The sequence below is a fragment of the Epinephelus fuscoguttatus genome, linkage group LG8 (assembly GCF_011397635.1).
Source record: "Epinephelus fuscoguttatus linkage group LG8, E.fuscoguttatus.final_Chr_v1".
Taxonomy (NCBI): Eukaryota; Metazoa; Chordata; class Actinopteri; order Perciformes; family Serranidae; genus Epinephelus; species Epinephelus fuscoguttatus.
Genome location: NC_064759.1, coordinates 19,794,098 through 19,865,142, shown reverse-complemented (window position 1 = coordinate 19,865,142; position 71,045 = coordinate 19,794,098). Strand labels below are relative to the sequence as shown.

At 40.6% G+C, this 71,045-nt stretch overlaps 1 protein-coding gene across 4 annotated transcripts; it reads right to left on the bottom strand.

Annotated features, from left to right (window-relative positions):
- Positions 1-18,979: 18,979 nt before the first annotated feature.
- Positions 18,980-39,300, bottom strand: rspo1 (R-spondin 1). 4 transcript variants are annotated; one of them, XM_049583022.1, is made up of 6 exons: positions 38,845-39,300; positions 32,843-33,554; positions 30,564-30,758; positions 27,867-28,010; positions 26,750-26,974; positions 18,980-20,710 (listed from the first exon to the last, which is right to left on the bottom strand). In XM_049583022.1, exons 2-6 carry the CDS (start codon positions 32,937-32,939, stop codon positions 20,493-20,495), a joined length of 879 nt encoding a protein of 292 aa, XP_049438979.1. In that variant the 5' UTR covers positions 32,940-33,554; positions 38,845-39,300; the 3' UTR covers positions 18,980-20,492. The 4 variants fall into 4 exon arrangements, with proteins under 4 accessions (XP_049438979.1, XP_049438978.1, XP_049438981.1 ...); XM_049583021.1 differs by having other exon boundaries at positions 32,843-33,551; XM_049583024.1 differs by having other exon boundaries at positions 32,843-33,391.
- Positions 39,301-71,045: the final 31,745 nt, after the last annotated feature.

The window sequence follows — 71,045 nt, the reverse complement described above, 5'->3', positions numbered from 1 at the left end:
TGCATATACTCGGGCTCAAACAAATACAGCTCAACAAAGAAATGCTGTTCCTCCTCACGTTCAAAGTCTTCAGACATGTTGGGCTGTCCTTTGCTAAAAGACCGTAGTGCAAATTATCTTTTACCTACTGCGGTTACCGCTGTCTCTCCCTGCGGTGCACGTGTCACGTGATGTAAACACGGGTGAGCAAAGCTCATGCTTTCGCTGGTCTCGCGCAGGCACGCACACGTGAGCGCAGAGCACAGAGAAGCAGTCAGAGCTACAGGCTACAGTGAGGCTAAAAACAGAGTTCATATGACATTTTTCAAAACAACTTTTTATGTTGCGGCTGCAGCACACTTGGATCACTATGAATGAGCAGTATGGAGGTACTTTGTGGATTCAATTTTGTGTTCTTGGACATTAGTCTGGGACGCCGTCTACCATTAGGTGCATATGGGTGAGTAGATAATGGCTGAATTTTCATTTTTGGGTGCACTATCCCTTTAAGTATAAGACCAAGACAAGGAGAAAAACTAAAGGAAACCTTAAGGAGAAGACTTAACAATGTTTTGTGCAACCAGTTTATTTAAAGGAAACCTTAACTTGGAATTGAAGGAAAATCTTAATTTACGGTGCTTTGTGTAACCGGCCTCTGGAGTATAAAATGCTTATACTGTTTGCGTCTATCTATTACGACCATCAATGGCTCCTGTCTCACATAACTATTGGTGTATTGGTGTTGATTGGTGTTTAATATTAAATGCTTTTATGTTTGCACATTTAGATTAAATATTATTTTTAACAACTGTGTGGAGCCTAATTGGAGTGATTCCTGATTTGATATGAGTAAATAGTTTATGCTCACTGAATGTCATGCATTTTCTTTAAATAAATTAATCTGGATCCATCTGGATCTACCAGATTCCCAGCAAATAGATGCTATCCAGTTCCTACGTTCAGAAGCAGCAGATGAGGTTATTCACTTGTTATATTGGCAAGTAACATTTAAAAGGTAGTAGGAGTAAAATCTTGTCAAAACTGAGATATTAACTGAAAATAACTTTCAGTTTCATGTTTTATTTTTCCGTCTTTGCAATTCTTTCCTCCCCTCTGAAGTTTATTGCACCTATTTGGACAAGGCGACATTTAAGTTCCTTTTTTCTTTGCCCAGTAACAAAGAGAGCAGTGGTCTAATTACACAGTGAGTGAAAACACCTGTGTGAGTGTGCAGGGCCTTTAAAGCAGCTGGGAGGAACTGAGTCTAAATGAGCATTTCTGTTGCAACAAACCTACATCTATTAATTGGACTGCATTCTGCATATATCAATACGTCAGTGCCCCACAAAATATCAAACTCAATCTTCGCTCAATTCTACTTGTACTGATTTTATGCATGGGAAACACCAGGGTGTTTTAGCATGCAACATACATTAAACTACATACTGTATTAGCTCTACAGGTACTACATCAGTGTTTGTCAAATTAAAGTAAAAATAGACTTTTTGCTTGAACTTTTTTACTATGAATTAAATGGTGATTGCACACAGTGGCTGTAGAATACTGACACCAACGATGTTAAGAATGGTTCCCTTTAATTAAGCCTCACTTTTACTGTACAATCTGTACAGTTTGCTGCGTACGGTCACTTGGTGACATGAAGGCTCAATTAACAGCACAAAGGATGTGTGTCAACCATTTCACTAACAAAACAGGAAGAGGACAGAAGACATTGGCAGCTATCCCCAGTTACCAAAGAGCATCAATGTAAGTTCTTTGCAATTACTATCCCCAGTAGCGGAAATGGCAAATGGTGAAACAACCAAAGAAATTCTGCAAACCGTAATGCAGTTTCCTGTATTGTTGGTAACTGTCAGGCTCTGAGGGAGAAGGAAAGTGAACTGGCTGTCACTGCGTCGACTGCACCAATAATAGTACCACTAGAAAACACTAGGGGGCAGAAAAGTTTAGAAGTTGTCTGTGTCCACTCTAATACTGTATTGGCTCATTTATGCTGAATGTTAGATACGTACAGGGACACGGACAGAGCCTTCTGTCCATACTGTGAGTTCATTTTGTTGAATTTGTGCATGTTTTCTGAAAGCTTACAGGTATGGACAAAACAGAGCAGCACCACCAGAGATTGTGGGGTCAGTGTAGCTGCAAGATACGAACACAGAACACAACAAAGACATTTTAAAAAGAGGAGGAATGGAACAAATTTGTTACACCGTAGAAAGAATTCTCTGTCCACATGTCGCGATGTATTAAATGGCTTCACAGATCACCACCGTCTACAGTGCTGCCTCCTCGAATAGGAACATTACTACGACCTCCTCCACGTCATTGACCTCCTCCATTGTCAGAAACTTTTGACTGTGCCCTCTAGGGCCATCTACTGGATGTACCGTAAAACTTCAATTAAAAGCTTAATGCCAATTAAATGCCCATTCCCTCTCACTAGCCTGGTGTGGCTACACTTTTTGACAAATAAACGCCTGTCTTAATTAGACGCCTGGTCTGGTTGCCAAGCAGTTAATTCTTTTTTAATAGAAGTTCTTTGGTCGTATAAAACCGTGTTGTTGGCTACCTCTAATTATGTATCCATTCCTCGATTACCCTGTAAATTATTCATATTCCTTTAGTCTGTAAGGGTCCTCAGATTAAAGGAATCAAAAGAGTTTTTCATAAAAATTAATCCAAGTTGTGAGTATTCACAAGTGCCGTAACTCTCTCTGATGCAAGTTTAAATACACAATTTGATTTTTTATTTCTCAATCTTTGCTGAACAACAGTTTTGTGTGAAAGGAATTAAAGGTCTTTCCCATATAGACACCATCCCAAATATTGGCCTGTTGATGTCAATGATTTACGTGATAGTTTTACAGTGTTTATGCCAGCATAAAAGACGCACATGTGGGCAGTGACTGTCACAACATTTCAAACAAACCCATCTATTTTCATACGTAAAGGGGTATTAATGAAAATATTTTTGATCATCTCACAAGATATGCCACTGATTATAAGTGGAGGCTTTTTATGCTTTACTATATTTTAGTTTATACCTCAGCATATGAGAATGGTGAGAAGGTAAGTGAGCACTACCGACATGATTTTCAATCTAAAGTTTGTTTTTAAATTTACATGATTTTTGATTCCCTGCTGGTTAAAAGTGTGATCATAAACCCCCTGCACCATGAATTGAAAGTCAACACTTTAATGAATGAAATACTGAATGAATGACCATCTTCCTGTTTTCCATTTGCCAAAACACCAGCGCTGACATAATCAGAAAAACTTGATCAAGCTTGAACCGGCAGCGGTGAGTGTTGCAGCAAGCTGCGGTCACGTCATGTACGATGTCTAGACAAGCACACAATAGTATGAGTCAGTTTTACAGTGTTACTGTTCACAGCCTGCTGTATCCCATAAACTTTGTGCACCGCAGGAAGTACACCTCATCAGAATCTAGTATGATTCTTCGCATCCTTTTTGGCAACATCATTTCAGAATCATTTATTCACAGTGTTGTTTTAACTCCGCTGACTATCTTGGTGGCAGCTGACACACCTGGTCGGAATAACTGTGTCAAGGGTGTGTTGATTACTGATTGGGAAACACACTTGGAGCAAGTGAGCTGACATGGATATATAGTTAGGTGTGTGATTTGCTCTTCTTGCTGGTTGAAGAAGTTTAGCACAATCAGAATGTCGCTGTGAATATTTTCTGAACAAACACTATCTTAAGTTGCTCCTACCCTTGATGTGGTTTTGGCTGAGGAGTGCAACCAGTTTGGGAAATTTCCTCCATCAATCAACACCTCAAAGTGTGGTGTGTTGTTAGAACTGTTGAAATTTGGATACCTCATGCAAGATTAAAGCCTGGAGCGTGCTGACAAACTGCAGTCAGCCTTCAATGCTCAGTCATAGTTTGATTGTAAAATCAGTACTACAAACACCCCAACATCCAAATATCTCGTCAATATGTATTTTCACTCAAACAATACATATTGGATTAAGATTTAACTGCTTCCGATCCCTAGTTCAAACACTTCTTTGTGACTTTCCAACCTTGAGTAATTTAATAGTAGTTAGATGCTGTGTCTCCATAGAAAGGGGAGCAAGTAAGCATTCCTAACAATCTTGAATCACTAAAGACAACCTCACCTGTCATTCTAGCTCCAATAATTTAGGACTCCACTGAGAGCTCCTATCAGATAAAGTTTCACATAATCTCCTAAATAATCCAGCCACAGAGCGTGTAACTGGAAGTGTGTGACTCTACAGCCCAGTTATCAGCAGTGACGCAGCAAAAGATGAAAAATAGTCTGCGAGGGGGGCCAGAGCTCGTCTTTCACTCCTGATACATCACTGGGTTTCTGTTTTGTGTGTGAGTCACACTGCTAGCGCAATAAAAAAAAATCTGTTAACATTGTAGAGACAAGTTTGATTAATGTGGGAATTAAAAAATGGTTGGCAGTTAGTGTTGTTTGTCTTACCTTTATTACCTTGATCAAATATTCCCACGAGTATTTGAGTCATTTAAAAACTCAAGGACATTTTCTGACTCTCAGAATTATGAATTTATTGAACAAACAATGAAGGCAACCAAAAACAGAAGCCAAAAAGCACAAAGAGTGTTTGAATATCAAATCATGTTAACTCACCAGAGACACAGTGTATGCAGTGTTTACCGTATGCACTCTGTGAGACCAAAAGAGACATGAGTTTTGACAGAAAAACGACTTGTTGAATACTTTCCATAGTGGAACATGGAGGCTGCCACAGCTGTCAAAAGACAGAAAGTTAAACCCTCTGCCCTTTGGTTTCTTCCTGCTCTCCCCTGGCCCGTGTCATTACTCAGTTTAGTGTTAGGTGTCCACTTGACAAAGTGCACTGGTCCACCGCAGTCACGTCTGTAGTATGTAACCTCAGCAGACGTGGGTTAACCCCAAATGTCTGAGAGATTATACTCTCATTGGTAATTCAGCATACCTCAGTGACTACTTAACTGCATGTTTGCTACCGGAGAAGCTGCAGGACGCAGCGATGCAGAGTCAGAGTGAAATTAAGTTACAGAGCCTGTCAGTTTACAGTTTAATGCAAATACTGAAATGTTTCCACACGGAAAGCTACGATGCATAAAGGAGTTGGAAACATCAGAAAAAAGGAAGTATCTGTTCACTGGTAGATCACATGACATCTTCAGAGGTAACATACATTGCCTAAAAGAATATTGATCTGCATGATATCTGAATTTTTTTTTTTTTTGTTCCCACTTTTCTTGAACACTGTACTTTTAGATTGGTTTTGATGTGATAATTGTATCCATGATATTTGGTTAACATATGCAGCGACCTAGAACTCCCCTCCCACCCAAAGGCCTTTAAGCTACCAGCCAGTCAACTCCCAGTCTACCTCCTGCTCCTGTTTCCTGACACAGCACGTCTAGATTCAAATTCCAAGCAGTTATTAAAAAGAAATCAGTTTTACAAACATATGATGTAATGTTTGTGAAGGTTATTTGTATTTGTGGCACTCACTTGGGTGATACCTCGGTGTACAGTCACATATAATCCATGCAGTTACATATAATCCTATGAGCTGAGGTTATGGGCTCTACTGGTTTGCTTTTATTATCTACTGATGTGATGACATTGGTTTTATTTAAATTTGTCGATGTTGTAAATTGTCACCGATGTGATAATTTAATGTCCTGTCTTGGTTTGTGTGGACCCTAGGAAGACTAGTCGTTACTGCGGTAACAGCTACTGGGGATCATCCTGAATGAAGACTTTAAATATGCACATTCATGAAATTGCAAGCAGTCACCATGAGATGGCACTTCCTTCACAATAACACATAAACCATAGAAGTACACTGAAACCCTGATTTCCAGTAGGGGAATGTGACATTTATTATAATTTTTTAAATTTATTTATTCAAATATTTATTTATTTTTCTTACAAAACTAAGTGTTTAGTTGTTGTGAGCAGCCATAGCTGTGTTAGCACCAGGAAGTGCTGTGTGGTCATTGTTTTTCCTCTTGTGTATGTATCAGTCTTAAGTGTGCCTTTTATCCTTTTTGTTATTTCTTTCTTATATTGCAGTGTTTCGTAGTGTGGTGTAAATAAAATATAGGCCATTGGCTGCAGCACCTTGTAGTCCTCATTTAGTAGCAAATACTGGTTATTTGGTATTGGGTTTAATGTTTAATGTATTTTAATATTTGTAAGATAGAGAGTTTTTCCCCTGGATTTCAAAGATTGCCCATTAAGTCAAAAATAAACTCTTATTCCTAACGTATTGATTGTTCAAAATTGACCTCTTGGTGTATGTGAGGACTTGCCTTTGTTGAAGGGAAACCTCTTGTTTTGAGGTTGAGAACTGAAATAGGAAATCAAGTCCGAACTTTACTGTGTGCCAAGTGTGCTAAATCATTGTATTATTTGGGTGAATGTCCTAAGGTAGTTTAAATTTGTCCTGTAAGGCCTGTTTGAGCTCTTGTCCCAGCTCCCCAGAGGATGAATCCCTATGACTTTGGTGATGCCCTGACTCTTCCTCTGGTGCCACTATGAGGTTGACACTTGTAATATTGAGTGAACTCTAATGACATTGATGACTTCCTGACTAGCATCATCAGTTGAAAATGTCAGTGTGTCTAATACTTTGGTTTATGACCAAATACCTGCAAAACTCTTCACTCTCCCAACAGCCTCAACTGTCCTTTGTATTTAGTGCTAGTCTGCAAACGTCAGAATACTAAAATGCTAAATTAAGATGACGAATATGATAAACATTATACAGATGGAAGACTCTTAGTCTCTTAGTTTATCTTTTCTAATTCCCAGAGTAAATGATGAACTACCAAGAGAGTTTCTTCTCCTTGGCAAGTATTGTAGCACAACAGCACGTAAGACTCATAGTGGAGCAGCTGTAGCGTTTCACTGTGTACTGAAGGCTTATATATGTACTGGGGATGAAGAAAGAGGAAAAAAACAACATACATCTGTGTCCCAAGCTGACACTCACGGGGCTGGTGCTTGTTGGCGAGGTTTGGAGTCTGCCTCTGTGGCTTGGCCCAAGCTCTTGTCCTCTCCATTCACTCCCGTCTGAGGTCAAGGAGTTGTGCTTGCTTGTGGGAAGCTCTTATACTGTCTTGTAATGAGCGCTCTCAGCAGGAAAACAAGGCCTTGTTTTTCCAGAGTTCAGGGTCGGATGTGTCCATCGCTCTGATCCAACTTCTGTTAAAATCTCTCCTTTCCAAAGGAAGACTGATGACAACTGCAATTCTGGACGACTTCCTAGTCAGTGTGCCGTTTAGTTCTCTCACAAGTTATACCTGACACCACAGCACATGCATATGTACTCTTGATTGTAAATATAAAAACCACCACAACTACTTGAAGGAAAATTTGTGTAAAAAAAATCATGCTCCTACGACCCAGTTTCCAGAAATATGTTGGCATTGTACATTTCTGCAAACAACGAACATGTTACATTTGCACGTTATAATGCAGTGGATACATTGAAACTTTACATTTCAACAATGCTGTGGTTAACATGTACTTAGGTTTAGGCACAAAAAACACTTGCTTATGGTTAGAAAAAGACCATATTTTGGCTTGAAATACCTGGTTTTGTGGGCACAATCCCTGCTGGAAAAACAGTAATGTCTCGGTAAGAAACAATCACACTTCATGCACTATCCTTGTAGGAAAAGCAGCAATGTTGGTAAGAAACAATTGCTTTCCATGACACTGTCTGTGCTGGAAAAACAGATACAAAACGCCCATGTTTAGTGCCTAAAAATCAGCAGGAAACACAGTAACAGGTCACAACAAAACACCCACATTTGGTGCCCAAAAATCAGTGGGAAACACAGTAACAGGTCGCAACAAAACGCCCACATTTGGTGCCCAAAAATCAGTGGGAAACACAGTCACATGTCGTGGCAGAACACCCACAATTGGTATCTAAAAATTAGCAGGAAACAAAGTGATAAGTTGTGACAAAACACCCACAAAAATCAGTGGCAAACAATGTGACAGGTTGTGACAAACACCCACATTTGGAGCCTCTAAATCAGCGGGAAACACAGTGACAGGTTGTGACAAACACCCATATTTGGTGCCTAAAAATCAGTGGGAAAAACAGTGATAGGCTGTGACAAAACACCCATGTTTGGTGCCTAAAAAGCTGCTATAAACAAGGCTGACCAAACATCCTCTTTTGCCCGGACATGGCACTTTTCACGTCCCGTCCGGGGCGTCCGGGGGGGTTTTATAAACTAATGTCCGGTTTTCCGTGTGTTTGTGTTTGTGTGTGTGTGTGTGTGTGTGTGTGTGTGTGTGTGTGTGTGTGTGCACGGGCTGCATATTTCTGTCCGAACCCAAACCGAGCCCGACATTAATGACCAAAGCTCTGAGTTTGTGTCACACAGTTGTTATGGTTACAGGCTATTTAACAGGCCGGGCGTGCTCAGCGGAGAGGGAGACCTCCGTGTTTGAGAAGGGAGCGGGAGGCGGGAGGTCCGACGCTTCCAGCGAGAGGAGAGGGAGAAATAAAACAAAATAAGATAAAATAGGAAAAACCTGTCTCTCTCTTTTATTTTATTTTCAGCGTTTAATCAAGGCGGAGGCGGGTGGCTGGAGGTCCAAGACTTCCAGCGAGGAGAGAGGTAGAAACAAACAGCCAGCGTGTGTCTGTGTGTGTTATGTTCAGGTGTTGTCACGTAAATAACAGTGCCCAAGCAATAAACAGGACAGACAATAGGATTTATTGTTTGTTGGTGTTGAACGGTGGTCTGTAGTGGTCTTGCCTAGGTGACACGCCATCCACCATCACTTCCACCTCCTAATGACAAAGTCAGCTCACATACTACGTCACTTTACAACTGCTGTAATGATACTGATTAAACAAATGTGACAAACCTTTGTGGTTTGAAGGAACGCACAATGCCAACATTTTCTTCTGGCGACTGTACTGGCTGATACATGCAGTAAGTGTTCTGTATATAGGCGATTACAGAGATATACAGATTATATTTGAACTTCACACCCACGCTGCATTTCACACATTCTACAGTGCAAAGTGTTGGACACAATGTTTGTTTGTTCTGCTGCCATTTTCTCCCTCCCCATACATTTTTACACTTTTAAGGGTTTGATGTGGTTTTGGAACTGGAGCAGTCTATTAATGTGGGAGCGCTGGAATGTGATAAATTCTTATAAAGCAATTGAGGCTTGAACATCCTGAGGACACAAGAATATTAGTCACATCATCTGACTGTGGTTTTGAGCTCTGCCCTTCTTGGTAATTGCTCTGGCGAAAACCATAAAGAATATAATGCCTGAAATGTACAGTATGCAGTAAAAGAGTCTTTGTGCCTGGAGAGGAAAGCAATTTGTGTCAGCAGATTATTATCTTAGCTTACATCTCTTTCTTGCTCTTTCAGCTTAGTTTGAGAGCCAGAGTTTGTATTTGTTTACTTGTAATGCTGCTTGAACAAAGGTTTGGCAGCTGTTACGGCAAGATGCAAGGAGTGAAACAAAAGGACATATGTCCCTGACAAAGACTTCTCTCCTTTTGATGTTTTTCAGGGTTTATTTTTTGCCTTTCACTCGACTTTGAGGTTTATTGGTGCAGGTGTTCAAAGATTCAACTTGTCAGTGGGTGAAAATAAGGTAAAGATTTGAGTCAAAACAACAAATGAGTGTGGATCACAGTTCAGTGATTCTGCGGTGAGGCCAGGGGTGAGTGCAGTGAGGACGATGACAGATGGATCAAATGAGCCAAAGCTGTTGACGGGAAATGAGAAACCTCTTGATTACTTTTATGCTTCAATGGGATTGAAGGTGGTCAATTAAAACATGTCTACTGCAAGATGTGTTGAATCTGCTTGGGTTTATAAGACAGAGGTGAACGGGAGGGTAAAGGGCAGTCTGCTGAGTATGCATACTTAAACAATCTAACATACAGTTGCTTTAGCAGCCCAGTATAACTACAGTCCTCTGCTGTTGGCAGCTGGGCAGCTCTGTTGGAACAGTTGTTTGGAGATGAGATGTTTGGAATGCAAAAAGCTTGAGGAGTGGATTGACCATGATTGACTGTAATTCAAAACGTCAAGAAGATTTAGCATCGAAAAAAAGCAGATAAGCCTTCCAGCTCTTTGTTAAGGGGTGATCGGAATCCTGTTTAAAAAAGAGAATTTGTATAAAAGTTCAGTTTTGACGGAGTGAAAGAGAGAAGCAAGTAAATAGCCTCCATAGACCTGAACTTTTGTTTGGTATGCTGTTTAAATTTCTCCTAGCTATTTCGGATCAGTAGGATCTGATAAGTATAAAAAAACTAAACTTTGTCAATGATAATTAAGTCTCAATGTCCTCAAAGGAGACGATAATAAAGTCCCAATGTCTTCAAGCGAGTACTTCCTAATTAGCAGTGTCTTAGCTTGTTACTGTGGCTAAAATTGGTCAAAGTTGTTGCCGTATCAAACTACAAACATTATTAATCATAAATAAACAAGATTCAACCATAAAATGTGATCAGGTTTTGGACCTTGTCTACTGTTGTGTCGGGATCAGCTGCAGACTGACTTGGCAGAGATGGCTGCCATTTTGTTTTTACATGGATTAGTGCCAGTGTTGCCAGGTGGGAAATGTAGGATTATCGTACCAGAGACTCAAAATTATCGTATTTTGAGGGAAATTATCGTACATCTGTGATAACCAAAATAACAATCCTACTGATGCGCTATAGGCAAATATAGTCACTCTAGTGTTTACTTTTTTTGGTTTACTTTTTTTCCATTTTCCTTGCTTCTCTTCTTCTTCTTCTTCTTCTTCTTCTTCTTCTTCTTCTTCTTCTTCTTCTTCTTCTTCTTCTTCTTCTTCTGTTATGAATCTTATTCTCGCTCGACTTCCTGACTGATCCTAGCGCCTCGTGGGGCGGGTACAGCTGACTATTCAGCCAATCGTGCTCATTCTTCAGAGACCAACGTCATCCGTATCTCACGCTAAGCAAAGTGCGATTGGCTGGAAACATGTCACTTGGGAACAGATGCCTTCAGGGCTCACAAAAAAACTCCGACATAGTGATTACAACCACACATTCATGAAATGGTCAAATTATCGTACATTTGGCCTTTTTTGGGATTATTGAGCGTACATTGTACAGAGGGCCAAATTATTGTACAAATACGATAATTATTGTACACCTGGCAATGCTGATTAGTGCATTTTGCGCTCACTACCACTAGATGGCACCAAAAGTGTCCACGAACGAGGACAACAGGTCTAAGTTAAGTGGAATGAAGTGTAAGGTCATGTAAACCCAAAATGTGATGACTTCATATGAGGAGGATAGAGTTCGGATTTACTTGAATGGGCAAATTATCGAGATGGCGACTGAGAGGTCAATTTACAGAAATAAATATCTTGACATAAATAGATGAAAAGATTTCATACATTTCTGCATCATCTTGATCATTTTCACCAACATCATGAATAACAAACACCAGCCTGACAGAAAGCCTTTGTCTCATATTGCCAAAAACCCCACCCACAGAACTTCTAAAGGCATGTGTAGAGTGATGATCATGGCAGAAAATTAAAGTCACACGTGTATAATCAAGAGTATGAGCAAAAACACATGGGCGTAAATTTATTCATTTTCTTCTGGCAGATTTTAGCTTGTGACTTTTGTTTTAATATTCTGGAAAAGACAAAACAATTCTTTGAAAAATATAAACGGAGATGAACCATAAAACTTCTTAAATGCAGTGATGGAAGTTTGATATGATTGAATCATTTTATTGTTTTTCTCTTCTCTTTTCTTTTGGCTGTGCAGCTCTCTTTCCCAGTCCAAAAACTTTCAAAAGCCTTGACACACTAATGGAAAAGAAAAGAGAGCTTTTTATTACATATTTAGATTTGCCAAACTGTACATGACCATCACTATGATCTCATCAATAACACAGCAAACCCAGCAAACCATTACCATCAATTTCAGATCATAATGATAATGTCATGTGTGAGTTACTATTGGCTTGTCGGATGACAAGTGTTTTATGTTTTCATGGCGCCCTCTTGTGTTTTTTTTATTTCATTGCAATTGTGTGCCACCATAGGACAATCTGCAACATGCTATTGAACAAATAACATTAATGACATGAAGTGTTGCTTTTCCCACCCACGCACATTGTGAAAAAAAAAACCCATTGCTGATCCACACCCTTCTTCCGTCGTCACCCCAATTAATAATGTCACAACATGTTGATTTAAAGTCAGTCATGATCCTTGGGCTTTGACCCATAGGCTTGCATGTGAGAGTGAGAAGAAGTGTTTTCATTAAATTCTTTGATACTTGATGTTCATTCTTAATGTTTGTTCATAAAATATACTTTGCTATTAAATTCAGTTGTTAACAGAATGCTAGATGTCAATTTAGTTCAGTTCAATGAGCTTTATCACTATGACGTTTCTTATGTGTTGCCAAAGCACAATTACAACTTGAGACAGTTAGAATTCAAAAACAGTTAACAACAATGTATTATTACAAATACATAGACAAACATTTTAAAGAAGAAAAAAATGCATTAAATGAAGGGGTAAACAAAAAGGCATAGAGTGATCTATGATGAGATGAGCTATATGTTGTTGTGTTGGTTGTCTCTCAGGCTGTGACATGCTTTGACATATTTTGCTGCATCTATGGACTGACATTATTTTCTCCAAGTAGATGTTGCATTTTAGTCTGGTCAACTCCAAATCTTGGAGTTTACATTTAATTCTTGAAGAACTTTGTCCTGGTGTCTTAATATGTGCTACACTGTAGCAGGAAATGTTGCTCTGTCTCCATCTGTCTCTGAGGACAGAGCTGACACAGCCTGTCTTCTCTGGGCAGCCAGGTCTGCCTGTGTCTTCCGATTTCGATGTCCAGGCTGTGGTCACTGAGTCGGTACATAGTCAGTATCTTTCTCAGTTTCTGAATCAGGTGACAACTCTGAAAAAGCTTGCATAATTAAGTCTTTCAGTTGACAATTTGTCTCACCAACCATAAAAACTGGATCAGAAAACATTGATAGATTAGATTTAGTTGTAGACTAGTGGTAATCTTTGCATTTAGAGACGCGTCAGTCGATCTGAGAGTGATATCAGGCTCTGATTTTTGATTTGTGGCATGGTGGTGGTACTGTTTTGTTAATATTTTGATCAGGGATTGTGCGTTTAAGTCAAGCAGACATGGACTGGGTGTTCCCTATTGACATGATGCACTCCCTGAACATGAACTTTATCACTGTGTGGACAAAGACACCAAATACATGAGCATACTCTTTCTATTTTTGATATATAGTATGAATAGAGTGTTCACAGCTGTGCCAAAGTTAAAGTACAGTAGAACTGCATTTTAAAAACCCAGTTACCTAAAATAATCATCTGAAAAGATTGTGTGATTATTGTGAATTTCAATATGTTAAACACCTTGGGGGTGTCGGTGGCTTAGTGGTAGAGCAGGCGCCCCATGTACAAGGCCGTTGCCGCAACGGCCCGGGTTCAACTCCAGCCCGTGGCCCTCTGCTGCATGTCAACCCCCCCTCTCCTTCACACTTGACTGTCCTATCAATTAAAGGCAAAAATGCCCTAAAAAAACACCTTGCACAGACAGTCTCCTTTCCTCTATTGTCCCCCCTCTGAATACACAGTACATGCACACAGAGCCACAACACAACAGTATTAAACACAATACAGGTGTCTGTCCTTGTAGTACTGATTACCACCAAAAGGGGGCAGTACATATCAAGTATCATATCAACCATTCTACAAGCATCTTCGAAACTTTTCCTCTCCTCCATCAGGAGTTTCTGACCTTTTCCTGAGCCTCAGACACATTTGGGTTAAATTAAGATCTGTAAATAGCAACTAAACCTCATTAAGTATCCTGCTTGTCCCATGCATACTTTGGGTTTTCCACTTGCTTGTTATAAAAAGAGTTTCTTGTTTGTTTCTCCTTGGGAAATCCTTCTTTTCCTTGCTTCGTTTTGCAGTAAGTATCAAGCAAATAGTCAGCCCTGCAGATGATACTGCAGAAGTTCAACGAGTATCTCAAGGACACTTGAACATTTTGGCATTGACGATGAACATTAAACCCAAGTTGGCCAAATTTGTACTCACTACGGCACCCTAATGCTTCAGATATGATTTCCATTTCAAGAAACTTGTCTTTTAACCATCATCAGATGTAGATTTGTCTCTCTCACATAGAGCGCTGGCTTCCCTAAAAACATAAAATAGCTTTGTTATTTTGATTTAGCAGCCCTACTTTTAAAGATATCTGTTGCTGATCAAACATGCCAGGCTGTCAGTTTTGATGTACAATTCGTTGGAATACTTTCCAATCGAAAAGGACATTTTCTCTTTGTAGATTTCCAGATCCAACCCCTCAGATCTTGAGCCATAGAGAGAGGACGCCTTGTGGAGCTTCAGAGATGGAAATTATCATGGATCAGTGGGATTGCTGACAGGACATCTCCAAAGGCTAATCTTTAAAGAACTGGAAGCCACTAAACTGAAAGGGCAGGGTCCAGTAGATGCTGCTGGCAGTACACTGGTGACTCAGTTGGAGACTCCAGTGGCCTCATGTACCCCAGACCTCTCATTCACCCGGCTGATGACAGAACATCGTTGGGAGGTTTCTGCGAGAATTATGTCATTGATGCTGTGCATTATAATGAAACAAAAGCATGACAAAGATGGAAAGTGTTGCAATCTAACAGGGTTTCACGGCATTTTGAGTAAGACGACACTGAGACAATGAATAGACACCAAAGTCACAGAGTTCAAACAGTCAAATCACCCAAAAAATATCTTGTGGGGGTATTTACAGTGATTTTGTCTCAATACCCACTGGAGGCAAATGGACTTATTATTCATTATATTTAGGATTATTATTCATAAACCCTTGCAGCATTGAACAGTCACATCTGAAAATCTTAACAGTGACATGTCCTTCCAGAAATACGTCCTGTTGTTTTGGATAATTCACAGACCTTTCTGTGGATATTCTCAAGTATTTTCTGCATTTAAAAGGAAACACTTCCTTATGAAACACATGGAGTTGGGTCTGTGGATTATCTAAAGGAAGCAGCACATGATTTTTTGGAAAATTATGTTGCAGATTATAAAGATTGAAGTGTACTTTGCTGAGCAAAATCATTAGTAGTACGAACTAACTATATAAAAGAGCAGAGAAGTCCATTCTTGACGTTGGGAACAGTGTGTGTGACAGATAGGGCTGGTGACATGGAAGAGTTTGGAAGCACATGCAAAAAACAGTCGCACATTCTGGCTCCATATGTGTTTCTTTTCTTTTGATGACGTTTGTACCTTTGGGCCTTTCTCAAGATCAATCCACAATCACGTCTATTGCCAGTGATCGGCACCCCATCATAATTCTTGGTGTGTGTTACTTTATATTAAAAAAAACCCCCAAATGTCGGCAATGTTGGCCAAAACGTAAATCATCTCATATGTAAAGGATGTTATCTTCTATGTGCCAGATAATATTTCCCACATAGGAGATAACATCCTGTATGTAGGAGATAATATCTCGTATGTAGGAGAATGTTGGAGAAACTTAAGCTTTGTCCATAACTGTAAAGCATTTTGTGCTGCATGTCTTGTATGAAGGGTACAATATATTTAAAAAGTATTACTTGTCCAACATTGCCTGCGTTTTTGTTTGTTTTTTTGCCTTGCCTCTCACAACTTTTATAAAAGAGGCTTTTTCTTTTAAGCTGCAAGTCTTTCTGTAACGTCTCTTTCCTGCTGCAGCATCCCCTTTGTCCTGATCAATGTTCTCTTTAGGTAGACAATAAAAGCAACCCTGAAACTTGATAATCTCGACTCAAGGATCAGCTGCATCTCTCAGTCAATGTTCCATGCTTAGGTCACATGAAAACACCTGAGTCAGCTCAGGTCCGAAAAAGAGTGCATAATTGAGTCTTTAAGTTGACATTGTCTCACCAGCCATACAAACTGGATTAGAAAACATTAATAAATTAGATTTAGTTGTGGTCCAGTGCTAATCTTTGCATTTAAAACCACGTCAGTCCATCTGAGAGTGATATCAGGCTGTGATTTTGATTTGTGGCATGGTGGTGGTACCCTTTTGTTTACATTTGGATCAGGGATCGTGCATTTAAGTCAAGCAGACATGGACTGGGTGTTCCCTATTGACGTGATGCACTCCCTGGGGTCTGGCTCAAAGGCCAAACTAAAGTAATGAAATCATTCAGTGTTAAGGATCTTGGCAAATCGAGGGCACCCATATACTCAAAAGATTTACCATTCATTTCTCTTGGAAAACATGGGAGTGGGGAACAACAGAGTGAAAAAAAAGAGAGTGGGAGGTGAGGGAGAGCTCCGTCCAATGGAGCCAGGGTAAGAATTTATGGTCAGGAAGAGCGATGAATGTGTAATTTACGGTGCATACTCTACCATTCCCCCTGCCCTCCCTTTTGGTAATGAGAAACGGCTGTTTTGTTGTAGGGCCAAGGCATGGTATACCCCCTCCCTTCTGGCTATGACACACCATTAGTTTTTATTTCTGTCTCTGCTTTTACGACCCCTGCCCAGGCGCCAGCATTTGGCCGGTGATCGGGACCATCACACCATCTAAGCTCTTCCACCTCCCAAGATGGCCTCCTGTAGGAAGGCCATACCATAACAACTGTAGGCTCTCGACTGGAGATAGATAGCATCATACTCAAAGCTGACTTTTTTTCTCAGTCTTTGAGATTATGATCGAGTTCAGGCCAGAGAATAAGAGATGGATACTTAATACTTCTAACCTTCCCTGTACATTATGACAGCAGGGCTAGTGTGAAAAATCTATCACCAAACTGTCATAATAGTCCTCTATTGATCGAGACTGACTTCCCATGTCGTGTGTGTGCGTAGTCTGTTATATGAACAGTTACCGTTATTGTTTCATCAATACCAGATTAACCCCGTCCTGCTAAGTGTCACTTGGGCCGTAATTTAATAGTTTTGGCCATTCTTCTATTTGTTATGTAATTGCACAATCGATCTGAGAACATGGTGAAATTGCTTCAATAAAATGTTAACGGGCAAAAACACGAGTGGTTAGACAATCAGACAGGCAGTAAACAAGTCTATCCAGATGATCTAAACCACTTTATTTGTGCAAGTGAGCGCACCTGAAATGTTGGTAATAAACCCTGGTTGCACAAGAAAGATGTTTATGCTCAGACTCATTACAGCAGGTCAAACTTTTATATTTCATTGCACTTTATTTTTATTTTTAATGTATGTTTGTATTTTAAATCCTGTCTGTTGATGCTGTGTTGCTGATGTTTACCCTCATCTGTTGTGTTTATGCTATGTGGTGAAGCCAAAGACCGTTTCCCATAATTAACTAATCAATTAACTAACTGACTAAACTGTTTACTATTTGTCTTTTGTTTTTATATCTGCGAAAAATTCAGTTAATTCAGGCTTTTTTAAAAACCTGTATGATTGTGAAACTCCTTGTGACTCTTGCACCATCAGCTCACTGAGTTTCCAGATCTCAGCTTAGCCAGTGGCGCCACTAGAAATTTTTAGGGATGGCCAGATGGAGCCACTGACAGCTGAATTTTAGTAAGTCTGTTATGCTGTTGTAGTAAAATAGCTGAGAACTACGTTAATAAGAGTTAAGCCCAGTTTCCAACAAACACTTTCAGTATGATACCTTTGGAACCAAAAAGTAACCCCTTCAGACATGGTACCTAGACCCTAGTGTTTCCACTGCAAACAGTACCCTTAAATGTGGGTGGGGCTGTTCACTGCTCCGTCCAGCACTCACTGTATTTCCTCATTACTGGTGACACAGAGGGAAGTCTGCACCTTGTTTATCGTCCACAGAACGAGGCTGCACGTTAACATTTTCAGAACAAAATAGAACAGGCTGCAGTGACAGTCTCTCTCCATGGGATATTTAAAAATAGCAGGTTCATGCATTTAGTCCTTCTCAGGCAAGCTCAGGGGTTTAGTGTTGCCGAAGCCCACAGGAACAACAGTCCACAATGTTTTTTTTTTTTCCCTCCGAGTGAGGATTAGAATATATGCAGATCACATAGCCCGGTTGAAATTAATATGTAAAAACACTTGAAGATCCACACATCACTGAAAGTGTACGACAAATAAAAACTACAGCAATGGTCAAAGTTGTCACAGTGAAATTTAAGGTGTGCTGATGGATTCATGTTTTTAACGCATGCATTGCACAACATAACAAATTAACATACCACCTTAAAAGTCACCGGCAGTTGGCCCAGTGAATTGAGTTATTTTTTTCTCAGACTCCAGCTGCTGCAGGAGGCAGCACATCCTTTCATTTTATAGTTACAGTCTAATAAAACTCTCCACGGTATGAACAGTGGTTACATGAGCCTCAAAACCAGCCGCAACTCAGCCCTGAGCAGAGTGACCGTCTGCTACTGACCAATCAATGGACTGCAGTGTTCACAGCTCACAGTTCACAGTGGAAACATAAAATTAGCGAACTGAACTGAACTGTTACGTACCGCCCAGTGGAAATGGGGCGTTAAGGAATTGAAAAATGTGCTTTGAGTGCTTTACGCATGGGTTTTGTTTTTGTAACAATATCTCGATGTTAGCTAGATACGTAACATAATGCTACGTTATCGAGGGTTGACAACACAGTTAACAAACGTACAACATGATGGTGCCCTCCCTCCCCGACACATCTCCCTTGGCAGCCACTAAGCTAGCAAGTGCACTATGATGATAACCAAAAAACAAAACATCCACAACATGCTGAATCTGTGTAAAACATAAAAACATACAGTGTATATGTGGCACTACTTTACGCCATGAATACTATAAGAGAACTTTGGATAAATAAATAGTGGATCAATTGTGGACAAAATCATGAAGTTCACTGGAACTGAAATCAAACAAACTAGTAGCACAATCAGTGTATGACTGACGTTTGATCAGCTTCATCTGAACTTTATTTAGGCTTTCACAGAATAAGCTATACATGATGATTCTAATACTTTGTATGTTTGATGATAAACACAGTATGACATATTCAGCATCACAATCCATAGTATGAATGAATAATGTAGTGTGTAACTTCTCCTGAAGTTAATATCATGTGTAAAGCAAACAGACCCATGAAAAACGTTCTAGGAAAAAAAAACCTCCTCTCCGTATCTGCAATGTCATGAAGCTTTTGGAGTATAAATGTATAAAATGCTATGATTGTTCTGAAACACGAGCAGTAGGAAACATTATAGTTGTGCAAAATCTTCAGACCCTGTTGCAAACAGATATGATTACTGAGCAGCTGATGATTTGATGGCTTAAATGATAATCAGTGGCTTGTAGTTACTGCATATTTGATATATCACTGTGCATGTACATTTCCTTCCTCTTGTTTTTCGAGAACCTATTCCTTCAATCTATGAGACCAATATTAACACATATGTGCAAACGTAAACACACATGTACAAACGACTAAGTTCCATTGACAAACAACTTGATTCCGTGCAGAAATGCATACAAAGTACACCAACACTCAGACTAGGTAGAGACAAGCACACACACGCACACACACACACTCTCTTACACTCACGCACATGCAAATACTTGCGTTTTTATTCCTCCTTTTCTGTGCAGAGTTATTTTCTGACACAAACACCGGCATTTATTTCAGACCAAACAACTAAGCTATCAAATGGCAAAAGTCTGTGTCAAGACACCGGAGAAGGATGTGAGTTGATCCCCCAGTAATCCTCCTACATCTTCTCTCAGGCTTGTTTTGTAATGGATTCCCTCCTCGAAATAATATACTGTATAGAGGACTTTCTGTCCTCAACAACCACAAATGATTTCCAGTGCCTTTCTTTTTTTGTTTCATTTCACAACAGGAACTAAAGGTACAAAGACTTTTCATCGTCTTTACATCACGTACAGCGGCTGTTGAGAAAGTCCATCTGCCACCTCTCACGAACATGAAATCAAATAAAGAACAGATTGTGATTAAAATCAAACTGGAACAAAATAAATCTAGACCAGAGAAAGACCGAAGAGACCCTTCATTCATTATCAGACTTCCAGCTTAAATGCTGCATTTGAAATACGGGAATCTGTTCATAGTTCAAGAAGTGACAAAGACAAAGGTTCATGACACGATCCGCTATCTTCAACACTGGCTTTGCAGTCCAACAGTGATCCCTCATGGTGGAATGAAAATCAACAAGTCTTTCTGAACACCAGTATCTTCCAGATATGTTCATCTATTCACAAAGCTCAGATAAGCCTTTTGTGTTGCAGCGATCCTCCAGTTCTCTTTGCATCTTCTACAATGCATAGCAGCATTAATCCATTCCTTCATCAGTTTGATCTTTGTCTGTGGCTGGTGCTGCTGGGTGAGGCACTGTTTCTGTTTTTCTCTCAGCGCCCATCCAGCAGGCGATGGAGTTTAGCTGACAGAGCTGGTTGTGATGCTGGGAGCAGTGGTGGTCCTGCTCTGGCCTCTTCGCCTCTTCCCCCCTCCTCCTCCTCCTCCTCCTGCAACACCTCCGCCTCCTCCGCCTCCTCCTCCTCCTCCGCCTGTGCTCCCATCTTTGCTGTCTTGTCCTCGCCCGTGTGCATTCTCCGTGTTTGTATCATCCTGTCGGTCTCCCTTGCTCTTCCTCTCTGAAATGAGAATGCATTGGAAATATGATTAACAGGTTTATGTCATTTCTCAAATAAACTCCTGTATATTATCTGTCATCATCAGATGTTGTATGCAGAGGCGCCTCCTCTTGGCTAAACAAAAGTTTAAAAAACATGGATTCCAGAGGGATGAGGGTGGATGATAAGGGATGTGTGTTGGATCAGGACTCGTGGCTGTAGTTGTGTGGTTTGTAATGCAGGCAAAACAAGTTTAAACTGAGTTCATCCAGTTCAGAAGTATTCATTAATGCTAACATGATGCTTTGTTAAGCTGTGTTGACAGGATCATGTACAGCAGGGACCAGTGTACCGCAAGTAGTCAACAAATAATAATCAAAACTAATAGGACAAAATAATATCGCTAAACATTTGGAAGCCAGTTGCTTTTAGCTGTGTCAGTTTATCGGTCGGTCGGTCTACCATTTTGACCTGGACTAAAATATCTCAACAACTACTGGATAAATTGTCATGAAAATTTGCAAAGATGTTCATGATCCTCAGAGGTTGAATCCTAAACCTTTTGGTGATCCCCTGACTTTTCCTGTAGCACCACCATGAGCTCAACATTTGTGCTTTTGAATGAAATATGTTGGCGACTGTTGCAGGCATTAATATTCTCTTCAGGATGGATTGTATTAACTTTGCTGATCCCTTCAGGCCCAGACCAACCAAACCAACATCAAAGAATTAGTGGCAACAAAGGCCAACTGTTGTGTTGCCTCATGTCACCTGTGGACAGACAAAAAGGTGCACTGAACACGATGCAAAGACTACAGCCAACAGCCAACTAGCATGTATGTTCCACACCTGCATGAAAGGAAATAACTCTCAATAGCAGCAGGTGGCTCTAGTCCATAATGGGCATTCAAAAAGTTAAACTAGAAGATAGGCAGGACAGATTCAAGATGCTAGTTAGTCAGTTAGCAAACTGACAACACAACCCGATATTGAAAGAACGAAGGATATTTACTGTGTGTTAGCAAATAATAACATAAAACTGCCAATCAGTGATTTCATTCTCTGATGGGTTCCACTGTCTCTGGTGCTAATTCAACATGCTGAATTGGCCATCAAGGGTTTTGTGATGTAATGGAACAATATTTTCAAATTGCATAGGCTGTGATAAAAAATTGGGTTGGGAAACAACTGGCCCTGTGGGTTTCACGTGCACACACACAGTGTCCTACACTCTACATAACATATAGGAATGAGAGTTGAAAAAGAAAACTGAAAAAAAAAGCTTCGCTGCTCGCCCTACTACTGTGGCAAAATGGCCAAGGCCAGGTTTAAGTGCAATTCACATGTCTACATATGACATTGTATGCTGTAGTGAGCGAGAGAGAAAAAAGAGTTATGGTGATGCGCTAAGAGCAGACAGGTGTGGGTGACTAAAGCAGAGAGTCTGTGTGCTTGCTGACCATGGCCTGGAATCTGAAGCAGGAACCCTTAACAACATGTCTATAACAGGGCAAGTGGTAGAGCCATGATCTGTTGCAATACTGTAACTGACTGGAGATCAGTAATATTCATGTTTATTTTTCATAATATTCACACCTTGTTCTGCAGTGCTTTGTTTTTCACTTTAACTTTATTTATGTCATTGTGGTTATATCACATATGTGCAAGGCTTGAAGTTACAAGTCATAATATTCTACTGTGATTAAAGGTTTTTACAATTCATTTGCTAAATAAAGATGTGTCATTTAATCAGTTTATTCCATGACAGATTTGGCAAATTGGAGAAGCAAGTGGTTTTCTGATTATGGGGTGCCGTTTGTAAAGTGGCTCACGCTGAAAATAACATCAACATTTTGCCACATTTAGCTTCAAACAATGTTTAAAAAAGTGTTGTGAATTTTACAGCAATATTTGTTAACTTAGAAATATATTAAATAGTTAAATCTAAATATTAAATGTGGCACCTAAATGTTAAATCTAAATATTAAAACTAAATCTAAATCTAAATGCTAAATCTAAATATTAAATATAAATATAAATATTAAATCTAAATCTAAATGTTAAATCTAAATATTAAATATAAATATAAATATAAATGTTAAAGTCGTCCACTCTCTACCTCTTTGGTTTCGAAGTATCAATGGGCAGGATACTGAGCCCCAAAATGCTCCTGATGGCTGTTCCATCGGTGTGTAAGTGCGTTTGAATGGCTACTGAGCAGCTTGTATGGTAGCCTTGGCCACCAGTGTGTGACTGTGTGTGTGAATAGGTGAATGTGACATGTAGTGTAAAAAGTGCTTTGAGTGGTCAGAAGACTAGATGAAGCTCCATTCCCATTCACAGATGGAATAGAGCTAAACTTTTAGCTTCTGAAATAATCAGTGAAGTTACACCGCTTCTCATGTGTGAAAGCGCACAGTGTCTCTCTTGATGGGAGTTGGACAGCAGCCCTGCAGCTCTGCTCTCTGCTACGTTCACATCTTAGAGAATGTAATTAAAATTTTCCTCATTAATTTCCCTCATTTCCGTCACCTGTAACCCATCCAAGTGTAAGTTGTGAACCCATGTAGGTGCATCTTACAGTCTGAATAATGTGCCCTTTAACTAGCAGGAAAATAGTGCGCCAGGCTTTAGACTAGGTTTTTGTTGGTCAATGGTGCAATCGCTTTCTGCTGTTTCAAAATAGCAGTAAGCCAACATGTGCCTGACCACACTGCATTTTAAGATCTACACACCCTTGGGCACAAGTTCATTTGTGCTTAGGTGCTGGCCATTAAAATGACAACTAAGTCAGTCTGAATCTATCAGTGACAGTTGTGCTACATTATGCCCCCTTTTGCACTGTGTGTAAGATGGGGCCCTTAGTCTTAATTTCTATTTCAACAGCTACTCAACAAACACACGCACAGGACTCCCCCACCTCCTCTCTGCTGGTACTCTTGCATTAGGATCCACACCTGTCACACATTTAAGAGTATAATTGCCCTCTAAATACAAACATCCATCACAGAGTGGTTAATGTCCACATGTAAACCATTCAGGAGAGGAAAGAGCTTACTGCTGCTGCTGATTTTAAAATGCAGCGCATGTATAAACTGTGAGAGCACTCAGGACAGTCAAGTGACACAATTTTCTGTCACATAAATCACTTTAAAATCACTTCTGGCATAATGAGTTAAACATTGTCAAGGGCCCAATAATGGCCCATAAGGACGTGAGGCGCTGTCACAAAGTGGAAATGGACATTTTGCCTAGTGTCAGATGGCTATTGTTTAGGCAGCACTCAAAAGTATTTGGTTTTGTGTATCTGAGGGAGTGTAGTTACGCTGGAGGATGTTTGTTATGAACTTGTGCGTGGAGAGGCTCTGCACATCCTGGAAACTGAGTGAACGCGTGCCAAGGGCTGGACAGTGTTCACTATGCAGTTGACAACAGCAGGGCTTATGGCGCCACCATGTTTGTCTACTGCTGTGCAGTAATAACTGTAGGTCTGTGTTTATTTCCCCTACCAGCATTTTTAAACTTGTCGTACAAACAGTTATGATTCTTTTGGTTTAAGCGCAAAGTAGAAAAACAAAAAGACCAAAGGTACAGTGTTACTCAGATTTCAACAGAAACATGTTTCTACACAGCCAGTGAAAATCATTATGCAGTGATGGAGTACACCGAGTACAGCTGAATGTGGACAGATCTAATACAAAAACATTTACTCACCGCAGGCCCATGCAGAGTCACGATTGCTTTACTCTCAACTGAAAATGGCGAGGCTCAGTCCCGCACAGTAGTACACAAATGGGAATAATTCGCCTTTTTCAAGAGCCATTAGTGCCAAAATCATGACAGCAATACTGCTGATGTTATTTGTTAAGTTGGCTCAAAACCATATAAAAAGATTCTATGTCCAACACATTCATCAGTTACGTGTTAAGAAACATTTTTCCAAGCTTTTATAGCAACCATTCAAACAAGCACTTAACATTGAGCTGTAATGGTTTCAATTTATATCAATGAGGCACAATGAACTCGAGTGAAGTAAAAAGTCCTCAAACACACTCTGCAGCGTCTGAGCTGATGTGCTTATTGTGTAAGGACTTAATTACTTCTAACAAATCACTAATGGAGCCAGGAGAGGGGGACTCCATCAGCTTATGACAGGCTTGATTGTACCTCCTCTCCATCCAAACTAAACAATTTTGCCTGACAAATGCAAAAACACATCCAGAGAATTCTGTTTTCGCGTGAGACCCTTTTCATTGAGCTTCAGGAAAAAGGGGAAAAAATTTGCAGCCAAATCAACACAAAGCGTGAGTTCTGCAGACCACTAAATCACTAATGTTATACAAGGTCTGCCCCCTGTGTTTTATATAGCCAGACTGCCAGCCAACTCCCACAGATGAATCCACAGCTGCGCTCTTTTTGCACTGAGTGAGTTTACCCACATGAACTGGTTCACCGGAGTCATGGTACCATCACCCATGAATTACCTCACAGAGGAAAATTCATTCCCTTGAACTCTGGCAGTCGTATGTGTCTTATTTTCATACAAAAGAAAAACAGGACTAAAAATCTCCTCGGCATCAACAGTTTCACAATCCAGAAAGCTTCTATGACTCATCACTCGTCAGGTGACACCTCACATGTCATCCTCTGATATGACTTTGCTCCAAGTTTAGAAATTTGGCGGCCTGCGTAGCAGTTTTTATAGGGCAGTTTATAATATTTCACAGTTAATTATTCTTCTGAACCCGTGGCTGACATTCTTTCCAGGATGCAGGCGTCAGACAGAGTAAATTTCCTTCTTGTTTCTCAAATTGTGCTGTCACAGCCCATCCAACGAAGATCCCACTCCTCACTGAGCAATTACAAGCCACGTCAGACACCTCCCTTTAGACATGACCACAGATCTATATGGGACAGTGTCAGATCATGTTCTGTTCTTCAGTCTCTGAGTCCTATAGGAACTGCTCCTTAATAGAGGACGCTGCTTGAATATGCAAGCATGTTTACTCACATATATCCAGGCATATCATCTGTTACGCGTTGCAACATCTGTACAGCTGCCAACACTGTGCAAATATCCTTGCGTAATGTGGCTGCCGTGCCCGAAATCCCCTAAGCGTGCCACCGTCCAATAAAGGCTTTAAATACTGCTCATTTACAATTCTCTCAGTCCTTGTAAATGTGTGTAAGTTTCCAACTTTGGTTTAAAGCTGGCACTTTATGCAAAACGGATTAGTACATGGTGACATTTAGAGACAAAGACATTTGCAGTTCAAGAGAATAAATCCTATAGCTTGAATTAATCATGCTAAGCAACAGCTACCTCTTAATTCTGTTTAAGATGGTTTATTATCCCAACACTACTGCTGGTAAATATTGCCTCACTACTAAGGATAAACTGTTTAAAACCAAATAACTGGGATCATTGTTGTTTTTGTTGCACTTATCATCCAATAAACTCTGGACCGATTGGCCAGATCTGTCATTTATTAGCCACAACTGAGGCCAAGAGCAACTAACATGCTGTTATCAAAGTTGATAATGGCCATTGACTGGTGAGAATGACTGTTAACCTGCTGGAGAGCAAGCTGCTGTGCGGATGATAAGAGCCCAAGCAAACATGTCACGGCCGTGTAAACCTCACGCTTCAGTGGTCTTCAGAACAAATAGCTCCGTGTAGCTCTGATCCTTGTCCAGCTTTGCAGTGCCTAATGCCCGCCCTTCATCTGCTTGGCTCGTAGACAGAGTTTATTGTTTACATGCTGAGAAGTCAAGAGATTCTGTATCCTTCTGTGAGCTCAGCCAAACCAAACCCAATCAACACGCTGCGGGTCACAGACACGCTGGCGGGAATACAGGCCTTTGGATGTTGAGTAATGGTTCCATCAGTCATCATATCAACTGGTGGGGGCATTTTGTGAAGCACACGGACTTTAGTGCTTGTTCATCTGTAATCTGAGTACCTGATTTTAACTATTACTAACTGTACATTTAATTAGAAGTCCCTACTACATGTCCTTGGTGTTTAATGTTCTGTATTATATGTGTATTTGTGTTTACCTCTCACACAAGGCGTCTTGGTCACAATGCACTTCCTCCTCTCTGTCTGTGGAGCACAGGTCTGTGAGGGCACCAAGGCCGGGGAAGTGTCAGGGATGTCGACCTGCGGTAGGGGCACGCGAACCCGGGACTGGGAGCCTTTCTTAAATCCACATGTTTTGTTCTTCTTCATACAGGAACCCCACTGGCTCCATTCGCCCAGTTCACACTCTGCAGGACGCTGACCTGCAAGAAGAGAAATGGGGACTGAGGTAGTGAGTGAATGCTCCGCAGCTCTAACACAGCACATTTGCTTCACAGCCTTCATGTCTGCTTTTTACAGCTCAGCAGTTTTAGCTCACAATAATGACTAAGTAATTTTCGAACCTGAAAGCAATTTTATCTTTCTTGCTTTTATTTTCACTTGAGAGGGACAGATTGAGAGGGTTGCTATGAACCTGAAAATGTACCAAAGCAGATGGCTATTAAATAAACTGAGCTCACAACAAAGGTTTTTACGGTTACACCAGCAGGGTCCAGTTAGAGCAACAACTGTTACTGCTGTTGTTTATAACTTATAACAGAATTATTTTCAACAATACCAAAAAAGAAAAGAAAAATAAAGGCAATATAAAGAGATCTTGTGAATTTTCTCGAGTTCACTTCCCCTTTTCCCAGGCTGGCCAATTGAACATAGTTGGCTGCTCATTAAGTGATAATAAAGACTGAGTCAACATGTGGCTCACACCTTTCTAATGCTTCAGTGGAAGACAGTGAAATAATACCTTCTAGTTCATTAAAGGAGCTTTAAAGGCTTAGTGTGTAGAATTTTGCGGCATCTAGTGGTGAGGTTGCAGCTTGCAACCAACTTAAACTTCTTCCGTATGCCAATCGTGTGGGTGGCTGATGCACAAATGCGAAAACATGAATGACCCTTTTTAGAGCCAGTGTTTGATTTGTCCATTTTGTGTTACTGTAGAAACAATAGTGGACTAACAGAAACAACAATTCTCTCTCTTATGAAAACATAGTTATGAATATTACATTACACTCTGCCAATAGATGCCCCTAAAGACTACACACTGGATCTTTAAGAGATGCTTAAACAGTTCAGGGTAAAAGTCAAAAGGTCACTCACCGATACACTCCATGGTCTCGTTGGAGGTGCGCTGGCCTGGAGGGCAGCTGACATAACATCGCCCACTGTGTGAATACAAGCCCTCCTTACATTTTGTGCAAAAATTGCGATTGAAACACGCTTCACAATTGTCTATTTTACATTCTGAAAGACAAAAAGAGAGGATCAAATGAAGGGATCAAATCAGTTTCAGTCACACTGTGTCTGCTGATGGTGAGAGTTCATGTTATTAGCTTCAGAATTTTTTGATCTTGTTGTAGAAAAATGTCACAAGAAATCTCTTTAATAGAATATTCATCACATTTTTGGCCGGAGATGGCAAGTGGTTCTCTGGAGACAGGGCAAGAGGAACTTGAATTTTATGTCCTCTGAGAGATTTATTAGTGATTAAACAACACGGGGTCTGTTTAGGGGGAGTAACACTCTTCTCTTAAAAACACATGCACCACAGGCCTTGTTTTTTTGGAGAGCGGGTGTGAATGAGTACAGCCAGGAGTGTATCGCTTCAGCGGGTTTCTCAAGAGTTTCTGTACACCTCAGACTCATTAAAATCTCTTAACTCTCCAGTCAAACAAACAACTCCTCGAAATTTGGATAATTACAAACGCAGGAGGACAAAAAACAGACATCTTTAAAAGACTCCAAAAAGCTCTGGCCTCATCTTGAAAGGCACTTCCTTGTTCTCTTGGAACAACAGCGGCGGAAGATGGAAATCTGTAAATTCCTGTCAATATTTCTATAAAGGAAATGATTCAGATCTAGAACCGTTGTATTCATGTGTGTTAAACTTACAGTAAGAATGTCTACTCTGCTGCTGGTCGGACGCCAAGGTCAGAAATGATCTAACACTGGGTTCTTGCCTCCTGCTCCCAATTACTATTTTTAAGCCCTTGACAGCTAAATTTGACAGTCCTGACGTTTGTAGCCCTATAATGTAAGACAAATGTTGCTAACAAGACATTCTGGGATGACATGTATAAAGTCAGATGATTGGATAATAACCCAGGATAGCCACCGCAGGCCTCCGAAAAGAATTTGCTAAGGAAATTCAGCCCTCTCTGCAACAAACCAGGATGTTGGAGGAATGTTGTAACACATGGGGTTGAATTTTTTTTGCAAAATATCCAAATATCTAATACAAAATGCAAAAATCTCAGATGATAATAAAAATCCCCTTCGTGTCGTTTGCACTGATGCAACATGGAAAATAAGATATGTCTCAATATAACTTGTTAATTTAGAAACACATTACTGTATGTTGTCTGCCTCTCAGTATAAGGGCTGTAAAAAACAAGGCTCAAACAAGAAAGTTTAGCACCGCTAACAGCTGGAACACAAAATTACAGCTCCTGTTTATGAAAACCGAAGTATCAAAATCTAATACTGCATCACCATAAGCAGCAGTTTTAACTGTTTGGGGTTATGCAAACTTAAGCGAAAATATTAACATCTGATAAGCATTATGTGATACAGGGATGGGCAGTCAAGAAAAACATCTCTAAAGAGAAGAATAGCCTGCATATTTCTTCCTGTAGCAGAAAATCACAACAGGCTGCTGGGTATTGTAGCTGCCCACCGCACCTACACCTACCACTCACTTGAAGCCATGAATGTCATTAAATAATTTGAGTTAACTATTGAGGTAATACATGTTTTACTGTGCAGAAAATGATCTTTTTAGCCCCGCTCACATTCAAATAAACCTTTTATCTCAGAGACTGTGTATGATACAGTTAGTAAGGGCGTATTAGAATGAAATACAGTGAAAACAGTAAAAGCATAACAGACACGGATTGAGGCCTGGCATGAACTTTACACATGAGGGCCAAATAAAAAACACACATATCCTCTTAAGAACAGACAAACAACAACGCATTAGAGATGTTTTTGTTGGGATTTTGTTCCGACCCTGTTTTCGGCCCACACGTAAGGAGAAACAGACAACAGACTGAGGTGCTGGCACTCCTCGGCTGAAGTGCGGGACCAGTGCCACCAGATCCAGCTAAGTACGTTTTAAGTACCATGAGTGTGGCCACCCTTTCACCCACCTTCCTAATGAGCCAAACCTGCCTATAATGAAGACCAGTTCAATTAAAAGTTTGACTGAGTTTCCTCCAGTTCAGCAAATACTTCGCTGGATGTGGTGGCTATTTTGGTGCTCTTTTCAACATGGATTATAGCAACAACAGACGGATTTCATCAAGTGGTCTTTCCTATTCACTATTCACTCAGGCATTGGAAAATAGTATCACAGATAGGTCAAAAAATAAGGCAGCATGAAATTACACAGGAAAATAAAGGGTTGGGCACATGGTAGCATCTCTGTTTTCTGTATTGATATTTTAGGTCTTTGTCAAACACACAAAGTGGTGTTAAAAATTGGAAATACAACAAATAAGATAGACAAGACAAAGAAACAAGCAGGGTATCCCTCTACTCCTCCAAATACTCCCATATTGTACACAAACAGGAGATGGTTGAGCCAAAGATAAACAGATTGTTTGTACTTCTGCAGCCTTGACATCAGCTTTGTGGATTTTTACAGAATGAGCTGTTGCCAAGTGTTAGCTCCAGCTTGCATGAAGTTTCCAGATGTGTATCTACAAATCTAATGCGCCCACTGATACGTTCTGTTGGTGCACAGTGACACTTGTAATGTCGCTCGGCTGAGAGTCTACTGAACAAAGCAAAACTCACGGGTGCATCTGTTGTTGCCTTCTGGGTTCCTCATGCCAAAGTATCCCATGGGGCAGGAGGCAAGGCACACGCCTATCTGACGAATGTCATTGCGCTCCAGGAAGATGAAGAGCTTGGGTCTACATTTGATGCAGCCGTTATACTCGGAGCATCGGTCACAGCCTTTGGGGCAAGATGGTGGCCCCTCAGTGCTAACTGTGGAAACATAATAAACATAAAGACAGGAACAGTCAGGTTGAGGTAAACACCAGAACAGTATGGAGTACTATCACATAAAAAGATAAATTGTTTCCAGCCAGATATTAATTCTAATGAGGGCATGTCAGGAAACTTTAATATTTTTCTGGCATCTCCGCAGATTCAACCATAAACTGGCTTTATCGCTCCAACAAGCAGGGGTTAATGCTTTCAGCTTCATCTAACCGGGGGCTAGGCCAAACATCTTTGTTTGAACAGTTACTCAATGTTTACTTCAAGCTGCTCGCCGGAGATCCTTAACAGATTTTCATTTTGAGAAACCCGGGTAATTGGGGCCGACAGCCGACCAAGAGCCAGTCATAATCAGGCAACTAACATCACACACGGCCCCCACTGGGGTCAGTCACAAATGATCTGGGCATAAGAAAACTGCAATCATTACGGACGTGGCCAAGAATCAAATAGTGTCAGTGTTTTTCTACAGTGGCACTAAACACCATTCATCCCCTGTCCTAGGTCTGAAAATCTACACTACAGATGCATTTCAGGCTGTACTCATGCTCTCTTCATACGAACGCCTATGAAAAGTACACATGCAAACTGTTGTACATCACTTCGTTGTCATCCCAGACTCAGACATTAATCAAATTCCCTCATCTTCCAACAAAAGCACAACCAGTGTATCACCAGTTGCAATCTAAATCATTTCTAGGAAACGTGTCAAATGGCACATCCTTTTTCTGGGAGCTGCTCAAACAAAACCACGGTCCTGAGAGATGATTTACATTCCTGCACTGTATCAGCTCTAAATATACATGCTCTCACACAGCAATCCATCTGCCATCCTGCCTCCCAGAGATAAGTCGGACAGTAAAAGCGTTAAAAGGGTTCTCCCATGAACAGATTACACCATGTGTGAGTCACGGTAACCTCAAATGCAGCAATTATAGCCAGGTCGTATTGCTCGCTATCACAAATGAAAGGACTAATAATGGCCCTGGGGAGTAATCTCTAACCAAAGCGGAGGGGAGTGTATGAATCAGAGGATGTAGCGGTGTTGTAAACTGTTTGTGACACGTGGTGGATTGGAAATGAGAACATTTGCGCTGTCTGAAGCTCCTCTCTGACAGTCTCGATTTCATCTCTGCGTTACACTAAAATCATTCAGAGAGAGAAATCTGACACTGACACTGACGATTTAAAAGCTGTAAATCAGAGGTGTAAATTGTAGATCACTTTCATATCTGACAGGGAGAAGCCTCAGCTGACAGTGACGCTGTAGAGGGCGCTCATGTATATGGTGACTGACCCAAATCCTTCTGTCCTCATTACAGTGGCACATGGCAAACTGCAACAGCATCTAAGGTCAATGCATATACATATGAGTGTGTAAAATATGACACAAACAACAGCTCTTCCATTTCCAGTGTGTGTGTGTGTGATTTTAATAAACCCATCTGTTACCGTGGCCAGTCATGGTATTAAATGAATTCTGGTTCACAGAGGTTGGGGTGAGCTTGGCATTGGCTGAAAGCTCCTTGTGTGTAAAGGAAGACTTATTTCAAAGCTGACATTAACACCAGTGCTGAGGCTTTAAGGCCAGAGATATACTGCAAGTCGGGCTGAGCACCATCTTTTTTGTGGTTGCGTGAGGTCAGAAAATGCTTCCAACAACACCGGCAGCACGGTCCAATTGAGAGCTTAGAACTGTCAGCTACTCATTCCATTATGTGCCCACAGAGCCAGACACAAAAAGAGTGATGGCTTTGAGGGCGAATCCATCAAAACCCCCTCTATAAACAATCCTAATACCCATAAAAGTTTTACATAAACTGAGAGAGGCATAATCTTAAAAAGAGGAAGAAAGACGAGCCACTCAGGGGAAACACTGAACCTAACATAACCCATCTAGGAAAAACAAATAAGAATGATGAGAAAATAAACAAAATGTTATCTTTACTTTGCTTGTTAAATGTTTACAAGACATCCACCACTGTGACTCAGACCGCAGAGACGAAAGGCAGCAGCGCTGAAGAGGAAGAAAAAGGAGATCAAAACAAACTGAGAAAGAGGGAACTCACCCCGTCTCTGCCTTCTCGCCTTGGAGAGTTTGAGAACATCGCTGTGACCCATGGAGCTGAAGAAGACCATTGCCAGCGCCACCAGTCCCAGCTGCATAGTCCCTGTTGCCTTCCCGGCTACGCAGGGTCCCCCCCTGCGACCAGATGGATCAGGTGGGGGGGGCCCCTTCCTCTGTGGGACAGGTGGATCCCTCTGCTGCTGGGACAGATGATCCCTCCTCTCTCCTGTGGTACTGCTCTCTGTCTCTGTCTGTCTCTCCCTTTCCTCCCCTCTGTCTCTCTGGATCTTTCACTCTAGTGGCTGCTGCGTCCGCAAGTCTGTGAAGTCGAGGGTGATGCTGCGGTTGCAAGTCTAAATAAGCAACAAGCCATCACGTTGGTAGTAGTACTGGTAAAGAAAGTAGACGGCACGGGGTTGTAGGATGGAGGGTGGGGTTGAGGGGTTGTGCGGAGGATGACGAGGAGGAGAGAATGAAGAGGAGATTGTCAAACTTCTGGTGGTTCAACCCATGAAGCTTAGGGTGGGCTGGCAGGGAAGCAGGGAACCCGCTGTTTGAAGAGGCTTTGCTGTCAGTGGGTGCCTGAGCTCACAAGCATGTGTCTTATAAAAGATGAACTAAAGAGGCACTAAAATATTGGCATGCAGCCTGAGAAAAGATGGATACAGGTTCTTGACTATGTGTGACAACACATTTGCTTGTACCAGGACCTGCTGAGGAAGAAAGGAGGCAGAGAAGATTGACAGATGGAGAACAGGTTAAGGAGAAGGGTTGTGCAGACACAGAAAAATGTTCCTCAGTGGTTCTTTATCGTGGGTTGAGGTGCAATATAGCACAACAAAAAACTTTTTAAGTCCCTGTATGGTTCTTTAGAGATTCTCTACTGGTCCTTCAGCATTGTTTAATAGCCTGCAAATACTGTATTTCCCGACATAAATCTCACTCTGACCTCATCACATATTGATGTTTGGTCATGCACTTTCCATGTCCACATACAACGTGCAAGGTACCCTGGGTGCATTGGTTGTTGACGTTCTGGGACACCATGTCAACTTCTGCCTGTTACATGCATTGTCTTCTTTCAAAACGCACTTCAGTTTTCACAGGAAATTCAATGTTGCAGTCTCTTTCAAAATTAACGCACTACGTCACTACAATATTACGAATTGACTTTTTTTTTTCCTTCAACAACTAACACACATGGTTAGGTTTAGGCAACAACAACATGTCGTAAGGTTTAAGAAAAGAACAGGGATTGGCTTTAGAATATTATGGGATGCAAACGCCACTTTCTTGGGTCGGTGTTTCTTGGACTGATCTACCATCTCTCCTGCCTGCCCCAGTCGGACTTTCATCCTTGTCCCACCTTGTTTCCTCCTGACGCCGCCGGGCGCCGTTAAACTATACCTGCAGCCAGCCGCATACCATGCCAACGTTAAAGGATGCCTTTTTTCGCTGGTTTCTGACGCCGCAATTCACTGCCCCAAGCGCTGGATTTTGACGACTTTGGAGTGAGATCGGGCTCTATTTTCAGGGATAACACATTAAATGAGTGACTCAACCTTTTTGTCTCGGCATGCATGGAAATATCCCGGTTTGGGAACATATTGTGTTTCTCAGTAAGCATTTTGGACTAAATTCTGAATCTTTTATGCCAATATTTTGGAAGAAATTATCAATAAAAACCATTCATGTTTTAAGTAAAAGTGTCATTTGGACACATATCAACTGGCACATCTAATGGTTCTCTATAGCACTATAAAGCCAAAGAACCACTTTGAGCTTAGTGTAGCATAAAGCCTGGAAAAGGGGGGAACAGCTAGCCTGGTTCTGTCCAAAGGTGATGAAATCTGCCTACCGGCACCTCTAAAGCTTACTGATTAACATGCTATATTTTGTTTATTTGATCAGTACAAAACTGAGGTGTTATGGGTCAAACTTTTCTCGGCCAGGCGCAGTGACTTCCTGAAGTCTCTCCTTGTTGCCTAGCATCCACATTGTTACGACGAGACTACAAAACTCAGTGGCGCCTCCATTTTTTACTTGGTGTGGCCACATGGGGCCACCGAAATTCTTGGGGTGCACCCATTTTCATTCAATGGACCCATTTCAGATGGCCATGCCAGTTATTCCCTCGCCAAAAATGAGCCTAACTTTGGAGCGTTATCTAGCCCCCTTCCTGACAAGCTATGCCATGATGGTTGGTACAAATGGATGCCTTAGGTTGGCTGGTTTCACAAGGTACCACTACCATTGTAGCTTAAAAACTGAGTGCGCCATGCCCTCTTAAAGTCAGTAATGTCTGCCTTACTGTCACCGGGGTGGTGGGGGTGGGGGGGGGGGGGGGGCCCTCTTGGAAGCACCACTGCCAAAACTCACTGCACCTGGCCAAAAAACTATTCAAAAAACCGCAGCTTGTATTTTTTTTTACCCATCAGTTCTGTATAGATTTAGCTTTAGATGTGCCAAAAGATGACTTCTGTTACCTTTTAGACAGAGCCGGGCTGGCTGTTTTCCCCTTTCCCCCATCTTTAGCTAAGCTAAGCTAAAGCTAATTAGAAAGCAAATAACCCAGTTCCCCAAAATGTTGGACTATTCCTTCAGCATATTTTTCAAAAGCAATACAATAATGTCAGTGCACTGTCAGCACATTTACATACTTAAATCAGCGACAGTCAGTTCTAACCCACTGCACCAGGGACACATTGTTTGGTCTAGGCTACATTCATTCATGTATCATTGAGTATCAGAACTCTGTGTAATCTGAAGAACTAACCAGCTAATTTAAATGATCAGTTGTGAAACAAGGAAACTAAACACCACAAACACTTCAAGGTCGTGGCATTTCAAGGTATATTTGGACTCGGGTGACGAATTGAACATGTTGATTATTTGAAAACACAGTGAAGTCAGCTCCATCTGGGAAATGCAACACACACTCAGGCTGGAGGCCTTTGTTGTATTTGGTGCTGAGATCTTTTTTAGATAGTGTCATACGCTGCCTGTATTTACAGCTCTTGTGTGAAGAGGACACACAGAACATGTTAGGATGTGAGCAATGGGAGGTCCTCCCTCGCAGCTCAATAAAGAAAAATAGGACCATATTAGGCTGTTGAGTTGATTGTGGCTCAGATTCACACTAGGGACAATGCCATTTGGTGCGTCTAAACATTCCTGCAGGCGACATTACATTATTTGTTTAAGTATAAATCAAAAGGGACAAAACATTTCATATTTCACCATTTTTCTTTTAGCTGAACTGATCCAAATATATTTTAATCATCCAGAAGAGGAGTTACACTCGAGGCCAGGGTAAAGTATGATCTGAAAATTACATAATGATAAAATCCATTTTTCATTTCATTTCTAACTCAGATGGAAACAAATCCAGATTGATTCCAAGTCCATGTGATAATCACGAGTCATCTTGTGAGATGATGTGATCTATAAAGACTCATATCAAGAAAAAAAAGAAGTTCCTTGTCTAATCATTACAAGAACAGGGTCACTTGTATCCTCTCCTAATTGGGAAACATCTCTGACTCTCTTTCCCGGCAGTAGGTTTATTTACTTCTTAACACTTAATGAGTCTCAGTGTCACTGACACCTCTCGGCTAAAAGTCATATTTACAGGAATGAGCCAAAAGAGTGGCGCAACCAGTCTTCTGCAGCACCTGTTACTTGAGAGAGTGATGATTGGAGAATGGGACATGCTAAGTGTCTGGATCACTCAGAACATAACCTTTCCAGCACTGAGTAACTCAAGACTCCGTGCCAGAGACTCTTTCATAACCCAGCACTCCCACGACTCTGCGCAACCTGCCAGAAGCACACCTCAGCTCATCCATATCTGCTCTCGCACACCATGGAGATAAGAGACAGGATCGGGCTGTTGACTCGCAGAGAAAACTGATTGTTTTACTCTCAGCCCATCTCCATTTCAAGGCCTGTTTTTAACAAGCAGTCATCTCACCAGGCAACTGTGGCACACTGTGGCACCTGTATGTTTTCAAAGTTCTCTGTCTCTGCTCCCTCATCCATTAAACTGTGTGCCTTTCCTCACCGTCAGCCACATTCAGCTGAGCCCAATGAAACTAAGCCCCCGCTCATCAAATAGTCAGGAGATTAAATTGCCGCCTTTGTAAGTCCTAAGTTTGATCTATCAATTATTCAAGCACTGAAAGGGAGCTCCCACACTGGGAATTTATCGAACTGGAGAAGGTGCCACAACTCTGAGCTCAGAGTTACAAATGCAACCTGTCGATGAACTTTCTGCCCGTGGTTGAACCTACTGGCTTTTCCACACATATTTAAGAGCTGACCAAAGAACATCAGCTTGTTTAACTTGTACCAAAATGTCTCAATCACACACAAACTAATAGTATTTGTATCAAGAGACACAGAATACAGAGAAAGGATTCAAAAAAAGGCACAAACTTTTAGATATTTCAGTGTGTGCTCACTAGTCATAACGTCTTTTCCCTCACATAGGAGTGGCCAAACGCTGGAGCCAGCATTTCCCTATTGTGGCCCCACACTAACCACAAATCACTCCTGTTTTCAAAATGAAATTATTCTTAAGTGGCATCTGCTACATGGACTCCAAAAGGCGAGTTAGCGGGAAATTCTGGGCACATTTTTCTCCCCAAATTTGGCCATCTGTGTGTGCAGCAAACAATTCTACAGGAATTTGTGGGTGCTTTAACTCAGTCATGGTGACCATTTATGTTTTGTTTATTTTGATATTCGTAAAATCCATGATTTCTTTTTTTACATCCAAGCCATAAGCTGTAGCTGTGCTGGCCAATTTCACCCACAATGAAAAACAGAAAAAGAACATAAAGAGATGCTACAGGAAAGAGGTAACAGTAGAGGTGAGGTGCTGACTGAGGCATCATCCCTACGCTCTCAACATATTATAATCTAAATCTTTAGATAGCCTGTCCAGAATGAGGAGAAACACCTGGCTGCACCAGGAGCATCAATAGAAGCCTTAACCATTTTGGTAATCACTTCCTCCGCTCTGCAGCTTAAAGACTTCAGGCAGTGAGAGGTCAAATGTGCAGCAGTTGACAAACACTCAACACTCAGAGCAGAGAAGACCATCACCAGCACCAGACTCTCTTTTTGAGTTTTCATGTAGGACTAAGCCCTGCACAGCCCCAGCAGTCAGAGGGCTGATCCTGCACAGCTCAGTTGAGCGCAGCTCAGCTTTGCCTCTGAGGCTCGCACACCATGCTGGATTACAGCTGTTTGGACTGCACTGCTCCTCAGGGAGAAGGGAAATCAAGTGCAGAACCCCACCTGTCCCCAGTCCAGCATCTCTGCCCTCACATCACTGTCCTGTTGTTTTTATAAATCCCTCCCTGCCTGTCACTCTGAAACTGGAGAGGCTGACATTTATGTAGCTCCTGAGGATGACGATGAGTTTGTGTGGTGTGTTAACACGAGTGTGTGTGAGGATAGATGCTGCAGGATGTTTTCCTAAAGAGTAAAAAAAAACTGTATGTAAACTGTACCCTACTTTTAAGTTAAGTTTAGGCAGCAGAAAAATTGTCAAATATTATGTCAACATAATAAATACGATAATAATTTTTAGTATAATTGAATTTATTTGGTTAAATATTGAATTAGTTTAAAATGCACTTAAGAAAAAAGTTGGTTCATATGATGGCTAAAAATGGGGCAGTTTAAAGCTCACAAATCTGAAAATGTCATTTATTGCAAAATAAAACGAATCAAGGTCGTCACAGCATATAATTAACAATAATAATTATATATAATTAGATTAACAATATCCATATAAATGCTCGATTAACATATTAAACCAAGACCGTTTTCCATATGTTTACAATAAAGTATTTTTACGCATTCAAATTTCTAGATTCGTTAAAACAAAGTTAACCCCAACTTAGGATATTTACTTAAAAGAAATCATAAACCAAAGCCTTGAAACATTCAATCTGAATGTAAAATGTAAATGTAAAATAAAAATCAACGCACCTGCGCAGCGGGGTCTCCGAACAATGCTGTTCATTGAGCGGTCGGGACTCAATTTCCTTTTTTATAAGGGAAAATCCGTTACTTGTTTGGTCACAAAGAACTCCTCCTACAGGATACCCCCATGCAACTTTTCTCTGTCATCATTTAAAAAGACATATGATTTCATTTCTTTCACATCTGTCACAATTTCGAGGCAACTTCCCTAGCAGGCTGTGGGGACTCACAAGACGCACAAGAAAAGAAAAAAAAAGCGCAAAGGATTAAAAAATTAATTCCTCCAGTGAAAGACTATATGCATAAAAATATATTTATGTTCCGATGAAGTTAGTCACTCAGACTTTTTAAATTCGTCTTCTGAGGTCTGGACGCGTGTTTGCACTGAAGCTCCAGCGAGTTGCGCTTTTTTAAATCCACTTTGGTGCGTCGAACTGCATCCAACTCAGACAAGTAGTTACAAAGCCGTGATATTTGCATCCAAACCTCAGCACTGCCAGCGGGCATTACAGGCCCCACCCCTCAAATTCTCACTGAGAGATGAAAAACCTGCGGTGGACTTGTGTAAGTGCTGCTATCCAACAACTAACATCGTGCGTAAATTCATATTTATTTACTCATTGGATGTGATTTGAATAAGTTTGTCCTTCCTCTACTGGGCCTTCATCCTGAGGAGAAAACTGAAATTTAACACTGATGAAACATAAAGTTTAGCCAGTCCAAATGGATGCCTTAAAATCTCATTATTATATACTACAAATGTGCCTCTAAATGATCTTCAGCATCTGTAGGTGACCTCCACTTTTCACCACTTTCACCCTATTTTCAATCTGCACATGCAGCTAGAAGTTTCTGAATTTCAGTTTAACAAGACAGAAAAAAACACCCACAAAACAGGAGATGGTCCCATATTAATTTCATTTATGCAACTTTTATTTAACCGTAAGTCCTCTTGAACTTCAAATTGCCCAATTCTATGCAGGAAAGATACAGCACACAAAGTTCCTCACAGAGGAAAAAAACAGAGCAAGATTGAAACTGAAAGATGACGAAGTACAAAATGTAAAAGCATGAAGCAAAGAACAGAAAGAGACGAAGAGGTTATGTCACAATCACCAAGTTATTGGGTTATTAGATCAGTGGTTTATAATGAGTTCAGCCTCTAGCTGTGATTATTGAACTGGCACAGTTATTCAACAGTGTCCTTGGAAATGCTATTAGTTTTAAATAACTTTCTGTCAGCATAAATCTGAGATGAAAAAAAAACCCAAACACGTAAAGAAATCATGATATTGCTGCTAATTTAATTTTGTGTCTCTCTCAAAACCAAATCAAAATAAAACAAGAAACCAAAATCATTTAAAAGAAAACAACCAAAAGGAACATATCACAATCCTTGAGGACTCTCGATCGTGTTAAAACACAATCAGTCTATATTTGCAGATAAGTTTTAAATATCAGAAAAAGTCTCCATTTCCCTGTTATCCAACAGGGGGCCATAAACAACAATTCTTGGAGATCACGCAGAGCAGCATTCTTTTGTTTTTTGAGACTGTGACATTTATCAACAGTGTTACGATGAGAAGGACTACTGGATAAACACCAGCCACATTCAGCTACACTTATCCTGCTGAAGGATTTATCCTGAGAATTAAGTTACAGTGCAGGCTGTTTGTTTTTTTGTGGAGTCGCCAGGAAATAAACAGAGCCAGAGCCCTGAAAATAACACATCATCACCTCATCTTTATGACGGCCTGTGATGCAGTTCGACGTCTGCCATCGTGGAGGAACAAAGATGAGACTGTGGCTTAAATGTGAAATGACTCAGATGAGCATGTGGGCAGTTTGATGTGTTTTACTGGCTCATTATTCAGGTGTAAAAATGCATTACTTTACCAGCTATAGTGCGTTCTGATGTAATATTTATCTTCAGCTTGGATAACCCCTGAGTGCTTTTGTCAAATATTAATAGGAATAAATGTGAAGAAATCTCATCATACATGACGTGTAATGCTACTATTTCACATTAAGAAGGTAAATGACAAGTGGCACTGCTAAACTGGCCATGTGGACTTTATTCATAAAGGATTTTTGAGTCCCTTTGACGGCCCGTTAAGTCATGAAGACATCCACCGCCTGCCAAGAGACGGCCCGTGGGAGCCCTAAAACAGAGCCAGACAGTCTTTTTGTATCAGCTGTAAGATGCTTATGCGTGCAAATATTGCAAAGTCAACTTTATTAAGGTCATAATTTCTGTCATAGCCTTAAAGCCAAGGGTAGTTATGGGCAATGTGATACCTCCAGGGTACACTACAGAGCAGCCAGTTTCAAGAGAGACCTGAGGATTAATGATGACTAATGATAGGTTTATGACTCCAACACTGTGACTGTGCACAACAGTGAGAACGTCAGAAAAAAATATACGGATGTTCTTCATATCCATCATCCAAAAATTAAAATAATACCGCTGTCCTGAAAAAGAAGTGTAAATCAAAAAAGAGCTGATTTTAAAACCATGTAATACGTTGCAATCGGTCATTATTCAAACCATGCATCATAAAGGTTTTATACCGAACAAAAGTTTTGAGGATGTACATGACATGTTTCCCAAAGGATCAGAGAAGGTCATCGTTCATCCTGTCGTCCTGAGGTATAACTTGGAAAGATCATATATTTATATTTCATTCACCGACATAGACCACACCGATAAGATAACGATTTAGAATGGTTTACTGAGTTTGATGGATTATGAGTTTGGATGAAAGTGTGAAGGGGTGAGGATTGAGAAATTAGAGAATGAAAGGATGAGGGATGAATGTCGAGGGCCAGATGGATGGGGATGAAGGGATGAGGGTGAAGGGTTGAGGGATGAAGGGATGAGGGTCGAGGGACACATGGGATGAAGACATGAGGGTGAAGGGATGAGGGTGAAGGGTTGAGGGATGAAGGAATGAGGGGATGAGGGTCGAGGGACGCATGGGATGAAGAGATGAGGGATGAAGGGATTAGGGTGAAGGGTTGAGGGATGAAGGAGTGAGGGGATGAGGGTTGAGGGACGCATGGGATGAAGAGGGGAGGAATGAAGGGATGAGGGTGAAGGGCTGAGGGAAGCATGGGATGAAAGGTTAGGGATGACAGGATTAGGATCAAGGGATGAAGAGTGAGGAATGAAGGGATGAGGGTTGAGGGACGCATGGGGTGAAGAGATGAGGGATGAAGCGATGAGGCTGAAGGGTTGAGGGATGAAGGAATGATGGGATGAGGGTTGAGGGATGCATGGGATTGAAGAGATAAGGGATGAAGGGATGAGGGTGAAGGGTTGAGGGATGGAGGAATGAGGGGATGAGGGTCGAGGGAAGCATGGGATGAAAGGTTAGGGATGACAGGATGAGGATCAAGGGATGAAGAGAGGAATGAAGAGATGAGGGTCGAGGGACACATGGGGTGAAGAGATGAGGGATGAAGGGATGAGGGTGAAGGGTTGAGGGATGGAAGAATGGAGGGATGATGGTTGAGGGAAGCATGGGATGAAAGGTTAGGGATGACAGGATGAGGATCAAGGGCTCAAGAGAGATGAATGAAGGGATGAGGGTCGAGGGACGCATGGGGTGAAGAGATGAGGGATGAAGGGATGAGGGTGAAGGGTTGAGGGATGGAGGAATGAGGGTTGAGGGACGCATAGGATGAAGAGATGAGGGATGAAGAGATGAGGGATGAAGGGATGAGGGTGAAGGGTTGAGGGATGGAGGAATGAGGGTTGAGGGAAGCATGGGATGAAAGGTTAGGGATGACAGGATGAGAATCAAGGGATGAAGAGTGAGGAATGAAGGGATGAGGGTCAAGGGATGCATGGGGTGAAGGGATGAGGGATGAAGGGATGAGGGTGAAGGGTTGAGGGATGAAGGAATGAGGGGATGAGGGTCGAGGGACACATGGGATGAAGAAATGAGGGATGAAGGGATGAAGGATGAAGGAATGAGCGGATGAGGGTTGAGGGAAGCATGGGATGAAAGGTTAGGGATGACAGGATGAGGATCAAGGGATGAAGAGAGGAATGAAGGGATGAGGGTCAAGGAACGTATGGGGTGAAGAGATGAGGGATGAAGGGATGAGGGTGAAGGGTTGAGGGATGAAGGAATGAGGGGATGAGGGTTGAGGGACACATGGGATGAAGAGATGAGGGATGAAGGGATGAGGGTGAAGGGTTGAGGAATGGAGGAATGAGGGGATGAGGGTTGAGGGAAGCATGGGATGAAAGGTTAGGGATGACAGGATGAGGATCAAGGGATGAAGAGTGAGGGATGAAGGGATGAAGGTTGAGCGATGAAGGGATGGAAGACTGAGGGTTGAGGGACGAAGGCTGGGTTTCTAGGTAGCGGGCGAGCGTGATGATGGATGTGTTGGTCGAAGGCAGGAACGCAGGAGGGATCCCGGGAGTGAGACTGAGTAGGGGAGTTGTCTCTTTGTGAGCTTGGCTTTGGATAGAGCTCCCACTGGTTCCTGTATGCAGAAAGGAGCAGAGAAAAAGATGTAAGAGGTGAGAAGGGGTTGGTTGGGTGGGATGTGAGAAATGCATCGAAGAGAAAGAGAATGCATTAGGTGTGCTTAAATACTTTTGGGTGGAAATGGGATGTGTTCGAGGCATGGTCTTTGTTCCTGAACCTAGTTATAAAATTACATTACATAAGACATGTTCATTTTCTTTTGAAATACTGATAATCTCGAGAGGATAATCTTGACTTAATTCCTACCGAAGCACACTGGATGTCAGCGAGGTCTTTCATCGTGATCACTCCCTCTTTCCATGAACATCTTTCATTCAGACTGTTCTTGCACAGAGCTAAAAAGCTTCATGTCCAGAGCTTTGTACTCACTGTATAAACATTTTTATGGGTTCTAGATAATTTAAGGGTAAAATTGATAATTAACTGAGAAAACAACACAACTCATTAGAACCCTTTTGGCATTAGGAATTAAGTGTCCATGAAATCTATGCCTAAAAAAGAAAAACTCTAACCAACCTCAAAACTGGCTTTGTTCTCAAGGCATTCTTTTCCTCCAACACATTTTCATACCCTGTAAAAAATTATTTCAGACTTGGCAACTCTTGCAGGATGTGTCACACATAAATGGTTGAGTTAAGTTTTTTTGCGTGTGTCCCATACTGCGCTGTAACGTGTCACAAACCCCTCATCCAGCGGCTCTTTACCACACTCAGTTCCCTCCTGCCTGACGAAACCGCAGCACAGGCTCGCTCCAAAGTCAATTATCTCCACAGTCATCTGTGCAGAAAGCCTCATGACCCCTATTATGTCCAGAGTACACACAAACTGTAGCTCAGTTACAACACGCATATCACACAGTGCTTAAATGGACTGTCATCAGATGCTTTGAGATAAGACAAGAAACTGAAAGAGGCAGTTTGAGCACAGTATTGGTGATGACAACTTAAGGTATAACAGTATAGCTTAAGCCATAATACACCCATTAGGACAGAAAAACAAGGAAAAAACTGATTGTAAGGGACTCTTAAACACGAGGGAAGTACTGTGTGTACTTTCCAATGTATTATTTATTATCAAAGGGGCCTTTTATTACAGTTTCATCCTTTTGACAGCTAAATCTAAATCAAATGTGGTGTATTATTACACTGAACAGCCAGTACCTACTGTCACCAACTGCCTTAATTCATCAAAACGACAGTCTGGATGAAATTAAAATCTCACACAGAGTAGTGTTTTCTAATTTTAAAGAGTAAAACCAAATAGCCACAGTTTTGGCTGGAAATGTTACCGGCATCTGGCGGCAAATGATTGAAGCAGATGGAATAAAACTCACAGAGGAAGGGCATGCCCAGGCACACGGCCATTCACCATAAGGCTTTACTTTTAACTCCATCTGATCTTTACAAAACAAAATCCAAACTATCATCAGCAAACAGACACACTGGAGCTTATGCTTGTTGTGATACTGAATAGCAAACTTAGTGCTCAGTGGATCGTGATGCCACTGCACAACCACCAAATCGGATCTTGGTATTTTTTTACACATGAGACTTCATTATGAGATGTTGTGGCATTGACTGAGATCAATATGGCTGATTGAATCACCACTGAGTTGTTGATTGAGCAGATGTTTGTCACAGCTGTATGAGACTGATTAAGATATTTCTGTCTCTGCTGATTTTCTGGAATACAACAAAAGCACAATCAAAAATAGAGCTTAAAGTCATAACCAACTGATCTGATTAACCCAATAGATCAGCCGTATCACTGAGTGGGCTGTAAAGAGCCTGAGAAAACAATGATGGGATTCAAAAGAAAAGGACACAGCTTGACAACAGAAAAAAATGGTGTTAGAAGCTGTAATCTGTCTCTCCATCTCCATGCAAGTATGACCGGTTTATTGGACTGTCAGAAGTACTAAAATAATCACAGGGTTCAGAGTTTTCTGTGTTTGACAAACAGAGAGAAGACAGAAAACTTTGATTATGGAATTTCAAAATAAGAGGGATAATTACTGCTATGCAGCCCAGTTGTAACTTTATAAGTAAACAAAGAAAGATACCCTGAACTGTTGCCTGTTGTTTATTGTTTCACCAGTCTTCATGTCGACTCTGTCCTGCTGAAGTGCAGACACAATAATCCACCCCGGGAGAGCGCACACCATTTCTAACATGGTGTTGACAGATGGTTACATGTTGTAACCCTAGATCTGTGAAAGAGCTGGAGACTGCTAACAGGACTGTAAAAAAATGGCCATTCATCTTCAGGGATGTTAGCATCAGCTGAAAATTTGCATGTACCCAGAGTATGATAATGTGTACAATCCACACACTCAGTTAGCATACATTTTGGTGTCAGGCGGCATTCTTAACATAATTGGGATTGGCCCCAGGAGAAATATTTTTTTCTTGGGCGCATCCCTGTACACACATATTCACAGACACGCACTACCCCTCCACTACACTACCATTGCTGTGTCACCATGGAGAGGCTTGCCATGCAATCCCTATCCTGAAATCCAGCTTGTCATCAGCACCATGGTCAGCAGCTGAAGCGCCAGATTTATCAGTGCTAATCAAACAGCCTGCCCTGGACTTACACCGTCTCAGCCTGACTCCTCCAAATATCAAACATCTTATCCAGTCAATACAAAGGTAGCTGACACAGTATGTCAATAAGCACAAAACAAATAGCCTAGAGTGCCAACCCACCTACAATTGACCTATGGCTAAGCCACGCCCCCCTCCACTCACTTGGACAAGATATCGACATTCAGTGATCGGCGCAATGGCAGGTGTCACAGTACACAGCATTTCGTAGGAGGCTATCATAAACGTGGCACAGAAGGGACACAAAGGCTCAATTCTTCCCCGGTTTGACAAAAGCAAGGTTTATTACAAAAGACAGGCAGGGTACGGTACACAGAGAATCAAACAGGACAGGCTAAGGTATCCAAATCGTGAGGCAAAAACTAGATCAATGACAAAACTGTGATTACCAGCAAGACGAGACAAGAAAGAGTGCTGGGACGAAGACTGTGACGTAGGACGAACCGGCAACAAGACGGGAAGACATGAGGATTAAATACATGAGGTGATAGGGGGTGATGAGACACAGCTGGGGAGGAACAATCAGGAAACAGGTGTGACAGTGCCAGACAGGAAGTAAAACCTACGGAGACAAGGAGAGACAGGTGAATCTTCAAAATAAAACAGGAAGTACAGGACAAGACACAAAACAGAGCTTAACAAAAGCTTAAATTACAAGCCAAAAAGCCAAAGGTCCCAGTGTAAGCGTGCAAGCTGTGAATTATTTGTGAACAAGCATTTGGAAACTGGAAATTTTGGTGTATCAAAGTGCCACTAAAGTTAAGGTTTTTGGCTCAGAATATGAGAAGAGGATAACACCATCTTTACCAAGAGTGTCAATAAAAACTGTCCATTAACGTGTGATTACATTCAGTTATGGTCAGGAAAAGATAATGTTTTGGCTAAAAATACCTGGTTTTAGTGGCACAATCACGACTGAAAATGCTGCTGATATCTTGCTGAAACCAACCAGTTTTGTTGTGTGATGGTCTCCAACAATAGTCTGCAGCTTGGCAGCCATCTCACCTTGGTGTCACGCCATCCACCATCCCCTCCACCTTCCAATGACAAAGTCAGCTCATTTACATGTAAGCAGAACTATGTCACCTCAGAAAAATTAAAAATGTATGTAACATACAAATGTAAAATGTAATGTATTCGTGGCTTGCAGAAAGATACAATACCAACATTTTCTTCTGGTGTATGGACTGCAGAATTTATGGCTCATGGGAACGTGAAGGACAGAAAAAAAAGAAGAATAAAAAAACCTGTCAGCACCAGTTGAATTTGTGTGAGAGGATGTGGAGTTGTGGCGATGTGTTGTTCACTTGTGACTGGCTCACTCAATGACTGCATCATTTGTCTGGTGACAAAATGTAACTAACCATATATTTTAATTTATGACTCTCCAGTCATATTCTAAGAATGTATAAATAACTGTGTGTAGTATTTGTAGAATAAAGTATTTATGTATGGCCAGGACTTTTGTTTCAATAATAATTCTCCAGTTGAACCTCAGTCTTTACCGTAACTGTGCCTCTGAAACCCTATCAAAGTCATGTTTATTAAAGAAGGGAACTCTGCCATCTTCGGACCCGCAGTACGTTCATGGCACTCTGAATATTCATAAACATCATGTGTACAGCAATTTATCACCACAATGTATTCAACATCAACATTATGATTGAGAACACATCGATATAAGCCATCCTGTCAAGTGAAGAGAAGATGTATGTGTGGCTCAAATGTTATGGGAAGCTTTTTCTTTGAAACTCTTCCCACTACTTGAAAATAAAGATTGATCACATTTGAAACAACGTGCCCAGAGAGTTTGCCGCTGCCAACATGTGTTTGCCATATTGGTGCTCAAATGAACAACCGGAATATCACCTTATTTTTATACACGCGAGGCATGTGGTTTCTTTAAAAGGATGTGTAATGCCAATCATTCCTTGCTCTTTACAAGATAGCACACATACTGCACAGACCTAAATCAGTCTTTAACAATTAAAAGAACAACAAATTCCATCTGTGTTATTACCTTGGTGAAAAAATGTCAAATTCATCAGCATCCATTTTGAATAAGAAAAGTTTCTTTGACAGTTCTGATGTGTTTGCCACCATTTAAACAAATAGTGGGCAAACTCAATGTTAGAATGCAAAATGTAATAGATGCCTTTTTATTTAGGAAAAAACAAGTCTCAGAAGTATTTTAGAGGCTTTCATTTTACTAGAGAAATATTCATTTATTTTAAATTCCCCTTTGAAACGTCTTCTTGGATGACACATAAACATTTTGTGTTATTCTCAGACAATTTGAACCAGGTGAGCTGCATGCTCTAAGATTTCAACCCAGAGAAAAGCCCCAAAGTAAACACATTTAATTTACTCACTACAAAGGTTTCTAAATACTTATCTGAAATTTGATCTTGGCGTGTATGATTTGAATTACGGCAAAGATAAGTTTTATTTTCAGGGTATCAGCCAATGTTAGCTCAGACCAGGTGAAAGAGTCTCATGTCATGAAGATTTGAGACATAACATCATTGAGCCAGAGAGTGAAAGAGGCCTGCAAATGTATGAGGCAAATAGCTCAACTGCAACAGATGTTTGAACAATCCAGATGTGAAACTTAGACATTGTAGACGCTCTGCTTAAACTTCAGAAAACTGGAGTTGGAAACTCAGCTTTAAGTTATAAAAGATTTTCATGATTCAGCGCTAGCCAAACAATGTATTTATATTGTGTAACCGCTTTTCTTTTTTACATTGTTACTGACAAAGTCTCCCCGTCCTCTGCAGTTTTCTTGTCGTCACTCTTTCTTTTTATAACAATGTAATGGGATGAATCCTCTCAGCCCAGAGTTTGTGTGAGTGTACTATAAACAGATTTTCTTCTTATGTGCAATTTCTAAAAGAGTAGCTGCTTAAAAAGTCACTTAACACCAGGCTGAAAAGTAGTGTTTCACTGACCTTTATGAGAGATTCAAGTCTGTTTCACCTCGATGACACAATAACTGCTGGATGTGGTTGGGTGTGGTCAGAAGAATACACTTTGGCTCTCATAAACATACTCAGTGGTGATGTCACTGTGTACTGACCAGACCCTGAAGACGCTTCTGTATCACTGCAGCACTGTGAGAAGTTTAAACTTTTTCTGGGTTTGTTAAGTTGTTCTTTAAGGTGTGTTTGCTGATGCTGTGACCAATATAAGTGCCCCTCTATACAGAGCTCAGGGACCTGCATTATTAAAACACACTTGGCGTGGCCATCAGTAACCACAGGTGTTGCCAAATCAGTCAGGACTGAAATATTCAGGCTGTTCTCCTATTACATTTAATCAGGAAGGTTGTGATCACATGGCCAACACATGGTGTTAGAAAAGAAAGGAGTGAAATCCAGACGAGGAGCTAAGTTGATGTGATGGATGGGTCAAACAAACAAGGGACTTTTCCCCAGGAGACTGGTATCTGTGTCCTGTGTGAAACTGAGTGAACTTTGAATTATTTCAAGGTACGTTGTCAGATAGAGACCGAAAGAATGAGATTGCGGATACAAGTGGACGAAATGAATTTCCTCAGCCTTACCCTATCTCTAAGGCTGAGTTTCCTCAGCCTTAGAGATGGGGTAAGGAGCTCAGACATCTGGAGGGAGCTCAGAGTAGAGCTGCTGCTCCTTCACGTCGAAAGGGGTCAGTTGAGGTGATCTGGGAATCTGATCAGGATGCCTCCTGGGCGTCTTCTGCTGGAGGTGTTCTGGGCACGTCCCACTGGTAGGAGGCTCCGGGGCAGACCCAGAGCATGCTGGAGGGATTACATATCTCATGTGGCCTGGGAACACCTTGGGGTCCTCCAGGTGGAGCTAGAAAGCGCTGCTGGGGAGAGGGACGTCTGGGGTGCTTTGCTTGGCCTGTCCCCCCGTGACCAGGACCCGGATAATTTCCTTTCCTAAACCTAACCTACTGGCTTTACTTTCCTTAACTTAATGACATCAAGTTATGGTTCTTTTCCTAAATCTAACCCACATAACTTTACATTGAGTACGTAACTTTAAGTTAGGTATGTATTCATGGGGCGCAGTTTGTTAGGTATCATTAACTGCTGTATGTGAGCTTATGTAAAATATCATACAAGCCACTGTATGAGGATATGTTGACCTATGCGTAACTAGACTTGCTTAAAGTTAACTATTATAACTTTGGCTAATAATAGTAATAACAATGATGCATTGGATTTATATAGCACTTTTCTGGATACTGAAAGACCAGAGGAGTGAGTTCCAGAGAGTGGGAGCAACAGTGGAGAAGGCCCTGTACCCCCAGGTGTGATGGTTTGTCCTGGCAGGAGGGGGCACAGGAGCTTGGCATCAACACACCTGAGATTGCAGGAGGGAGTGTGCTGGTGGAGGAGCTCAGACAGATAGGGGGCAGCCAGGTTGTGGAGGGCTTTATAGGTGACGATGAGGAGTTTGAAGTGGATATGCTGGGGAATAGGGAGTCAGTGGAGGTTATGAAGGCTAGGGGTGTTGTTGTTGTTACGGGTGTGGTTTTATGTCTTGGCTTTATGACTCACAAACTTAGTACACTACACCAAATGGAACACAAAGTTAGCAACTAAGTGGTGAATGTTTGTCAGCTAAAGAGCCCGGTTGTTAGGGACCAAGCAGTGAGGCAACAAGGATGCAGGATTTGTTGACAAAACCATGGGTTTGTATTTTGCCAAACAATGCATGAAAAACTACAAACCCAGAAATGAACAACTAGGCCTATAAAAGAGGTCAACATAACATAACTCTACTTAATATAATAGCTAAACAAGGTGTTAAATGAACAAACTGACACACAAGGGAGCATATACAGTGGTTTAGCCAAACCAAATATTACACAAGATGTAACCAAAATGGATGGCAACTACAACTAAATACAAAGCAAAACTAACTAAACTAAACCCAAATCCCCCCCATGACATGGCAGCACATGGTTTGGTCCAATGAGTTGGCTCCAGGATTTAAGTGTCCTCAGCCCTCAGCCCTGCTCCACCAGGAACGAACCTCCCCAAACAACCACGGCAACTCAAAGGCAAAATTACAGATAAGTAAACAATTTGCCTGTGTAACCCTACAATGCTAGATTGTGTACACAATGCTAGATTGTGTACACTTGAATTAGACAAAGTTAGACAATTCTTAATCAAACCAACCGTGAGAGGTTAATTTTTTAGGTACGGTTGACCATAAATGAAAGTAACCTGTGTGGATAACCAACTAATAGGTTTAAAGAGGGAGACCAACTCCCAGATATATTTTGTAGGGGTTAATTTTTCTCATGAGCTGGTGTGAAGACCAAAATAGAGCTAATGGGAATGTAAAAATGTGCCAGGTGGACAGAAACACAACTCTATGTTAATGCTGCGTCTGCTGCATGTGTCAATTGGCAACTGTTTGCTAACACATTAACAATAAGCTATAAGCTTTATAAGGTGACAATATGTTAATGTTGTTTCTTCAGCTTGTTCTGCTGCCCCCAAATGGCCAACATTTAAATTAATAATGCAGTTTTAGGGACACTGTCTTTTGAAATGGCAACAGCCTACGTAAAGCTTTTGCCTTCCTTACGTCTTGTCACATTTCTTGTATTTGACATTTTTGCATGATCTACTCAAAGGAGTCATATCTGCCCCGCAAATCTCTGCTTAAAAGAATAAACCACTCATCTACTTTCATTTATAACAGGAGTAAAAGGTGAAGTAGTATGAGCTAAAACTACGGGGTGCACCTTTATTTAACTGACACATCCAAAGCAAAGGAAAAGGTATTTTAAGGTAAGCACGGTCACCGAGGTCAATGCCATAAACCTGCAGTTGTGGTCTGGCAGGTGCACAAAAAGATGATCTATATTAGCCGGCGGGACATAAAACAATAGCTCTCTGGGATTTTATGCAAAATTGATGAAGGCACAGCTAATCGCCGGTTAACATTTACTCCATTGATCATAAAAAGAAACATGTGAACAGACAAGTTGGCTGCTGGCTGCTGCCGAGATTCCAGACAGTCTCATATCACTAAATCTTGTTTTCATTTTTATACCCTCCAGAAACCAGCTTGAGACAATCCTCTCAGGCACTCTTTAATGAATATGTTTATTTTACTTCATACTTTCCCTTTATTCCTCCGACTCTACTAAGAAGCAGATATGTAATATTAGTTTGCATCTATCGAAAATGATCGAGGGTTGGAACACTTTTTGTTTTATGGGCAGCCTCACTGTGGTATGAGTGAAGGACTCCTTTCCAGACTGCTCACCTGAAATGATACACATATGCTATGTTCCTAAAATCGTGACATCGGTAGTGTCTGATAATAAACTTTATATAGTCAAAAGAAATCTCATATGTGGCCTGTAAGTGACAGAGGACTCCTTTAAATGAAATCAGACGCCAACATTTGGTCAGATTTTACAGTGCAGTCCTACTTAACCGTAAAACAAATATGCGAGATGAAATGTAAGCCTTTAATAGCCATATTGGATGGGGTTTTAATATATGTGCAGTGTCAGCGAGTGCTGTTGCAATGTCCTTCCATGTTTAGTTGTGATGGATTTTACAGAGGATCAAACTGGGATTGCTAACATCTGTTAGGTCTGTCAGAAGAAAGACTGATTTGATCCAATAATCTTTAGATAGATGATGTTTCAATTTGATCGCAGACAGAATTAGAGATTAGTTTTCATTTAGCTGTGAAATTAAAAGACCGTGTTACAGATCAATAAAAATATAAATAAAAGATGCAGTGGTAATTGTCTGTATTGGATTATATATTTGATATTCTTGGATTTAGCGCAATAAATGCTGTAAATAATCAGACAAGCTTGCACCTTTCCGTTCTTTCTATTGTAATGTAATGTTGTAATGATGTAAATAATGATTGCATTTAAGCCCCCGGAAAACTATCATCCATGAACAATGGACATTCCATTACACTAAAGACAGTTTAATGGATGTCCACATTTCAGTTTTACGAGTATAAACTTAAAGAACTGAAAATATGCATAAGAAATATGATCTGTCTAAACATAACTTGTGTGACAAACTGCAGTGACCCAGCCCCTGCAAACAGCGCCAGACTTTGGAGCCAATTTTACACAGGGGCCAAAAGTGGAATTACAACTTCCGGGTGTGTCATGTGATGCCATGGGGCCCCAAAAGACCTTTCCTCCTAGACTTACACTGAAAAAGAGACGTCTGTAAATCAGTGGATACATTTTTTTGAGGGTCGAAATGAACTCATAGTCTCAAGTGCGCTTGGTCTGTGGGCCCTAAAATGTGGAATATCCAGGTAATTTCTTACTGTGGAACTCAAGGCTTTTTTGTTTCATGCACCACTGAGCAACTTTCATGGTAATACATGGGGCCTGCCTCCAATGCTGTATCCCAATCTCATTATACGTCCATAGCTGTGACAGCACTGAATGTACTGAAATTACTGTGCATACAGTACTTACTAGAAACCACACAAAGAATATCAAGGTAATAACACCTAAAAATTTCCAGAATGAAGCCAAAAACAATAATACAAGAACGTATCTGATGTAATTCCAAATTAAGACTATGATTGATGCAAATGATGCCTGTATGGAAATCGAGTTGTTTCATTAAGAATAGCAATAAAATGCAGTGACATCAAATTATGTTTATTTTATTCAGAAAGGGACAGTACACATTAATTTATATATTTACTTAAGTCACGTAATTGTGCCAGATTTAGCCATACAGGCTAGTTTTCATCTGCAGTCCCTCACAAGTTAATGGTACATGTTTATATATGACAAAGACATTAAATAACATACAAAAGCACATAAGTACAGATAAAAGCAGATTGATGGCATGTTCACAGAAGGGCACATAAGCACAGAGCAGGCATGTAACCATAGACAAAAGCACATAGTAAGGCACATAAGCAAAAACATAAGCACTATTTATAAAACAATGACATAACCATATAACCAAAAACATTAAGAGCACACTACACAAAAGTACAGCATAAAACTCAACATAGACCAAAGCACATAGCCACAAACACACAAAAGCACATAAGCAAGGACAACAGCACACAAGCAAAATTAGCAAGACAGTGACATCACCATAAAAACAAAGCACATTAAGGAAAACGTACTATACAAAAGCACATAAGTCCAGACATACAGTAAGAAAACAAGGACATAACCACTAATTCAGATCATGACAACATGTTTGATTGTCCATTGACCACCATTCTATTGATCTGGAGAATGACTTAAGAGTTGTGATGTTCCTAAATTCTATGGGTACAGTGTTCCAGTAATTTAATTAAAATCAAAGAGCTTTGACCAAGTATACAGAAAATAATTATGTGAACATTAAGAACAATTCCAAAAAATAATATATTAGGCAAAAGGAAAAGTTGCAGTTTCATGGTAATTTTACCTCATATCAGGATAATCCTCATAATAATTTATTTTGTATCAATAAATACTTTCATAACTCACTAAACACAGAAAAGGTTACAAAATGCGTCTCCATGGCCCAGACACACTATTGGCGTATCCAATAAGAATTACTGGATACGGGGTATGCCAAACACTATTGTTTCGTGATGTGCCACAAATGGTGTGTCATGAAAATATTTTCCCTGTTAGATATTCCCTAATATATTTCCCAGATAAAAATGAATTAATTGGCCGATTTCACACACACGGATAAAGTCAGGCCTGAATGATGGTTCCAGCGACCATGAGCCCTGCAGCTGAGAGAGATTTGTAATGAGCAAACATTTTAATATACTTTGGGTCAAATCACAATCCAGATGCTTTGCAAGAAGACATCAACGTAATTGTTTCATTCATGAACATGTAAATAAGCATTATCTCTGATGCAACCTGTATTTTGTTACATGGTGCACTAAAAGCTGGAACATTTTAAGAGCCATTGAGGGGCACATTAGGAAATAATAAGGTTATATATTTCAGTTTTTGCAAAACCTCTTTCTTTCTGCTTCTGCTCCTTCACTCTCTGTGCTGTTCTCTCTCATCCCCTCTCCCTGCATGGTGCATGGATTACACAGCTCCAGTCATGCTTCTACTCTCTGACCGATATTGTTTATGTTTCACTCGACCGTGATTCGCCTCCCACAGATGTTCTGGAACTGTCCAGGGTGTTAATCACAAGTAACGTCCTCCATGGTGTAAAGGAGCCTGGCGTCATTTCAGCCTTCCCCAAACGTCTCTATAAGGCTGGTGTGTTTTTCTCATCCAGAGGCTAATGAGTTCATTAACACTTGAAACTGAAAGGGGCCCCTTAAAGTGTCTAAACTTACTAGACAAAATATTTTAAGTACTGGCATCACTCACTACTGTATAAGATAACCACTGTATATTTTAGGTGTGAAAAAATAAGACTTAACAGTATGCATGCCTGGGATTGCTATTTACACTTTCCATTCAAATTCCTAATTATGTTGATTGTTGTGTTTGCTTGTAATTCTTTTACCTAAATATTATAGTTGTATGGTTTCTGTCTGGAATTCATTAATCAATGCCACAATCTTAAAACTTGACCCAAACCCAGTTAATGCCCACTGTTACTGTCCAGACATACATATCTGTCCTGAGATGTAGCCATGACAGTTGACACTGCTTCATTGTTGTTGGAATAAGATCATTCCACCAGTCAATTGTCAGTCCAACACCCAGGTTAAAGAGCTTTTTTTTTCACTTAGTATGAGTTTAATCATAATCCTCAAGGTCATGAATTGTCTATAAGCCCACTGTCCAGCCAACATTTGTACATGGGACCCATGTGGATTGTAACTGAGCTGAAAAATGGGCCCTAACTGGGACTGTCCAAGGGTTCCATGATGGCCCCATGCTGATTGCCTCCATGGGAGGTTTTACCCAAGTTGACCCAAGATAAGATGCCCATTTTGGGCCCATACCCATTTGGTACCCAGGTAGCGATAGCATAACCCATTTGGGGGCCATTATGGAATTCATAGACAATCCCATATCCTAGTTTTTCAGCTCATTTGCTAACCACATGTACCCTGGAAATCCAGAGTTCTCACAAGAGCACAATTTGAATTAGCTCATCGAGTCACTCTGGCAAGCAGTAATGATGCTCATTACCCATGCCGTTGGAGCCAAGCTGCACCAATCACATTGGTGTATCTGATATAGGCGGTCCAGAGGCGAGGTAAACAGATGATGACAGCACTGCGTCGACGAAGTCCAGAATCAGTCAGTAAACACTGCAAGATGGCTATGGATGAACACCAATTGTTTGAAATGACTTTGGCCGCTACAGTGACCGAGTTAGACTTGGCTTTTTCTCTAAAAGAGGAACAGAAGACGGCGCTCGAATCTGTCCTTTGCAAGAAGGACGTTTTTGCTGTTTTGCCGACCGGATACAGCAAGAGTCTAATCTACCAGTTAGCTCCGCTGGTAGCGCTTTGGATATGTCACCCCGTGTATTGTTCTGAATGGTCGTAGTGTTATCCAATTGCGTGCAGTGATATTTTCAAATGCATGCTTGGTGCCGCCCCTCGAGTTGGGCCGTTTGCATTAATCATAGCTAGACCCTAAATCTTTCTAGATTTGGGTCTGGATTTCCAGGCTAAACCACATGAGGCCCACATATATCTGTTGACTGGATGGTAGATGAGGATGTCTTCACTAAAAGGAGAACTCAAATTACCACTTTGTGATTGTTTCTCTCTGCAAACCAGGCAAGTTACAGTTTATATCCATGTCTGTTCAGACTCATATGTAGCCATGACAGATAAAAATGTTTCAGATATGGATGTTGCTGCAAGGAAGCTACAAATTCTAAATGTAGATGCTTCACACACACATTCAACCTGGAAGTATAGAAGATCTATACAATCAGCACAGTTTTAAGGTGGGCACCAGTGGCGTAAGGTAGTTACCACAGGCCCCAGTGCATGCTATTGTGACAGGCCCTAGTGCGTACTAGTTACTAGTTATAGGGCGCACACACATACAGCTGGCAACTGTTAACAAAAAACCAAAGGAATCTAACTTAGGGAGCTTTGCTACTTTTTTCCTCCTGTTCCTTTCTCTCTTGGCCTTTCTTACTGCTGCTTTTATATTTAAAAGACATGACTGTTCGCTGGACTTGCAGATGTGTTGAGCTCGTCAGTCTTGACAGATTTTGTGCCTGAACTAGCAACAGCATCGTAACGTCTTGTGACATGATCAAATAGAGACTTGCCATGAAGCAGCATCAAGATACCCAAACAAGGGTTTGCATCCTTTTTTAAACACAGATGTAGTTCTGAGGTGGCAATCTGAATCATTCACAAGGGCAACCCCACCCCACAGGCCACAGTGCAACCGCGCTGCCTGCACCGTCTATATTTACACCCGTGGTGGACACTTGAGAGTAGTGTCACCAATTCAGTATCTGACTCAGTGTCTCCCCTTCTGCTCCAGAGTTACAGTGTTGAGTAATGGCCAGGTAAGTGTTTGTTCAGAACATTATGATGTCACAGTGAAACTGACCTTTGGCCTTTTTGATATAAAATATCATCACTTCATTGTTTTATCTTATTAGACGTTTGTGTGAAATTTTGTCATAATTAGCATCAGAATTCTTAAGTTACAGCCAAAAACATGTTTTATGAGGTCACAGTGACCTTTGACCTATGACCACAAAATCCTCATTAGTTCAGTGTTGAGTCCAAGTGGACGTTTGTGCCAAATTCAAAGAAACTCCTCAATGTGTTCTTGAGATATTACGTTTACAAGTATTAGACAGACAAGGTCACAGTGACCTTTGTCCATTGATCACCAAAATTGAATCAGTTGTGGACGTTTAAGCCAAAGTTCTAGAAATTCCCTTAAGGTGTTCTTGAGATATCACATTTAAAGAAAATTTTAATCTTTAAACACTTGCCATCACTGCCATCAGGGACTACTGTTGCCATGAGGGGGGTTACTTCACCCACAGCGGTGTTGGGTGGGTGGAGAGCATTAATGTTACTCACTTCACCCACCACTGGTTTTAATGTTTTGGCTGATAGGTGTATCTCTTTGATGTAAGGGTGCAGCCATAAGACACTTGACATGAAACGTTTGAATTTTTCACACAGAATGAGTAACAAATTCCAACTGAGCTTTAAAACAAGCAAATACATAACATATTTGATTTTAAAGATACAATTACAGTTTTTTTTTCTTTATAGCTGAGGAGATATTTTTCATATTTATTCATTTTCGGATTTTCTGGAGCATGTAAGCAACGGTCCCAACTACAATTCCCTCAAATGTAGTTCTAGAAGTTTATTAAAAACAGGTCACAGATGTACTGTATCACTGTTCTGAGCAACCACCCATCAAGGCCACATTTGGCCCATAGTTCTGACATTTAATGAGAAACATTCAAATAAATAATCTAAGTTTCAATGTTTACAGCTCGATAATTGGCTTATAGAGTTGGTCAGTTAAAAGACACGAGCAGCTGTGAGATTCGTGTAGACCTGCAGCTTTTACAATACTTGACTAGCAACAGACAAGAAAGCAACCAAAGACTGGAGTGAAAAGGTTTTATTTGAAATCCCTAATGGCATGGCCCGATGATGTCAACACAAAGACATTGGATTTGCCTTGCGTGACTTTGCAAAATTGCCGTCAGTTATGTAACCCCCACCCCTCCGTTAGCTTGAACGACAACCAGAAGCCACAGGTCTGGTGCTCACCATGGTTCTGTGAGCCATGTCTGGAAAGCTGTTCTCATTAGGGTTGAATTGTGATTTAGGGAACATTGAGGACAGATGATATGGCTGTTGGAAATGTGGTAAGACCCCCACGCACTGCACGGGCAGGAGAGGGCCAAGTGGATCAGCAAAGATATGCAGCTTGAAAGAAACTCCTGTATAATATTTGTAAGGAGATCTGTCCAACAGTTTGTTCAATAGATGGTTTCCTGTACATTTATTTGAATCAGAAAAGGGACATTTTGAAGGAATCAAGGGACATTACAGCTGTGATTATATTTGATTCAAGAGAAAATCAAAAATTTATGTTGACATTTAAGATCATGGAGGGATTACTGAACAGGCCTACAGGGCGCAGGCCTAGGGGCACAAATTGTCTGGGGACCTGCAAAATGTCACTCAAATGAACATGTACTAACTGGGGAGAGATTCAAAATGACCACAAAGAGATGTAATGGAACTGCAAAGAGACACAAAATAACCACAAATAGGAGCAAAACACTCACAAGAACACACAAAACAACAAAAAAGACACAAAAATGACCTTGAAGGGACACAAAACAACCAAAAACACAAAAAATAACTATAAAAGACACAAACCAACCATAAAAGACACAGAAATGACCTTGAAGAGACACAAAACAACCAAAAAGACACAAAAATTACTTCAAAGAGAAACAAAACAACTATAAAAGGTATGTAAATTACCACGAACCAACCATAAGAGACACAAAACAACCAAAAAATACAGAAAATAACTATAAAAGACACAAAACAACCATAAAGACACACAAATTACCTTGAAGAAACACAAAACGAACATAAAAGACACAAAAATGACCTTGAAGAGACACAAAACAACCAAAAAAGACAGAAAATAACTATAAAAGACACAAAACAAACGTAAAAGACAAAAATGACCCTGAAGACACACAAAACAACCCAAAAAGATAGAAAATAACTATAATAGACACAAAACAACCATAAAAGACACAGAAATTACCTCAAAGAGACACAAAACAACCACAAAGACACAAAAATTACTTCAAAGAGACACAAAACAACTATAAAAGGCATGTAAATTACCTTGAACCAACCATAAGAGACAAAAATGTCCTTGAAGAGACACAAAACAACCAAAAAAGACACAAAAATGACCTTGAAGAGACACAAAACAACCAAAAAAGACAGAAAATAACTATAAAAGATACAAAACAACCATAAACACAAAGAAATGACCTTGAAGAGACACAAAACAAACAAAGACACAAAAATGACCTTGAAGAGACACAAAACAAACATAAAGACACAAAAATGACCTTGAAGAGACACAAAACAAACATAAAGACACAAAAATGCCCTTGAAGAGACACAAAACATACATTAAAGACACAAAAATGACCTTGAAGACACAAAAGAATAAAAAAAGACACAAAAATGACCTTGAAGAGAAACAAATCAACCATAAAAGACAAAAAATGACCTTGAAGACACAAAAGAATCAAAAGACACAAAAATGACCTTGAAGAGAAACGAATCAACCATGAAAGACACAAAAATGCCCTTGAAGAGACACAAAACATACATTAAAGACACAAAAATGACCTTGAAGAGACACAAACCAACCAAAAAAGACACAGAAATGATCTGGAAGAGACACAAAACAACCAAAAAAGACAGAAAATAACTATAAAAGACACAAAACAAACATAAAAGACACAAAAATGACCTTGAAGACACAAAAATGACCTTGAAGAGACACACAGAACAACCAAAGAAGACACAAAGATGACCTTGAAAAGACACTAAACAACCACAAAAAGACAGAAAATAACTATAATAGACACAAAACAACCATAACAGACACAGAAATTTCCTCAAAGAGACACACAACCACAAAAAGATGCATAACAAGATGCAGACAACAGCACAAAAAGAGACTAAGCAGCTATGAAGTTTTAGTATTTTGCTCATATGAAGGAGAGGTGGGGAGGGGGGGCTTTGCATATCTGTGCCCATTGGCCCATTGTCTGATAATCTGCCCCTGCTTCAGATCATACCAAAAATACCTGATGCACCAGCTGCAGTGCAGACATTTTCACCTTTTCAGTGCATTTGGTAGGTGTTAACTAACTGCAGTCTGGACATGCTCAGGTTTTATATGACACTTTTGTTGCAAGTGAAAATTAATTGTGCTATTTCACAGCTATTACTGGCGTTTATTGCCCACAAGATAAATCATAGCAGCATGCATCTGTTCGAACTCAGCTGTGGTGCATGTCTTACACATTTTGCGCCCATCATCAAATTGTAAAAAGCATCGACACTCAATAACTTTTATAGGAGAGCATCCAGATGGAACACATGCCATCTGCAGCTTTTTAAAGGCTTCCACTTGTCACATGTTGTCAATATTTTTATTGGGATCAAACACATCCAATATCACCCGCTGTGAGAACATGCAGGGAGCATTTAGATACATATTTTCAATAGCTTGAGAATACGTGTGCTCGGACAGCTACCACTGACTTACTCAGTGGGATTATGTACCTGCCATTCACTCTGCTGTATCCTCATATGCCCTCCATATCCAGAATGACCCTGTTGGTAGACATACTGGGAATTCTCCCACAATTTGTTTAATCCCCCACAAAATAAGGCACTGGAGAGGGAGCAGCATCATAATAGAAAATCACTTGTGTCAGCGGCCTTGAGCTCATTTAAGCCTTGGCAGTGGACGCTGTTGGTATTCCCCACTGAAGTGGAAGCTTGGGTTACTTTATTTAAGTTATCTTTGAACGAGAAATATTCCAACCTTGAGTTTTCATCAGTGCCACGGATGGATGCCAGTTTTGACTTCCACGATTTACAACAGTGTCTCGATGTGAATGGCTAACTCTAAGATAGTGTTGTTGTTTTTTTTAATTTCAGATGTTTCTTTGGACTCAAAAGGGAAACTGTAACAAAGTCTGACTAATGAAATCTCAAAGGCCTTGCATTAAAAACAGCAAATATGACTCACAGAGATAACCATAACATTTAAAATAATGGGTAATATCATCTTTTAAGCTGTTTATTGAAGATGACAGGAGACGATTAGTTACTGGTTAGTTTTGGCCGGAGCCAAATATGTTCATCATCATCTGGTATTAAATAATTATCAGAAAGAACATTTTGGTCCGATATAATGTTAACTTTGTTTTTGAAGTGTACAGATAAATGTGGTGATATAACTGTTTAAACTTTTAGCGTAGGGTGTAGTGTATGCTCTCTCTCAGGATGTCAGTCTGTTAGTTGATTGGTCTACCAATTTAGTCCAGACTGAAATGTCATAACAAATATTGGAGGAATTGCCAAAGAGGAGGATAGAAGATCAATCCTAATGACTTTGGTGATTTCCTGACATTTCTTCCAGCTCCACCAGCAGGGCAGAGTTTTCCCTTCCAGTGTATATCTCAACATCTACAGTATGAGATGGATTGCACCAACACTATGTATGTTTTCCAGATGATGAAATCCTCAGACTTTGGGTATCCCCTCCCCTGATGTTTCCTCTTGTGCCACTATGTTGACAATACTGGGGAAATAGCTTAACAACTATTGAATGGATTGTCATGTAATTTGGTACAAACATCCCAGCCCTGTCTCCTAGAAATTATGTTGATATACAAATAATCTGAAACAGCAAATATGTTGTGCTGGGCAAATAACAAATCCAATGTTCTGGTGTCAAGGTCCTGCACTTTCTAAGCCTGACATCCTCCCCAACCATCTCATTCTGAAGCCTACGCAGTACATGAATGTAGTGTCATGTTACTAGAAAGAACATAATCCAGGCAGCCATTACGTTGACCCAGCAACGTTATTAAGAAACAAGTTTAGTGATGTATATTTGTAATTTCTAGGAGACATGGTTGAACTTTCACGTCACTGGATGAAGTACTGAACAGTCTGGTAGCGTGGCTGTAGATTCAAGGCCAATTCATGGTTGCTGTGAGCATCCACGTGGCGTAAATTTCATCATCTGCCCATGGCTGCATTGGTCAGCGAAGTCAGTACGCACTCCAAGCTCACAAGCTGTGTGTGCACAAGAAAGGTAAACTGGATGCTTGTTTTGCATCCTCTATATATGTACTTATTCTCTTTTTTTCTTTTTTAACCTCCTGAGACCCTGTGTCTTCATATGAGCACATCACATTTTGGGTTTACTTGACCTTATACATCATTCTACTTAACCTAGACCTGTTGACCTCATTTCTGGACACTTTTTTTTCCGTCATCTAGTGGTGGTAAGAGCGCAATGCACTAATCCATGTAAAAACAAGATGGCAGCCATCTCTGCCAAGTCAGTCTGCAGCCGATCCCGACACAAAAGTGGACAAAGTCCAAAACCTGATCACATGTTATAGTTGAAACTTTTTAGTAACTAAGATGCTGTTAATTAGGAAGTACTCGTTTGAAGACGTTAGGACTTTATTATCATCTCATTTGAGGACATTGGGACTTAATTATTGTTGATAATGTTCAGTTTTTTATACTTAAGGGGCCCTACTGATCTCAAATAGCTAGAAGAAATCAAAAAAGCATACCAAACAGAAGTCCGGGTCTCAGGAGGTTAAAGATTTTTCTCTTGTTGTTCAGTCAAACACAAAAAAACAAAGGAGCTCTTTTTCTTGCTGTTTTGAGGTTGACATTTTGTTCTCTAGTGTGCATGTTTGGAACGTGTACGCAGACCTCCAAAGTCGTTAAAATCGAGCACTTGGGCAGTGACTTCCAGCATCAGATACAGACGAAAAAAGCTGTCCTTTCACGTCAGCATGACCACTAGTCACTGTTATAGATTTACGGCATCCGGAGGTGTCAGGGGAAACGCAGCAGGACAAAAAGAGGTTTGTAACGCCAAACCCTGTTCTTTTTTCTTAAACCCAAACATGTGTGTTGGTAAAATGTAGCCACTTACATTAGTTGTTGAAGGCAAAAAAACATAGTGACATTGTGCATTTACTTTGGAAGAGACTACACAAGTGTACTATTTGGAAAGAACTTGACATGGCATCCCAGAACGTCAACAACCAGGGTACCTTGCACATCATATCTGGATGAGGAAAGTCCATGACCAAACGTTGACATGTGACGAGGTCAGAGTGAGAATGTGTTGCGCAGACTTTTAACTGTGGTTTGTATCGTGTACACGTCTACTGTCCAGATAGAAGTCTGTGGTCAAAGCTTTAGTCTTGTTTCAGTATGACCTACAGATGTGGCTGCCAATTACACAATGATTAAAAATATCAACTTAATGCAGTTTAATTTGACTGACTCTAATTTGTATTTGTATTTTTTCATAGAAATCTCCATCTCGTAAAAAGCATCTACATGTAAAAATGTAATGTTGTGCGGTGCGTCCAGCCTCCACATCCTCTGAAACAGGTTTTTGGACTGAAGGAAACAGTCTAATATTTCTTCATTTCAAAACTCAGCTGTTAATCATAGGAAACACTTCCCATATTCACGCTTTGTTGATAATGTAGTGATAAGGAATGAATAATGGGGATGTGGAAACGGCCCTGCTCATGAAGCAAAGCGCTCTGTTGAGGGAAGCTGTGACTCACACTAATTCTTTTCTCAGATACGGGATTGAAACCTAAATTTGGGTTAAATTGCTCCTTTATTGTGGGGTCATTTTACCCTTCCTGTATATTACTTCGTTCTCTGTGCTCACTGATCATCACTGATAATGTGTTGAGTTGTGTGCCGAAACATGTAAAATGAAAAGCATGTGACATTCCAGCATTTTCTGGTTTTAGATTTCTTTGGAGTGCATTTGCGATCAGTAGCATTTCAGAGTCCTGCTTTGTTGAGCAGAACTTTAAAAAAAAATGTTCCTCAAAATTACACAGTTAAATAGTTTATACCAAATAGTACAAATGCCTGAAGCACAACATTCTTTATATGCCATGAAATTATATCCAACCGCCCTATGTTGTTCTTCTATACATTAACATAATGCCGTAAGTGCACTGTCACTCAGTGGTGAAATGTTTTCTTTCTGTGGTGAGGCTATGCATTTCAGGACCTCTAATTTGCAATAAAATGTCTTTTAAACGTGTTTCTTATTCTGTGCTTGAGATGGCGATCGCGTCTATGAGCAGGTCTGAAGACAGCACTGTGCCTTTTACCTGCCTGTTGCATACACTTGACAACTTGTTAGGATTGGAAAGGCTTTTGAAAACACACTCCAAAATAAACACATTTTTGTAGGTTAAGTCCTTTTTCTTGGTTGAGCCAGAAACAGATGTCCAATCTGGCTGATGAATCGGAACCATCTGAAACAACTCTTTTAGCCTTAGTTCAATAAATATACCTTTCAACACATTCGCAGGGAAAACATGTGGCGTCACAACACCAGCTTTGCTCTTGTGGTAGCCTGTACCTGCAACCTGGAGACTGATTATGGAGTAGATTGCTTGCCTGTTCATAAATACTGTGTATATTATATTTTTTAGATGTTTATCTAGCTTTATAGAAACCATTTATTTGTCCATGTTAATGTAAAACAATTCCAAAGATCCCCATTTACACCATCCCAGAAAACATGCTTGTAATCTAACGTTTACAGGATTTTCACGGCAACTGTTAAACAGGAACAGAATTTTGATGGTGTCTCCTCGGGCAATGGAAGGAGTTCGTTTCTGTCTTTTATTTGACATGGCTCTCCCTGTTCAGAGCTATTGACTCATGCTGTCTCTCGGCTGAGCAGGTGTCAGACATGTCAAACGGACATTTTTGTTCATGATGTATATTCTGTCTGTGGTGTAAAGACGATGTTTTCAGAGTCAGCGCCATCAGACCAGACACTTGACATCTACAGCTTCTGTGTACATTCAGAGAAGAGTTACTGCATGTTTAGAGATGGACTGATGACCGAGTGAAGCTATTTCTTTTTACTAGTACTATTATATAAGAGGACAGTATTAAGCACCGTTTACACTACTTGTTTGAGGCAGGAATTTCACGCCGTTATTCCGCCTCACCACTCTTTACTTAAGGTACAATTGTGGAATTGGGGGCAAAGTTGCCTCACATTTAACCCAGCATTGCAGGTAGTAACACCGCCAAATCAATGCATAAAGCTGGCAGAACAGTACCATCGACAGGGTGGATGTGACGTTTTTATGACATATGTGTGACCCACTGCCAGGAAAGTTAAAAAGCAGCTAGCAGCAGTTAGTAGCTAACTCAAAGAAGAAAAACAGCACTGCGGATGAGATTAGCCGCCATATAACACGGACAGTAAATGATTGTTATTGCCATGTTATGCCACTGGTATTGTTTATAAAGTGCTGCTGACGCTAGATGTCACACTAGAGCCCAATGCTGTCACGCCTCTTTTGCTTTCAGGATGCCTTTGAACAGAAAATCCTGCACACTGCTCTTGCTCAGCTTCACAATTTATTGGTAAACACTAAAGTTTTGTTTCTCCTGAACCTTCGTCAAGAGTGCTCAACACCATTATTTCCAACATTCAGCTTAAAGAGAAACTGCCCCACCAGGTCTGGAATTTTGTCATTTTAGGGGCATGGCCACTTGGTTTTTTGTGTTGTCAAGTTTTTGAGGTCACAAAGGCCAAAAGCCAGGGCAGCAAGGCCATAAAATAAAACAATGATTTTTAAGTCCATGTCCATGATGAATTTAATTTAAGGACTAAGGATGTATAACTATCTGTGAAATGATTAAATAAAATAAGCTCAAGTAAAACAAGAAATTTTTAACCTTTAATTCATCCATGCATTTAATTATTTGCACAAAGGTCCAGTCCTGTGCAAGATTGTCTCAGCTGCAAACACAAGCCAATAGGCCTGATGGTGGCGCTACAGCAAGCATCTTAAGTAAAAAAACTTGAAAATTCATAACAAATCAACCATATGTGGTACAGCTCCACAACTTTAACCAAAATGTAGCCCCAGCCCCACCCATTCCACAGGTGTCCACAGGTGTGAGGGAATTAATCAGCTGTAGGTGTGTTTCTCAATAACTGACAACAGCCTGTGCACCATATGTCACATATCCTACAAACGAAAGAACAAGGGAACAAGAAAAACATAGATAAAACCTAGAAACCTTGGGCTCCTTACACAGTAAAGTCTATTAACAAAATTATTTACAAAAAATGTTGATCTTATGAATGAATACATCGGCCTTGCAGCTTTAATAAATCAATAAAAATGTTCAGCATTGTATACTTTTATGCCCTGTTCCATAAATTGGTCTTTTGAGAGCCCCAAATCCCTTATAACATGACATGACTCAAGTGATACTTTCCAACTCACTTGCATCTGAGACAGTTGGATGTGCAAATACCTTTCTTCGAACCAGTTGCTTCCAGGATGCCAGCATTCTGTCTAAAATCACACACTGGGGTAGCATTAGGCCACCATTGTTTGGTTCTGTGTAAGAATGCAATGGTGGCGTAAAGAAGAGACATCATAGCATCCTTATAGCGCGATCTGTGTGAAAAAGGACTTTAGTAAAGGGGTTGGGTAAAGTGCCACAGGTGTTTCACACTGAAGGAAGCATGATTTATTTTATTTAAAAAGCAACTATTACCAGCTGTGCATCTGAAAGTGCTCCTCGTAAGTGTGTGTGTGTGTATTTTGAGAGAAAATAAATCATCCATATGCTGCGGACTCACTCTTTGAAGATGCACGTGTCTCCCAATCAAAAGATGTTTGGTAGCAGAAGTCATTAATCGGTCTTGTTCCCCATCTGCACAAGTAAAACATAAGAGGAGCTGCGTGTTGGAAATCTGAATGTGCTAGTGATTTGGTGTGTCATTCTGCAGTAAACACCATGATTCAAAACCACACAAGACCCCCTACTGCTCAGAAATCAGGGCTGATTACACATCCACTGCTGACATATGCACCCCCATGACCCTTAAATAAACACGCCACATTTGTCCCAACAACTCCTAATCGACCCTCAAAGAATGACTTTGATTTTATTTGTATGTGAGTAAGTATAGGGAAGGGAAAGAAAAGAGGAAAATCTCTGACAAGATTCGGTTTCTCCCGAAGGGCTCGAGAGTCAGTTAAACTGTCTACAAATTGCTCACAGCCCAATAATTGAGCTCAAGTGCTGCAGTAGGAGACAGACCCTACGGAGGATCAAATAACTGATTACTTAGGAAAAGAAAGTGAGGGTGCCAGTGAAGATTTGTTGAGGAACCAAAAGATCAGTTTGTGTAACAAAAGATATGGCACGGATGGGAAATTCCTCCAAATCAAATCTTGTGTGTATGAGATGAAAGTTTGGGACAAGTACGCAGGAAAGGATGCCATTGCTGTGGTCAAAAATTCAGTTGCACAACTTCTGTAGAATTTTTTGGTTCTGGCTTCCTTAGAAAAATGCCTTAATGTTAGCTTTCACTCAGAGATCTTTATTGGCTATTTGATACAAATTTAAGCTGCCAGAAAGATGCTCGTGACTACATGCAACCCTGCGATCTCAGTAAGGGAGCGTTCTTTATTTGTCAGAGCAGGGTGTGGCTGGGGTGAGACTTTGTTTGCTTTTTATACTATTATTATTATTTATGATATTTTCCCTTGAGCCTCTCTGAGTGACTGGGGAAAATGCATGACTCTCCCTCCACCGTGAGAAGGCCCTAACCATATATTTTTTTTAATAGTTACACCAAATATAGGTATTAGAGCCAATGCAATGAACAAACTGCATGGTAGTGAGAGTTATAAGCTTTTTGCACATGATGTGTTCAAGGACCACTGGAAATGTGAAAATCCAACAATAATTTCTGTTTTAACCAAGCAGCAACCTCCGCGGCTAAAAAAAAGAAGCCAACATGCAAGTGCTAAAAAGTTCCTGCAGTTCCTCAAATGGCCACTTGGGGCTGGCTACAGAATCCAGTCAATCCCCAAAGACCCCTACCTTAAAATGCCCAACTTTACAGCAGGAATAAACATGTTTTATAGCCTGGTACAAAAAACAGTTTTGGACTCTATAGCTAATTTTCCCTGCCATGACAATTGTACAGGAGTGAATTTTTATATAATTCACCCATTTACATTTTATTAAGGCTTACAGTTACATTTAATCAATGGTGGGGCAGCTTAAATGACAGGCTGTCTGTGACGTATCACTACAGTCTATGAGTCAGATCCACCCAGCATCTCACCCAAATACTCCTGGCTCCAAAAAACCAATATGGCAACAACTAAAATCACAAAATCGAAGATTCAAAATGGGAGTCCACAAACCAGTGGGTGACGTCACGGTAGCTACATCCTTTATTTTTACAGTCTGGTTTTTACAGTTTCTGGCTTTGATAAATGGTGCGATTTTGAAGATTTTAGATTTTCTATTTTCTCTAAACTATTTTAGATTTAAGGGGATCAGTTGGTGTTAAAAAATGAATACAAAATACAACTATTTGAGGTTATATGTCCCTCCCCTATGCTTGACTCCCCTAATAAGAAACAATGCTTTGAAAATTATTTGACATGCCTCCCCTGTTTTGTACCACCCCTCTCCCCTCATTAGTAACGAACAGTCCCAAAGTCATTACTATCAGAATACTGTTCACAGATTGAACTGTGCATCATGATGTATGGATTGTATGTGTCGGTTACAGTAACAATTTTATACTATAGGCCTACACAAAATGTATTTCTAAAAAAGTATTTATTTCGGTGAGGTAAGACTTCTCAGGCACTCTCTGTTTTACAGCAAAGATACAATCAGTGCAGAAATAGAGTACAAAACAAAGGCTCTGAGACATCAATGAAATTTCAGACTCGCACAAAAGAACAACAGCAAACAGGACCCTGATCCCGGTTTCTCCAAAATTCATCCCAGCTGTTTCAGATGGAGCCGCTACTCTGTTGCTAAAGACAACATTAAATATCCTGTAACGTGGGTTTGATAGACTGTAAAAGCATTCTTACATGTCACATATACAGAGACCTTTGACCCTGTGCTTCCTTTCATACATGTGGACTGATGTTATTTGTTTGGTGGTCAGTGTGGATCAACGTTACAGACTTTTTATTCTGGTCGCTAAAGTCTCCTCTGGACAGCTGTTAAGTTTCCTCATGTAATAGTTGGACACCTTGTGAGTGTTAAATTTCCAATGTGGGGAAAAGACTCATTTGAAATGGTCTTTGTTTGGGGAATTAAGGAATGAGGTGGAATGGACGCTCTCTTTTTCTGCTTCTTTACCAAATATAGTTTAATTTGCTCAGCTTGCAATATTTATATTTCCCATCTTATGACTATAATTAAATATAAAAGTCACTGTAAAGGTAAATTGAGCCATATTTCCAGATAGTATCAATTGCTTTCCTTGTGAAAAGGCCCCACATTGCCAGTGTTTTAATGTGTTGTTGCCATATCCATATTTTACTGGATAGGATTCAGACATAAACTTGACAATGGAAAAGACAGAGATGAAATTTTGTTCTAAAAATGTGCGGGGAAAAAATTGCCTTTGGCAGTATTTGGCAAATTAAAATAAAAGCAGTAGACGCCACCCAGGGAATCAAGGCGAGTGAGCACGCGTAAAGGGCATTTTTCATTTTACAGCATTTATAAAGAAGATGTAATATGTAAAATGTCATGACTGCGTATTAGAACAAAATCATAAAGGAGCACGAGGAGTGGAGAGAGAGGAAACAAGGGATGCATGTTCCACAGATTCTCCGGTTCCACATTCCAGCAGTGCAAGGAGGTGTAGTTCACACATCCTATCTGCTCGCTCAATTTAAATATTTTGCTCTGTTTTAAGTGCTTCTTAATTTTTCACGGTCTCCAGCGCTTCCAGCTGATCCCTTCCAGATGTGGTTCAAGTGGGAGGTGAGTGAGGAAGCAAGGGCAAACACACTCCACCCTGCATACACATAGAGTAGACTATATCCTTTTCTATGCTTATATAAAACAGCTTCACCCCTTTCTTTATCTCTCCATTTCAGCTCAGAAACACACAACGGGACACACACGCAAAGTCAAGAGTATGAGAGTCATATCCAACAAATTTCTCAAACTCTGTGGGAATTACAGATAAACTTGTTTTAAAAAGAAATCACAAAAATAGAGAAGGGAAAATGATCCCTCCAGCAGTCGACTCACCACAAGCTCTGCGGCATGGGCCAATCATTGTCACTGACGAATGCAGACATGCCGAATCTTGATCAATTACAGTAAACCTCCAGGCTTATTTGCTGCAGGGTTCACAAACATTTTGTTTCCAAAGGTCATGGAACAAATGAACGGTGGGACGACAACTCCAAAATGTTGTAGAGGAGCTCACGGCCACACAAACACAGGGAAATGTCCTTGCT

Excerpts from the sequence above, each read along its gene's own strand:
- rspo1 (XM_049583022.1), bottom strand. The coding sequence starts at position 32,939 with ATGCAGCTGGGACTGGTGGCGCTGGCAATGGTCTTCTTCAGCTCCATG. Across the intron at positions 30,759-32,842 it reads GGCGAGAAGGCAGAGACGGG|TTAGCACTGAGGGGCCACCA; the intron begins GTGAGTTCCCTC and ends ATGTTTCCACAG. Across the intron at positions 26,975-27,866 it reads CGAGACCATGGAGTGTATCG|GTCAGCGTCCTGCAGAGTGT; the intron begins GTGAGTGACCTT and ends CTCTTCTTGCAG.